The sequence below is a fragment of the Nelumbo lutea genome, chromosome 1 (assembly GCF_056320005.1).
Source record: "Nelumbo lutea isolate HS-2025 chromosome 1, American lotus-T2T, whole genome shotgun sequence".
Lineage (NCBI taxonomy): Eukaryota > Viridiplantae > Streptophyta > Magnoliopsida > Proteales > Nelumbonaceae > Nelumbo > Nelumbo lutea.
Window position 1 is genome coordinate 89,260,385 of NC_142684.1, and position 72,089 is coordinate 89,332,473.

The following is a 72,089-nucleotide window of genomic DNA, read 5'->3' on the forward strand; positions in this document are numbered from 1 at the left end:
CTTTGACCACGTCATCACTCTCTTCCTCTGATGAGTCAGGATACTCGTTCGTTGCCATAGCCACTTCAGGAACTAAGCCTACCATTGTGATAGTGCTGGGGTCGAGACTAGGGAACTTCTGCCAGACTAGATATCTGCATAGTTTTAACCCAGAGCAATAGGACCTCGAGCCATACTCGACTTGAAGGGTGTGGAATTCCGAGGACTCCTTGAAGCGTTCAACAACTTTAGTCCTCTCCTCTAATCGTGCCTCTTCGATGGTGGTCTCAAGGATCTGAGTTCGCTCTTGGACCAGTGCTTCAAGATTCTCAATTTCTCGTTGAAACCGTGCCTTCTCCTCGGTTATCTTCACGATCAGCTCCTCTTCCTTTGCGGCCATTGCAGAAATTTGCTCCTTGTGCTTGGCATTCTCCTCCGTCAGCGAGGAGATCCGCCCCTCCTGGTCTAGAATTAGTTGCTTCTGGCACTCAACTCCCTTTTTTGCCCGAAGTACCTCACCCCGGGCTAAGTCCAACTCGTGATGGAGCTTTCATGTCTCTACCTTAGCATCCCAAGCCTGCTTCGACTGGATCGTGGACTGACAAGTCAATGCGTGAAGAGCAAAATTGACCTATCAAAAGAAAATCGAGGTAAGTAAAAAAAAAAAAGAGAGGAAAAGGAAGCAGAGCCGAAGGGAGAATATTTACCACCATGCAGTGGCTAGAAGCAAGTTCCAGAAGCCGTCTCGGGAGCATCTCAGCCCATCGTGTGACTTCGTTCAGAAAGACCGTGTCTCGGCTCTTTTGCACCGCGAGCACATGGTTCGTAATGCTTTCCTCCTTGTTAGAAGGAGCAAGCTCTGGCTCAGCAGCAGGCTCTTCTGGCGCAGGTGCATCCTCTGGTTCCTAAGGGTGGACCTCCTCCTCGCAGCCCTCCACTGCAATCACCTCAGGGTCCACGGGTTGGGCCTCTTCCCTTGGGGGTTTGGTGGAGATCGGCTCCACAACTAGGGCCTCGGTCGCTCCAGATGTCGAGGTCTCTTCCTGACGAAGTCTCTTTGTCGCCTTTCGCTTTTTCCCCTTTCGGGAACTCATCAGAAGGCTTCTTGCATCAACCTCTAGCATCGTAGGGGTCCCTCCAAGAGGCTCTTCATCTCGAGGCCAAGGTCCCTCCAAGAGTTAATCACCGCCCTGGTCTCCGCGTCCAAGATTGTTAGACAGTTTTGTATGCCATTAGCTTCAATCAAAATTGATGTACTTTATGAGTTTATTGTAAATGAATAAAAGTGCATATTTGATTCATGTTCCCTTGGTATGTTTCTGTGTAATACCCTTAAACTGGACACTTATTGAGACTCGTGTTAGTTTAGAAAGTTCACAGCCAGTGGGTCGGTCTGGGGAGACCTATCCTGACAAGGCTGACACTGTTGTGCCATCAAGTCGGTTGAGGTGGCTTGTCTCAACTACCGGGGTGAGACCCCAGGCACATACAGTGTGGGATTAATTGAATCTTTGAACTGGACTAGATTTCCAGTATTGCCCTGGACCTTGGAGATTGATGGGCAAAACTGGAAAGTTGCACCCGACCCCTAGACTCGATTATGATACTGCACTAGGTGTCGGATCGGTCTGTCTTTGATGTACCAATCAGTGAGATCCTTAGCGGGGGTCAAAACCTGGGTATGTTGGGACAATCCGAGAATTCATCTGAGTGGGTGATCATAGTGACAGGATCAGCCCCTTTGTCGGACAAAGGTAATGATCGAGGATGCGCTCTCACAGTTGGAAACCAAGACTGCCGGTAGCCGATTTCAACCGTTGAGATTTGTTTTGCAAAGTATATTTTATATGAGATATAAAAGTATATATATTATGGTTTCTAAAATGTTTGCAAAAGGTTTTAATTCCCGGGATCCATATAAGTGGAGAGTGCAACACTGTTCCTTGCAGCCGAGGGAGAGGTTCTCTCTTGTCGGGCAATGTATGATCATTAAGGGCTGAGAGTTTAAGTGTAAGACCATTGAGGATAATACCTGATGGGCTAATCTTGCATCTGCCCACAGTCCCTGGGTATTATGAGGTGGCTTGGCCCAGGGACCACTTAGGGTAAGTGTTAGGCCCATAGAGCCCATTTGATGGGTTTCAGGGGGTGCATTGTCTTTAACAGTGTATTCGACCAGGCCTTGTAACAAAGGCTAGGCCGAACCCATGTGGCTGATGTGTAGATCAATACTTGGGTCCCACGCCATACAAGGAAGCCCAACTGGGTAGTAGTTAGGAAGGTTGAGTGAGCACATAAGCTTAATGGGCCTAAAGCCCGTTTCGAACTGGGCTATTTATTCAGTTAATTAAAGGGGCGAATTCTGAGATAGATTAGCAGATAGGATAGGGTCTTAATCCTATCCACTCAGAGAGTCCAGATCTGAATGTGATTCAGATCTAGAAACCTCCTAATGGGATTAGGATAAAGCTAATCTAATCTGCAGATAAGATAAGGGTTTATCCTTATCACTAGAAGAGAAGGCTGATCCAAATATGATTTGGATAAGCACCTCCTAATGGGATTAGGAGCTGATCTTTTAAGTTAACAAAAAGAAGGAGGGGGCGGCAGCCTTGAGAGAGACCAACAAGAAACACATCAGATCCTCTTTAGTGCTGAAATCAAGAAGAGAGAATTTTGCAGCCTGCGAATACTCTCTTGCCGCCTCCCTGTTCTTGCCGCCCTGTTTGCTAGTTCGATCTCCAGCTATGGGAGAAGTCAAGATTGGATCTTGACATCAGTTCTTTGAGAAAGGATTGAAAAGGAAGTTGTGCTCACGTTCCATTCTACTGTTTCTTGCAAAGGACAGAGTTCTTGGGGAAGAACACTGTTGATTCTGCTCCATCCTACACTGCGCCATCTTCAGTGGGAGCAGTCTTTGGATCCTTCCTTGGGCGTGAACACCTTCGTTGAGAGATATTACTTCTCCGTATCAAGTATTAATCTCTCCCTTTCCTTTTGGTTCAGATCTGGTTCAGTTTAAGGTTCAAGATTGATCCTTGAAAATATGATTTTCTAAATAAGGAATGTGATTCCCAGTTGAATCTCTCATCCCTTTCAGTGGTATGGATCTCTCATCCCTTATTCTGCAATCTTTGGGCATCCATGGGATGGATCTCTCATCCTTTTCAGTGGTATTAGAGCCAGGTTCAAGTCTTGAACCATTCTGTTTCAGATCTGAATCTGCGCAATTAGGGAGAAGGCGTTCTACCCAATTTGCGCAAATTTGGTTTTTGGGAAATTTGTTCCCAAAACAAATGGGCAAATAATCTGAAATTAATTTTAAATAAATCTGATTATTATTTATAATTGTTCTTTATAATTTTCTTGATTTATGGGTTGTTCGTACAAGAGGAGATCGAATTCTTGGTTTGCGTAGGGAACTTGCGATTTTGCAGTTCTTGAATTATTTTGGGTCTGTAAATAATTTGTTTTTATTTTCTAGACTCAATGTATAGGTATTCGATCTGATGTAATTATTAATAGAAATAGGATTTCTATTTATTTTATTTTGGATCGAAGTTGGCGGCGCAGAGAAGGAGATTTCGCAGATGAGAGAAATGCTATCTGCGATTTGCAGTTTATGAAACTGCATTCTATGATCTAACCTCTGTTTTGCAGGAAAGATTGTGCGAACAGCCCTGTTTGACTGATTCTTGTTTTTCCTTTTATCAGTATTTAATTTCAGATTATTTTCTTGAATTAAGGATTTAATTAAAAATCAAACACTAGACCCATTCAAACCAAGATTGGTTCAAAACTGTTTGGACCAATTCTAGGGTTTAATCAAGGCTGAATGTCAGCCCTAATTTCCCACTAATGGGCCTAAGAATTGATATTTAATTAAATGGATAATTCGACCCAGCCTGTAAAGGCTCAGTTTTAAATAGTTAAAACTGCAAAAGCCCATTTTAAAGGATAAAGCTATATGGGCCGAACTGGGTAACCCTAATTCAGCCCATATACCTAGATAATATTAATGGTTAATATTATGGAATTTTAACGGGCTTCCAACGGGCCTTACATATAATTAATTGATTGGATCAATTTATCCATGCATGTGATGTATGGATGTGTGATGTGCTGCATACATGGGCCATAAGTACTTGGCCCATGCTCATTCGACAGTGGCTCTTGCGCACACCATGGCTGAATGTACATCATTGCCATGGTGTCCCTTTTGGTCAATGGATGACTTCCCTCAGTGGTGGGCCCCACACCTCATCAAGAGGTTACGTGCAGAACCCTAGCCGATTCAAGGCCCACCGAAATCTGGCTTTATGAAAGTCAGTGGGAGCCACTTTGGTTTGACCTAAATCAAACTAGGGCGTAAATTTGTTCCCTCCAGCTAATATGAGTGCATGTGATAGGGAGATTCATATGATGAACTCTCTAAAGGCCTTCCATCATTAGCATGAGGATGGGTCCTTCAGTAATGAGGAAACGCACCAGAAAATGGGCTATCCATTTGCTGTTGGGCTTGTCTGAGTGTTTCATAAGATGATAAGGGCGTCATAGACCGATGTGGGAGGGGCTTCACCAGAAAATGGGAACTCTCTCACAGTACCTTGGCGTTCACGAATATGATGGGTAAGCCCTCACTGGACAGAAAGGTTTACTTGAAAATGGCTCTGAACCTTGTCTGACAGAGGCCAAAGGGAAAACTCATATGATGAGTGGATGTGATCCTTCACAGAAAGGTGGTGGGGTTATGCAGCTGAAACAGTTGGCTCCATGCACCCTATGTGATTTCCCACATTTCCAAAGACAACCCGTAGTCTCCGTCACTGAGAGAGGAGGGAAATATCAGAGACGAATAAATGGAAATGGATCGTAGATTAAAATCCATATCTATGAAATGAACATGAATCAAATTAGGTTGTGGACTGATGTTTGCTCTTTTATCAGAAAATGGCAAATGGATCTTTTGCAAAACTGCTTGATGACAACAAGTTGAAGGGCCCAAACTATGTTGACTGGTACAGGAACCTTATGCTGGTCCTAGCTTCTGAAAAGCTGGACAAAGTGGCAAAGAATCCTGCCCCGGAGCATCCGGGTGATAGGGCTTCTGAGGCCCGAAGGAGAGACTATCAAGAATGGGAGGAGAAAAACTCCCTTACCCAGTGCTACATCATTGCCTCCTTAGACAACCCGATACAGAGGCAGTTCGATCAGATCGAACTTGCCAAAGACATATTGGATAGTCTCAGGACAATGTATGAAGAGCAGAATCGTTCTACTCGACAAAAGGTCTTGAAACAGTTCATGACCACACAAATGTCCAAGGGTCAACTAGTTCACGACCATTGTCTTCGGATGATGGGATACATCAACGAACTGGAGGCTCTTGGATCTGGGCTGGACCTTGCAACCCAGATAGATGCTATCCTTAACCCTATGCCTCATTCCTTTAATCCGTTCATCATGAACTATAACATGAACAAGCTAAATGTCAGCTTACAAGAGCTCAGCAATATGTTGCAAAGAGCTGAAGAACTTATCAGAAAGGATGAGCCTGTAGCCATTCTTGTTGAAGCTGGCAAGATAGGCAAGAGAAAGAGGAAGGCAAAGAAGCCTCAGAAGAAAGCCGCTAAGAGCAAGAAGCAGAAGAAAGACAAAGCATCGGATGCCAATCACTTCTGCAAGAAGACCGGCCACTGGAAAAGGAACTGTCCTGCCTACCTGGAATCCAAGAAAGGTAACTTCGAAACTTGTGTTATAGAAACCAATTTGTTGGTAGCTTCTGCATCCTGGTGTATTGACTCCGGGGCTTCAACCCATGCTTGTAACTCACTGCAGGGGTTCAAGGTAAGCAGAAGGCTGAGTGAAGGAGAAGTCACACTCTTCTTGGGGACTACTACAACTATTGTAGCCGCGGCCATAGGAACCGTGGAATTAATTTTTAGAGAAAGAACAATTGTACTGAAAGACTGTCTTTATGTGCAAAATTTAAGGAGAATTTTGATTTCTGTCACAAAACTATGTGCAGATGGTTATTCTGTCTTCTTTAGTAATACGATTACTATTAAAAGAAACAACATATTCATCGCATACGGGGAACTGGAGAACGGTCTCTATGTTCTACATCCTTCTCTAGAAACTAACATAACCGAAACTACGTCGGCTGAAATCCCTAAGAAGAGAGCTCGTGATATAGTTAATCCCACGTGTCTGTGGCATTATCAACTTGGCCACATCGGTGTTGACCGAATCACAAGGTTGGTAAAGGATGGTCCTTTGGATTTTCTAACTGTAAAAGATCTTCCCACTTGTGAGCCTTGCCTACAAGGCAAGATGACGAAACGGCCATTTAACGGTAAGCCTGAAAGATGTACGGGCACACTTGACCTAATACATACTGATGTATGTGGTCCCCTGAGTGTTAGGACACGAAATCAACACGTGTATTTCATCGCCTTCACAGATGATTTTTCACGATATGGTTACGTGTACCTAATGAGACACAAGTCTGAATCCTTTGAAAGGTTCAAAGAGTTCATACAAGAGGTCGAGAAACAATTAGGGAGAGAAATTAAGGCCCTTCGATCAGATCGAGGTGGCGAGTATCTCTCTGACGAATTCAGGGACTACTTAAAGGACAATGGGATAATATCACAATTAGCTCCTCCTGCTACACTACAACTTAATGGTGTTTCGGAGAGGAGGAATAGGACCTTATTGGATATGGTCTGGTCGCTTCTCATTCACTCAGAGTTACCCACATCCTTTTGGGGTTACGCATTAGAGACTGCGATTTATGTGCTGAATCGGGTTCCAACCAAATTGGTTCCGAATACTCCATATAAACTTTGGACCGGAAAGAAACCAAATGTCAGACACTTGAAGATTTGGGGTTGTCCAGCACACGTTAAAAGAACAAGTGCAGACAAGTAGGAATCTAAGACCAATTGTTGCCTATTTGTAGGCTACCCAAAAGGTTCTGTAGGTTACCTATTCTATGACCCAAGTGAGCAGAAAGTGTTCTGCAGTCGTAATGCGCAATTCTTGGAAACCGACTATATCCTGGGCACCCATCGTCAGGAAGTTGTTCTTGATGAGGATAGCTCAGGAGTAGTGGGAGATGTCCCACAAGTTCCAGGTAGTGACCAACCTAGAAGATCCACTCGGGTATCCAGGCCACCAGTCCGTTATGGTTATGACCAGGATAGTTACCTGGTGGAAACCTTGACTAGTGAGGAGGATCCCATGACTTACACGGAAGCTATGTTGGACATAGATTCCTAGAAGTGGGTGGAGGCCATGAGAGTAGAGATGGACTCAATGGAGACCAATGGAGTCTGGACTCTAGTAGATCCGCCCTCCGAGGTAAAAGCAATCAGTTGCAAATGGATTTACAAGAGGAAGAAGGGCCCCAATGGTAAGGTTGAGACCTTCAAGGCTCGTCTGGTGGCGAAGGGGTACACTCAGAAAGAGGGCATCGATTATGAAGAAACCTTTTCGCCTGTGGCCATGCTTAAATCCATTAGGATCCTGCTAGCTGTAGCAACATACCATGATTATGAGATTTGGCAAATGGATGTCAAAACTGCATTCCTGAATGGAGATCTTACTAAAGATATCTATATGCAGCAGCCGCAAAGCTTCATTGCTGCAGGTCAGGAAAACATGGTATGTAAACTTAATAGATCCATTTATGGACTTAAGCAAGCTTCTAGAAGTTGGAACATCCGTTTTGACTCTGCCGTCAAATCGTTTGACTTCGAGCAGAACCTGGATGAACCCTGTGTCTACAGGAAGTACAGTGGAGATAAGGTTACCATCTTGATTCTGTATGTAGATGACATTCTACTCATTGGGAATGATGTAGGTATGTTAACTACGGTGAAAGTATGGTTAACACAGCAATTCTCCATGAAAGATCTTGGAGAAGCCTCCTATATACTGGGTCTTCGACTCTATAGAGATAGATCGAAGCGGATAATAGGATTATCCCAATCTGCTTATATTGACAAAATAGTCAAGAGATACAGCATGGAAAACTCCAAGAAAAGAAATGTTCCTTTCAGGCACGGAGTCACTCTCTCCAAGATGTCTCCCAAGACTTCTGAGGAGATTGATGGCATGAAAGACGTTCCCTATGCCTCTGCCGTGGGGAGTATCATGTATGCCATGCTGTGCACTCGTCCTGACATACCTCAGGTAGTGAGTGTAGTAAGCAGATTTCAGGCCAACCCAGGGCAGGAGCATTGGACTACTGTGAAAAACATACTTAAATACCTTCGAAGGACAAAAGAGTTTTGTCTAGTATTCGACGGTAGCTCACTACAGATCCAAGGGTATACAGATGCTGATTTCCATTCAGTCCCAGATGATAGAAAGTCTACATCTGGATATGTTTTCACGATAGGATCGTGTGTTGTTTCCTGAATGTCAGCAAACAGGGGTCCTAAGTTGCAAATTAATAGTCCACAACCCAAGCCGAGCGCATTGCCGTAAGTGAGGCTGCCTTATGAATGAAGGTGTTCATTCATGAATTTGGAATTCAGCACATCACCCATTCCATTGTTGTATGACAACACTGGACCTACGGGAGGATGATAGTAAGAGGTAGCATCAGCGGAGAATGTGGTAGACCCATTGACTAAGCCACTGACACAGAAAGTGTTTGAGAAACACGTGGAAAGCATGGGACTCCGGCTAGTACCTGATTGGACCTAAGTGCAAGTGGGAGCTGTTAGATAGTTTTGTATGCCCTTAGCTTCAATCAAAATTGATGTACTTTATGAGTTTATTGTAAATGAATAAAAGTGCATATTTGATTCATGTTTCCTTGGTATGTTTCTGTGTAATACCCTTAAACTGGACACTTATTGAGACTCGTGTTAGTTTAGAAAGTTCACAGCCAGTGGGTCGGTCTGAGGAGACCTATCCTGACAAGGCTGACACTGTGGTGCCATCAAGTCAGTTGAAGTGAATTGTCTCAACTACCGGGGTGAGTCCCCAGGCACATACAGTGTGGGATTAATTGAATCTTTGAACTAGACCAGATTTCCAGTATTGCCCTGGACCTTGGAGATTGATGGGCAAAACTGGAAAGTTACACCCGACCCCTGGACTCGATTATGATACTGCACTAGGTGTCAGATCGGTCTGTCTTTGATGTACCAATCAGTGAGATCCTTAGCGGGGGTCAAAACCTGGGTATGTTGGGACAATCCGAGAATTCATCTGAGTGGGTGATCGCAGTGACAGGATCAGCCCCTTTGTCGGACAAAGGTAATAATCGGGGATGCGCTCTCATTGTTGGAAACCAAGACTGTCGGCAGCCGATTTCAACCGTTGAGATTTGTTTTGCAAAGTATATTTTATATGAGATATAAAAGTATATATATTATGGTTTCTAAAATGTTTGCAAAAGGTTTTAATTCCCGGGATCCATATAAGTGGAGAGTGCAACACTGTTCCTTGCAGCCGAGGGAGAGGTCCTCTCTTGTCGGGCAGTGTATGATCATTAAGGGCTGAGAGGTTAAGTGTAAGACCATTGAGGATAATACCTGATGGGCTAATCTTGCATCTGCCCATAGTCCCTGGGTGTTACAAGGTGGCTTGGCCCAGGGACCACTTAGGGTAAGTGTTGGGCCCATAGATCCCATTTGATGGGTTTCAGGGGGTGCACTGTCTTTAACAGTGTATTCGACCAGGCCTTGTAACAAAGGCTGGGCTGAACCCATGTGGCTGATGTGTAGATCAATGCTTGGGTCCCACACCATACAAGGAAGCCCAATTGGGCAGCAGTTAGGAAGGTTGAGTGAGCACATAAGCTTAATGGGCCTAAAGCCCGTTTCGAACTGGGCTATTTATTCAGTTAATTAAAGGGGCGAATTCTGAGATAGATTAGCAGATAGGATAGGGTCTTAATCCTATCCACTCAGAGAGTCCAGATCTGAATGTGATTCAGATCTAGAAACCTCCTAATGGGATTAGGATAAAGCTAATCTAATCTGCAGATAAGATAAGGGTTTATCCTTATCACTAGAAGAGAAGGCTGATCCAAATATGATTTGGATAAGCACCTCCTAATGGGATTAGGAGCTGATCTTTTAAGTTAACAAAAAGAAGGAGGGGGCGGCAGCCTTGAGAGAGACCAACAAGAAACACATCAGATCCTCTTTAGTGCTGAAATCAAGAAGAGAGAATTTTGTTGCCTGCGAATACTCTCTTGCCACCTCCCTGTTCTTGCCGCCCTATTTGCCAGTTCGATCTCCAGCTGTGGGAGAAGTCAAGATTGGATCTTGACATCAGTTCTTTGAGAAAGGATTGAAAAGGAAGTTGTGCTCACGTTCCATTCTACTGTTTATTGCGAAGGACAGAGTTCTTGGGGAAGAACACTGCTGATTCTGCTCCATCCTGCATTGTGCCATCTTCAATGGGAGCAGTCTTTGGATCCTTCCTTGGGCGTGAACACCTTCGTTGGGAGATATTACTTCTCCATATCAGGTATTATTCTCTCTCTTTCCTTTTGGTTTAGATCTGGTTCAGTTTAAGGTTCAAGATTGATCATTGAAAATATGATTTTCTAAATAGGGAATGTGATTCCCAGTTGAAGGGAGAGAAAAATTTTTGAAATTCGCCCCTTATTCCGCAATCTTTGGGCATCCATGGGATGGATCTCTCATCCCTTTCAAAGATCACCCCAGGGTCCTGGGTAGCCACCCTCCAGTGGGTTGGAAAAGACCACCCTTCTAGGTTACGGACGATGAGGTACCGTCTTTTCGAGGCCTGAACCTTGTTCGGGCGGCCAGATAGGATTTTGAATCCAGGCCTGGGAGAGATGTAATAGCTTTGTCATATGTCCCCGCGCAGACAAGCTGAGTTTCGCTTGATCGTGCAGATCAAACTAAAGACATCAAGGGATAAGGGTCAGTTATAGGCATGGAACAAGGAAACGGTACCAACTATGTTCCAAATAGAGTTCGGATGAAGCTGGTCAATGGTTATGTTGCAAAACCTAACAACTTCTATCAGAAAGGGGTGAAGAGGGAAGCTCAGCCCTGTCGCGAGCTGCTCCTCAAAAACAACGAGCTCGTTGTGGTCGTGATCCCAAGGGTACTGACCTAGCAGAAAACTGAAAACTAAGTTATCAAGAAAGTAGTACCAAGACGCCAGGTACAACAACCTGTCCGTAGACAGTTTGGAAGGCCCGAAGTCATGAAACTTCCGACCTTGAGAGGAAGTCGGGGCCTTTGACCTAGAGGACAGACCCTCTTCCTGGGCTTCGGTCTCCCCGAGCCGACGTAACCCAACTTCGGAGTTAGAGGTTCCCTCTACAGACCGGTGAGGGGAGGCACCCTGCCATGGGCTGATTTCCCTGGCAAGAACAATGGTGCCCTCCTCGCTAACACTATCTACAAGTCTGTCTATGCTAGAACTCGACATAACTGGAAAACAGGGAGAAAGCTAAAGAAAGGAGACTCACCGAAAACAAGGAACGAAGTGGGAAGCAGAAAGAAAACCGAGCTGGAAGACCTTGACGCGACTCAGGAGAGCTCAATCACAGAATTTGTGGTGATGAATGAGTCACGGACCCTCCTATTTATAACCGCTATGTCCGAAAACTAATGGTCGAGATTGAAACAATCCTACGGCTCCTAGGAAAACAGGTTGCGTGACCCCCGAAGGTAAATTCGGTTTAGCGCGTTTTTGACGTCCGCATAGCTTATAATTTGTGTGACGTCCACACGTAAACCAAACGCGGCCTACATTTTCCTGGTTGAGCCGGGTAGTCGAACAAGTCCGACCCGTGAGTCATCTGACTAGCTGCCCAGTCCTCGGACCAAATCCACTTGGCTCGTCATGAACTCCCTGCACCAAGTTAGGACCCCTGACCCGAGTGGGGGGCAATTGATGTATGGTGATTTGGCTCGACCTAATAATAGAGGGACACATGGACATGATCTAGCTGACAGAACGATAGCTCATCCCGACGTACCCAAGTCTGAGATGGACCAAGCTCGGATAACCGAACCACCTCGGGGCAGGCCCACCTCAGAAGTGAATCCACCTCAGGACAAGTTCACTTCGGGGCACGATTGCGTCAAGATAACTTTGGTTACCAGGCACCTCGGCGTTTGGACCCAAGGGGCAAGCAGTAGTTCGGGTAATATTGACTGACCTCCACGTGTTAACCTCGAAGATCTCGTAACCGGATTCCACATTTTATGAGATCACGCCTCGTAACAGCTGGCCTTATCTACTCCGATCGATTCGGACGACAACGATATGCCTTATCGGCTGGTGACATTTATCTCCTATTAATTCGGTAACGGACCTCATCATGGCAAGGATCCCAGAACCACTCTGAAAAACCCGCGAGAACTCTAGTATATAAAGACCCTAACCCTTTGGGGCAAAGGTACGCGCAATTACTGTTTACTAGCTCTCCTGCTTTCTAATTACTTTCGGCTCACACATTACTGACTTAAGCATCGGAGCGACCTTGTCGGGTAAGCACCCTTGGGTTCTCTGGTTCTCTCTATGCAGATCCTCCACGTCCGATGTCTATTGGAAGTCAAGCCACCTCCAGCTAGGAGCAGCCAGATTGCGCAGTATCGCTAATGGTGGCGAAAATTTTCAGACCTATAAGCCTATGCATGCAATATGATATATAATAAGCCTATCTCAAAATGTTTATTTTTATATTATTAAAATTAATGATGAGAAAAATGTATCTTAAATTTAAGATTTAATGGGAGAATAAACTTAAGATATGGGATTTAATGAGAGAGAATAAGAAAATAGTTTTATTTCCAATTGGTTTTAAATTTTGCATTCCATTTCCATCATTAATAAAAGCATTTCTTATTTATAATACTTATTATTGTTTAATGTCTCAAATATATGATGTTAAAAGTGTTCCCGTTTTTTTAATTTCTATATTTTTTTCATTTTTATCTATTTTTTTCATTTTATTATTTAATTGTGGCAACATGGATTGAACAATTTGACCCAAAATGGTTTAATTTTTTACCACCACCTAGATGAAAACACTATTTTTTTCTAGGTAGATTTTAAAAGTATAAGTTTTTATGTTATAGTAATTATTAATTTATTATGTATGGGTTTAATTAATAGAATGTAATGATGGAAAGGAACAAAAAAATGACTTAAATATATGATTCGATAAAGGTGAATGCAAGTTAGTACCTTAAATGTTGGATTTAATGAAATGGAATTGAATGTATTGAATATCTTAAAATTACCCATTTTCAACTCATTTAATATTAACAACTCATTATCCCATTTGCCTTCATTTTTAATCAATAAATTTAAATATGAAAGGGTAATTTTTGTCTACAAAGACTTTCAAAAATATTCTTAAGGCTATTCGTGATTTTAAAGTAGTATATATTATTAAAAGTGTGAATGACAATGTGAAACTTTTATTTGACTAAAAATACCCCTATTTTTTAATTTTCTCTCTCAAATTGTATGGGCACAAAATATAATTTGAATTTTTACATTTTTCCTCATTTAATTCCCTCTCATTAAATCTTGTTAACTCCCATTTTCATTAAAACTTGTATTAATTGATCATATTAAAAAGATAAATGTGACAATGAGTAATTGTTTATTGATAATAGAAATAAAATACAAATTTAAAATTAACAAAAATAGAGTTATTTTAATGTTTGGTGATGAGTCAACAATTCAACCTTTTGAGTTCAAAATTAAATATTAACAAAAATTCAAAAGGATAAAAAGACACAGATGAAAAATGCAAAAGAAAAATAAAATAAAATAGAAAACATTTGAGAACATTTTTATATATTGTATATTCATCATATTAAACAAAATTAAGTGTGAAAAATAAGAATAATTTTAATAAACATAAATATAAAAAAATATAATAAATTTTAGAAACATATTATTTACTAACATTATAAAAAATTTTAGAAAATTTGAACAAAAGTAAATGTACAAGGCATATGCATACTTAATTTCAGGTGAGTGTGGTAATGTGATTTTCATATTATTAATTGAAGTTGCTTAATAAGAAGGAAATATGCTAATCCCAATCACGATCTTTTTAATTCATTTATACAAGGGTTACAACCTCGCAAATTCGCAATGCAGCAAGCCAGCAACCGATCAACATCGGTTCTTATTGGAACTGTATTTGCGGTTTTGATGACTGTCCCACATCGAAGAATATTTAGTTAAAAAATATTTCTTTTCTTAGTGCCGAATCAATAGTTAACGGGCAATGTTGAAAATTGCGTCCCGGTGGAAATTGGTATCCACCTCTCTGATACAACTTAAAAGAAGACAGAAGACGCATTTGAGCTCAACAATTAAAGGTCTTTCTTTTATCGCAATTCTGACCCCTCTAGGAAAATAAAATATTTTAGAGCTCAAGAGCACATCTTATCATCCATATCAGATGGTGGTAGAAACCCGTGTCCACCGATATGCTTGTTCTTATCATTGCCCGCTCCCATTCTCTGAGTTCCTGGAAAACAAACCCTTTACAGCATTATACTTCTTCCGATGTGGGATTCAGCCAAGTTAACAGCTGTAGTGGATATTAAAAAACTGCAAAAAATGAGATCAAGTGCACTTATTATAATCCGATAATCAGGATTAGATGGCAAACCCTCCTTAAAGCTTTCTCTAGCGAGGAGAGCAACCCCCTTAAAGCTTCTTTAAGCACCCTTCCTCAATTTTTCTTAGGAGGATGTTCAAACTCCCCAAAATAACGATTAAAGCTTCTTTAATCGGTTGAGTTCAATTATTCGAATATGACCTGATTTGATTCAATAAATATTCAAATTTGATCAATTATTTAATTCTTATATGTAATATATGAAATATTTTATATAATTTATATATAATAATTAATTTATATAAATAATTTATATACTTTATATCATGTTTTTTAAAAACGAAGCAGAAATAGAACCAGTTAGGGGCCAATTTCCGGTTAAGCGGTTCAATTGTCCGGGTCGAACGGTTCGACCCATGATGTCATAAATAAATAAAAAATAGAAATATATTTATAAATAATAAAAAATAACATAAAATTAAATAAAAACATAGAAAAATACAAAAAAATACAGAAAATAAAACTATCTAAATAAAAATAATACAGTATAAAACACATAGAAAATATAAAAATAAAATACAGAAAAATTCTAAAAAATACAGAAAAAACACAAAAAAAAAAATAAAACTATCTAAATAAAAAAAACAAAGTACATAACAAATAGAATATACAAAAAAAGTACAGAAAAACAGAAAAATAAAACAGAACATATAGAGATTTCAAGAAGAAAACCCTCAAAAAAATTCAACTCAAATTACAAGAATATGAAGCTCTGGATTCAAGAATCAAGAATCAAGAACCATACGAGATCCTATTATTAGTTGGAATCTAATATATATGCATTTTGTTACAGTGTTACTTAGAAATCAAATAAAAAAACCAAAGGAACTTCCCAAGGTATCACATTTTGAGCATGTTGTAGAAATCAAACCGCACGTAACAGATGAACTCTTAGAATCATCAATGACTCAGATTTTCAGTTCAGTCCAGCCTTTAAGCAATAGGACTGTTCAAAAGTTTAAATAAACAGAAGTTTGATGTCATTTCGTAGTTTATTATCCTATTTAACTGAAGGCAAAACTTCCATATGGTAAACTAATTAGAAGAAAAGAAAACATTTATAAATAGACCCGTTTTATGATTTACCTTCAGGATTAACGAGAGGCAAGCAAGTTCATATCCTTCATGGTTTCATTGCCGAGTGCCAGTAATGGTGGTGTGACAGTGGGTTCGCCGCCAGTGGGCTCGGGATTGGTCATAGGCAAGTTGCCACTGCAAGAGCTGTTCCAACTTGCAGAATCGCCAATGGTGGTATTACTGCCACTGCAAACTACTCCACCCGCCACTGCAAATTCGTCAGACAACTGCTGCAAATTCATCGTTGCCGATTGCTGTTAATCGTCATAGGTCGGTGTGTGTCGCCATTGGACACAGGAGGTGTTGGCCGCCGCAGGTGGTCGGTTGGGTGTGAAGGTTGAGAGGAAAGAAGGGTTAGAACGAAAATGAGGTTCTAACCCTAAAGAGCCTAAACATTTGATTTTGGGTTGGGGATATTGAAGTCATTTTATTTTTTTATTTTTTATTTAAAATAATGAAAACAAAAAAGGATAACATGCGAACCGCTGCCTGGGTCGAATGGTTTAGCGATTCGACCACCCGAGTCAGTAGTTTTCTGACATTTTCAACGTTTTTTAGGAATTTCTGGTTTTTAGTATAACCGGACCCGAGGGATTGACCAGCTATCATTTTTCAGTCTGCTCTAGTTTTGAAAACCATGCTTTGTATTAATAAAATATTTATTTTATATACTTATCTAAAATAATTAATTAATTGAATTCAAATTGAATATTGGAATATTCAAATATTTAATTGGATTTGAATTCAGATATTAATTTTCAATATCCCTCGGATTTTAAATTCAGATATTAATTTATCCGATTTGAATTCAATCCATTTACAATCCTAATTACAACCGATTATTTATCTGACTTATTGGGCCTCATCCAATAACAGGGATGATCCTGGGCCTGGTTACAACTAGGCATTTGGGTTTGTCGGTATAAATTAATAAAATTATATTTTCGAATAAAATTTAAACTTAAATTTAAGTTCAAAATCAAAATTACAGAAAACATATATGATTTTGTTTTTGGCAAAAGAAGAAAACTACTAGAGAAATATAACCGATTCATATGATCATGCACCTCTTAGATGAAGTCTATGGAGGGGTTAGAAAACAAAACAAAAGATGTAGAAGTTCTCGCCTTTTGAGCCATTACATGAGCTATTATAGCATCTGGTCTATCTACATTAATAAGAGAAATACTATAAAAAAGGAGAGAAGGTGCCTTACATGTTTGAGAAGAGGTTGTTCACTACAATTCAATTGATGTTTTTAGAAGTTCCCTTTACCTTTGCAAGAATTTCTTTACCATCTACCCAGGGATATCAACTTCCCCAAGCCTCTAATGACTGCCCAGCGTTCATCTAAGGCTATTGAATTGGCCAAACAAAGCATCCTTCTCCAATGAGAGTATTGATTAGGTGAGATGCAATAATCAATAATCTAGTAGACGCAGATTGTGTTGGTGTGCCAAGAACCATCCCCAATATCAAATGAAATAGGATTATTGTAGAACCATTGAGGTTTAGGCTCAGGTGGAAGGGTTTAGTTCTGTAATTCTAGAGCTTTAGTGGGCTCCAGAGGATAGTAGAGATCAGTCCTATTGTGGACCTCTCCTAGATCAGGAGATTTTCTACACATATCCTTTACAATTGTTATTGTGTTGGATCCGCTACAGAAGAAGATCTGAAAGAGATCTGGATTAAACCCACTTGAGAGTGAATCCAAACAACTCTGGAGAAATTACATTCAAAGAACAAATGAACTTGGGTTTCCATTGGTTGATTGCAGAAGGTGCATTGTAAGTCCCCTTCTCTTCTCTTAGTCTAGAGATCGAGAGGTTTAATTTGGTTTTGACTGCACCCAACAGAAGTATTCCAATTGAGGAGCTGACATCTGAAGGGAGTTTGAAGAGATCACAAATTAGTCCACTTAATTGGTGAGGAAGACGCTTCACAAGATGGTTTATTAAAGAGTCTATAAGCTGATCTGACCTTAAATAAGCCATTCGAAGTGTGCTTCCATTATTACTTTTCTTCACAATATAATGGATGTAGGAGAGAGGGATATTGGTGATGGCCATGACTGAGGATTCTTCAAAGAACTCATTAAGTAGATCTACAATCCAGCAGATTTCGTATGTGATAAAGCTTTTGACTTTTAGGGAGGCCAAGGCTTCTGAAATTTGAACCCCTTTGAGAATTGGTCTATTATTTGAAAACCAAGGGACCCATGGGTCGTGAAAGGCTAAAACCTAATTTTCTCTGATCTTATTATCCAACAAAGAGAACCACTTAGCATCTTCCTGAATTTTAGGACATTTTCCCATCACCAAGAATCAGACGGCCTTGATTTGCATTGAAAAAGCTTTTGTTATTTAGATATTTTCTTCAAATAAGTTGAACCCATAAGTCATGAGTAATTTCCAAATTTGCTTTGAGAACAGTGCTTTGTTTATTGCATCTGCTTTCCTTAGTCCAATATCCTCCGGTGTTCTTCATTCTATTTATTTTGTGCCAAGCAATATTGTGTCCATAATTTTTCTCTTCTATCTCCCTTCCACGAAAGTTAATTTTGCATCTGTAAGTTTAACATCCTAAGTGATATTGGGATTTCAACCAACATGGACCATCCAAATGTTATACCAAATCAGCCCAAAAATCAATTCCATAAAATGATTTCCCACACTTAGAATAATGGATGAATGTCGTCCAAGACCAAACCCGATCCATGACAGATCTATTTAGTTTAAGATTTTTTTCTTTAAAAATAAAACAAACAATATATGAGCAGTTAGGTAATTTATCAATTACCGTTAACATAAGAGCGGGGATTTCACAAGATATGGAGGTGAAATTTAGAAGGTGCCAAACGTCTCAAAAAATAAAATCATGGATGTTGCATAAGGGTGAATTATTCCCTCCTGCGTTATTGAAGAAACATTTGAGCCTATCCTAATAATGATACGGGTTTTTACGGTTCAATCCACCCTAAGAGTCCCAAAAACCAAGTGCAATCCTCAAGTTGGTCACTCAGTGGGGATGATAGAAAATGCGATAGGGAACATTCCATTGTTGGCATCTATTGTGGTGGCGGATAGAAGCTTTCTTTGATATTTCTCATTTAAGTGTGTCCCGTCTACAAATAGTAGTGGCTGACACCCAAAGCGAAATCCATGTATAGATGTATAAAATGCTAAGAAGAGTCGCTTGAAATGATCATCTTCATTGATACTATAAGTGACATACGAACCTGGATCGGACTTGATAATCTTCTCACATAACCTTGGAATACATGAGTATGAGTCATCATCACTGCCATTGATTAGAACCTTTGTGACCTCTTTCCCCCTCTAAGCCTGTTGATATGTTAACTTCAATGCATAGTCACGTTTGATGTCCTTCACGATGTCTGTTGCCCTGTATGATGGATTGTCTCATATCTTCTCGACAAGAAGATTTCCTACAAACTTATTTGACCTAAGAAGAATTACAGAGGATTATGCAGCTGCGGTGTGTGAGTGTTGAGGTTGGTATGTATGCACTCAGACCATAAGCTCACCTCCTAGTGCACTAGCTCGAATTTCCCACCGGTAGTTGTCCATATTGCACTATGCATGAATGCGTGTCTTGTCATTCCGTTTATATGTATACGAAAATCTATGAGCTACAGAGTATTTAGACAAGGTAGTCTGAAATGCAGCCGCATCGTCGAACACTTGCCCAACTCTGGTTATAAGACCAAGCGGCGTTGTTGCTACCATGCTACCACTGTGAGACATACCATTTGAGCCAACACGCGTATGCATGCCATGGTCATTATCGTCGGAGCTAGGTTCTCCATTATCATTCCAGCAGCCCACGTCCCTCGTTGGTTCATTCAACGAGACTGTAATGTTCGATGTTTTGGTATTGAACCAGATAAGTGTTTGTACATCATTTTGGTTACGAAGTTTGAGGGTGCATTTCTCCTTGCACTGGATCGTGTAACATATCTTCGCGTCACGTGGATTGATCCCAAAACTACTACAAATGTCCAGCTCAAATGAATCAAATTTTGTGGTCTCATCTATAGTGATGCCAATTAATTCACCATTGAAGCTGCAAATGCATAAGATTGAATTATCTACCACGGAGTCCATATGTATTTGTGAATGGAAGACACACCTGCAAAAAGAGATATAGATCATCAGTCATAACTACTAGTGCAAATAGGAAATGGGGGCAGAAAACGTCTGTAATAAGAACGAATAGAATATTGTGTATTAGCCAAATGATAGGTGGACCACCAACAACCTTGGTGGTGGGGGTTGGTGCTTATAAGATAACTTCTTCCGATGAGAGTGGGGTTTAAATAGGAGGATTAAGGGGTATTTTGAGCATTATAGCGTGATGCATGTCAATCAGTCAGTGGGTGACCCATCGACAGACATCACCATAGGATGGAGTATAGGCCAGACCTGTTTAGTGATTTACCCATGACTTGGTCACCCATGCAAGTCGATGACTGATGGATACTCGAGTGGAAAGGCTATGGAAATATGAGTTGCAGCTCTACGACCAAGGGGCAATCCGTTGCAAAGTAGATACATTATAACATGATGCATGTCAATCGGTCAGTGGGTGACCCGTTGACAGACACCCCCATAGGCCGGAGGTGTAGGCCATACCTATTTAGTGATTGACCCGTGACTTGATCGCCCATGCAGGTCGATGACCAATGGACACTTGAGTGGAAAGGCTATGGCAGTACGAGTTGCAGACCAAGAACCAAGGGGCAATCCGTTGCAAAACAGGAGCACTATAGTGTGATACATGTCAATCGGTCAGTGGGTGACCGATTGATGGACGTCACCATAGGCTAGAGGTATAGGCCATACCTATTTAGAGATTGACCCATGACTTGGCTATGGTGGTAAGAGTTGCAACCCAATGACCAAGGGGCAATCCATTGCAAAGCAGGAGCACTATAGCGTGATGCATGTCAATCAGTCAGTGGGTGACCTGTCGACAAACATCACCATAGGCTGGAGGTATAGGCTAGACTTGCTTAGTGATTTACCCATGACTTGGCTGCCCATGCAGGTCGATTACTGATGGACCCTCGAGTGTAAAGGCTATGGCGATACGAGTTACAACCAAACACCCAAGGGGCAATTCGTTGCAAAGTATGAGCACTACAGTGTGATAAATGCCAATCGATCAATGTGGTGACCCTTTGACAGACAGCTCAGGCTCTTAAAACATCTATAAATGAAGTGGAAAAGGTCAGTTTGGTTAACACACTTCATAGTCTAACCAAGTTATACTCAATTTATTAGGTCCACGATGGAGCAGAATAACGTTAACACTGTCATTCTTCCATAGAGGGAGTTGCTCAACTTGATCCTTCCCGAATTGAACGCACTAGATGTTGAGTGGATCATGAGTTCTGGAAACAGCCTCTACCAAGCAACTGTGGCCCTCAACGTGTGTGGTCACGAGGTATCATTTACCGACAAACTATGTCCATCGACGGGAGCTAGCATACAAACAACGATTGCTAAAGGAATTCGTCATATCAGAGAAGACCACCATGCCCATGTGGTGTATATCACATACCCAGAATACCACAACGCTCTTAGGTAGAGTCGGGTCCTATAGAGAGACGTGGACGCTTTGGTGTAGGAGCATATGGCTTTGCGCCAGCAAAATCTAGAGCTTTTATGCGAAGTCACAGAGATGAGAGTGTGTGTCGATAGCAGTGTATCGAGCAACAATCTATAATGTTAGTAGTTGTATTGTCCCTTCTGTAGTCCACCCCACCCTTATGTTTAGTACTTATCTGAAAATTTTAATGCTAGTAGTTGTATCGTCCCTATCTGAAATTGTAGTGGCAATACTTGTGCATTATTGATATTTACTCGCACTTTTAATACTTGGCCTAGGCCATCTTTTCCTCATCTGAGTACGTCCAGGGGAGCTCTCCCTTCCTTGTGCATGTGGTTCCGCCGCCCGACTACCCCCACGCCCTCTCTTCGGGATAGTTTCTAGGAATTGGCTGAATCACCCACAAGTCGATCCGGTAGGTGCGGAGGGGTGCGATGGGTACCAAACCCACTCCCCCTACTTCCACTCACCCATCGAGCATCCTAACACCTCCCAATCGCCAATTGGTCTAATGGTGGGAAACGGTGGTTCTGCAAAAGCATTGTTTCCCACCGTCGGCCTTTCCCGTTGGACTGGGGTATCTTCGCCTCATTTGGGTACTTATAGAGGACCTCCCCCACCCTGTGGAGGTGGTTCCACTGCCCGACTATCCCCCTCTAAGACCGTTTATGAGAATTAGTCGAATCGCCTGGAGACCGATCTGACATGTGCGGTGGGGTGCAATGGCAACCAAACCCACTCACCCCTACTGCCACTCTCCCACTGAGCATCCCGACACCTTCTGATCGCCAATCAACCCGATGGAGGGAAACAGTGGTTCTACAAAAGCATCGTTTCCCAACGTCGGCCTTCCCCATTGGCCCGGGGTGTCTTCGCCTCATCTGGGTTTCTATAGGGGACCTCTCCCCTCCTTGTGCATGTGGTTCCACCGCTCGACTACCCCTATGCCTCCCATTTTGTACCGTTTTTGGGAAATGGCCGAATCTCCTGAAGGTCAATCTGGCAGGTGCAAAGGGATGCAATCGCCAATCGGCCCGATGGCTCGGGCTGACGGTGGGAAACGATGGTTCTGTAAAAGGACCGTTTCCCATCGTCGGCCTTCCCCATTGGCCTGGGGCGTCTCTTCCTCATCTAGGTACTTATAGGGGACCTCTTCCCTCCCTGTGCATGTGGTTCCACCCCCCAACTACCCCATGCCCTCCCTTCAGGACCGTTTCTTAGAATTGGCCGAATCACCCGGAGGCCAACCGATGGGTGCAGAGGGGTGCAATGGCCACCAAGCGCACTACCCCTACTGTTAGACAATGTATGCCCTTAGATCCAATCAGATTGATGTACATTATAATATTTATTGTAAATGAATAAAGTACATATTTGATTCATGTTATAGTGGTGTGTTTCTGCGTAATACCCTTAAACTGGACACATAATACCCTTAAATGAATAAAGTACATATTCAATCTAGGGAGATCTATCCTGATAAGGCTGACACTTATGTGCTGCCAAGTTGGTTGGGGTGGCCTATCTTAGCCGCCAGGGTGAGACCCGAGGTACATGCAGTGTAGGTTTAAATTGAAACCTTAGACTGGACCAGAATTCCAGTGTTGCCCTAGACCTTGGTGATAAGTGGGCAAAACTGGAATGTCACACCTGACCCCTAGACTCGATTATGATACTACACTAGGTGTCAGATTGGACTGTCTTTGATGTGCCAATCAGTGAGATCCTTAGAGGGGGGTCAAAACCTGGGTCTGTTGGGACAGTCCGAGAATTCATCTAAGTGGGTGGTCATAGTGACAGGATCAGCCCCTTTGTTGGACAAAGGTAATGATCGGGGATGCACTCTCTCTGATGGAATCCAAAACTGCCGACAGTTGATTTCAATCGTTGAAATTTGTTTTTGCAATATATATATATATATATATATATATATTGGTTTCAAAATGTTTGCAAAAGGTTTTAATTCCCGGGATCAATGTGAGTGGAGAGTGCATCATTGTTCCTTGTAGTCGAGGGAGAGGTCCTCTCTTGTCAGGCAGTGTTTGATCATTATGGGCTGAGAGATTAAGTGTAAGACCATTGAGAGTAATACCTGATGGGCTAATCTTGCATCTGCCCACAGTCCCTAGGTTTTTATAAGGTGGCTTGGCCCAGAGATCACTTAATGTAAGTATTGGGCCCATTAGGAGTCCATGCGATGGGCTTCAGGGGGTTCATTGTCTTTTCAGTGAATTCGGTCAGGCCTTGTAACAGAGGTAGGGATAAACCCATGTGGCTGATGTGTAGATCAATGTTTGGGTCCCACGCCATACAAAGAAGCTCAACTGGGCAGCAATTTGGAAGCATTCTGAGCACTTAGACTTATTGGGCCCAAAGCCCATTTTGAATTGGCCTAATTTGATTAGTTAAATAAGGGGGCGGATCTGGGATTAAATCAACAGATAGGATAGGGTCTTATCCCTATCCACTCAGAGAGTCTAGATTCAAATCCTGATTTGAATCTAGAAACCTTCTGATAAGATTAGGAGAGAGCTGATCTAATCTGTAGATAAGATAAGGGTTTATCCTTATCTTTTAAAGAGAACTCCTTATCCAAATACAGATTTGGATTAGAAAATTCCTAATGAGATTAGGAGCTCTCTTTAAGGCTATAAAAGGAGGAGGGGGCGAACCATTCAGCCCATCCTAGCATCCAGAGATCATATCTCAGTTTACACAGAGAGAAGACAACATCAATGTGACTGCGCCATCTTCTCCCTACGTTCTCCTCTAATTGCCGCCATACTGACAGTTCGATCTCCATTGTAGGAGCGATCAAAAAGAATCTTGATATCAGTCTTTGGAGGAAGGCTATTCAGAAGTCGTGCTCACTGCCTCCATCAAATTCTTGTTGAAGAATTATGTTCATTGGACGGACCCTGCTGATTCTGCTCCACCATTCACTGTGTCATCTTCAGTGGGAGCAGTCTTTGGAGTTTTTCTTTGGGCGTGAACACCTTCGTTGGGAGATATTGCATCTTCGTATCAGGTATATCCCTATCCTATTGAATTTGTTCAGATCTGGTTCGGTTCTTGATTCAAGATTGATCATTGAAAAACAGTTTTCTAAAACAAAGAATGTGATTCCTAGATGGGAGAAAAATTTTTTGAAATTTTGCCCTACCTTCTTGCAGGGTTCGGCCATCCATATGATGGATCTCTCATCCCTTCACCTGCTGCCACTCACTCACCAAGCGTGCCGACGGTGGGAAAGGGAGCTTCTATAAAAGCATTGTTTGCCACTGTCGGCCTTCCCCGTTGCCCTGGGGTGTCTTTGCCTCATTTGGGTACTTATAGGGGACCTCCCCCCACCCCGTGGAGATGGTTCTGCCGCTTGACTAATCTCGTGGCCCCCCTCCGGGACCGTTTCTGGGAATTGACCGAATCACCTAGAGGCTGATCTAACGGGTGCAGAGGGGTGGGATTTCCACCAAACCCACTCCCCCCTACTTCTACTCACCTACCGACCATCCCGACACCTTTCAATCGCCCACCGGCCTGATAGCTTGTCGGAACAGTGGTTCTGCAAAAGCATTGTTTCCCACTATCGGCCTTCCCCATTCCATCGGGGCATATCCGCCTCATCTGGGAACTTATAGGGGACCTCCCCCTACCCCATGGAGGTGGTTCTGTTGCCTAACTACTCCCGTGCCCCCCCTCGGGATCATTTCTGGGAATTGGCCGAATCACCCGGAGGCCGACCCGACGGACTTCCCAGTGGGCCTAAGCTTCTCTGCCTCTTGCCAGAAGGTATGTTAGATGAATTAAGAGACTTCTTTATCAAGAAAAGAATATCTTCTAAGCAATTTATGTTTATATATTGATATTTAAAAAGTCAAAATAATTACAATAAGATACAAAAATAGTTCACCAACATGGAAACAAAAGGGGGAGTTTTTTAACACAATATTAAAAACATAAACCTACGTATTCACCATCAATGATGAACTATTTCCAAAACACCATTGTCCGGAGAATAATAACAAAAACGACAAAAACAAGTTGCTTAACTATAGACATCCCTTCAGTAGCTAACTCATGGACTGATTTCATAGATTCAATCTGTCTTATGCAAACATCAATTAATCTCTCCACTTTTTCAAGGCATTTTAAAATATCACCATGACGGTTTTCCGATGTAACCTCATCGTACCAATCTCGAGGAATTGCCTACTCAAAAAATTTGCAACCACCAATAGAATCACTTTCAGTTGTTAGGCTATCAAACACCTACTCCTATAAGTGCAATACATGTCATTAGCAATATACATGCTTTATATTGATATTGACAAATAATATCATCAAACTAAAAATATTACCTTGGATTTTAATCTACAACTATAAAATAACTTATGTGGATTATTCCGAATTGTATAAATTCGGATAATACATTTTCATTTGCAATAGCAATACTTAGTATCATATTGCAAACTACTCGAACATTCGTTTCGAACACTTTGTTGGCTATTCATACCTACAAATGTTCAATAACCCACGATAATGACATTCGTATCTTAATCAACATTAAATACTTAATTTAGATTAGTTAATATTCAAATATTCATTTACATAGGTCGTTACGGCAACCAATTAGGGAAAAAATTTAACAAAGTAAATGCACGGGTGGCCAAACCAGAATGAATCGGAGACACAGGCGTTGTGCCGAAAACACAGGCGGTCTTTGTGTGAATGACGAAGAAGAAGACGTGGTAAAATGCTTGATCTTTGAAATTTAGCTTTGGTGAGTAAGATGCTATAGAGCTCTTAGTTCGAATGAGGAAGAAGAAAACGTTGTAGTAGCATCAAAATTTTAGCTTCAGTCAATAAGATGCTGCGTTCGGTTCGAATGAGGAAGAATACTGAAATTGTTGCCTTCCATTTGGATGAGGAAGAACACTAATCGAAGATGATGGAGACACTGCTGGTTCGGTTAGCTCCCCTTCAGAAATCGACGATCGAAGATGTTTCGCCTGGGGTGAGCAAGAAGACGATGGAGATGTCGCTGGTTTGTTCGGCTTGAATGAAGAAGAAAAGAAGATTACCATTGGCCGAATGGGGTAACGCTGCTGCGTTCAGTTCAAATGAGGAAGAAGAGGGTGAGCAAAAAGACGACGGGGATGCCATTGGTGTATTCGGTTCGAATGAAGAAGAAGATTACCGTTGGCCGCTGTTGCATTTAATTTGAATGAAGAAGATTACCGTTGGTTGCTGGTGTATCTGCTATATTCGATTCGAACGAAGAAGAATATCGTTGAGGTATAAGAAGTATAATGGGATCGAAAGTTTCACTCATCTGAAATGGTGGGGGGAGTTGGAATAAATTTTAGATTTATTAGGTGGGGGTGGGATTGAATCGGGTTTCCGTACATCCTTAATTTAATTTTCGACTTGTGAGGGGAGCAGACGTAAGATCCCCCTAATTTATTCCAATCTAATTAAATTCTCCAGTTTAGGCTTTGTTTGCTTTGATTGAAAATGGGGAAAAGTACTCTGTTGCTCCCTTGAAAATTTTTGCCTCTCTTTAACAACTCTCCGCCACCTGCTTTCTTAAAACATATCTGACATCCGAAGAACGACAGGTACAGTGGAAACCAAAAAAATGGCACATGGATAACTGGAAGAGCAGCAAAAGCAAACACAAAGCTAAATGCACATGTCAATCTCTCTGATTCCAAATCAAAAGAGGCCCAAGGCTAAAACCACGGGTATAGAGGATTTTTCTTTTACTCTCCTATATATCTCTCTTGGTTTCATTGTCAACCTGATTCCTTTCAGTCTCAGCAACAAGCTACCGGAACCGGAAGTGATGATGGCTAGTCCCAGTAGACGTATATTTCATGTTGCTATGTACCCCTGGTTTGCGATTGGCCACATCACCCCCTACCTCCCAAAACAAAGTCCAAGTTGGAGCACTTGAATCGCTACCCACATCTCATCCGCTTCATCACAATTCCAATCGCTCGCGTGGATGACCTCCCGCCGACCGCAGAGACCACTGCTGATGTGTCTAGCCCCATGGTTCCCCTCCTCATGACTACCCTAGACCTGACCAAGGACCATGTTGAAGCTGCTCAACTCGATCTTAAGCCTGATTTAGTTTTTTATGATTTCGCCTATTGGCTTCCGGCCCTGGCACGACATCTTGGCATCAAATCCATCCATTACAGCGTCGTCAGTTCTGCAGCGTCCTCCTACCTCGCATCACCTGCACGTATGCCGCCCAGCGCGGGGGTCAAACAGTTAACCCAGGAAGAGCTGATGCAACCTCCAATGGGCTACCCATCATCTTCCCCATTTCAGATTCGTCGCTACGAGACTCGCGATGCATTATTAGCTTTCCAAGACAGGGGTGATGGGTTAACATTCTACGATATGTTGACGACCTCGTTTGGAGATTCCGACGCCATCTGCTTTCGAACTTGCCGAGAGATCGAGGGGCTTTACTGCGACTACATGGCTACCCAATACGGAAAGGCAGTCTTATTGACGGGGCCATTAATTCTACCTGCTCATCATCAGCAACCAAACACAAGTTTATTGGACGAGCCTTGGTCCAAGTGGCTCGGCAATTTCAAGGAGGGATCGGTGGTGTATTGTGCATTTGGAAGCGAATGTATACTTCAAAAGGACCAGTTCCAGGAATGGTGCTGGGGTTTGAGCTGACCGAACTACCCTTCTTGGTAGCACTGAAACCACCACACGGAGCATCAACAATAGAGGAGGCATTGCCCGATGGGTTCAAGGAGAGGGTCCAAGGAAGAGGAGTAGTTCATGGGGGTTGGGTTCCACAGACGCGGATACTGAGTCACCCCTCGGTCGGGTGTTTTGTGAGCCACTGTGGGTATGGCTCCATGTGGGAGTCTTTAGTGAGCTCTTGCCAGATAGTACTGATTCCAAACTACGGCGATCAGTTCATGCACACCCAACTATTAACTAGAAGTCTGAAGGTTGCGGTGGAGGTTGAGAGAAGGGAAGAAGATGGATGGCTCAGCAGAGAGAGCGTGTGCAAGGCCATAAGATTGGTGATGGACGGAGAGAACCAGATCAGAAAAGAAGTGAAGGCCAATCATGTTAAGTGGAGGGACTTTTTGTTAGATGAAAACATGCAATCTTCCTGCATTGATGCTTTCATCCATGACCTACGAGTTTTATTGGGTTGGAGAGATTAAATTTAAATGGGTATCCAAGAGATTCAAATGGTGCAGCTCACATCCTTGGTAATGCATGTTTAAAACTTAGAAGCTGAGTATCAGTTTGTTGGAGCCTTCCCTATGTGGATGCGGTACATGTTTGTTTGATAATAGAGGCCTTTGTTTTAAGTCTACTTGTAGCCTTGTTTTTATTTGTGTTTTGTCCTGTTGTTGTGTTTGTGGTTGTTTGTCTTGTTTCTATTCCTGTTCTGTTCTGTTTTCTTTACGCTCTCCGGTTGGAGAAGAGTGCAAATTTAGATGAAAGAGAGAGTCTTGAATAAAAAAGCATTATTAACGCAAAGATCGGATTCGAATATAGAGCATATTTGAATTCGATCTTATAAAACAAATAGCGCATATGAATATCTGATCAGATCTTACAAACGCATATTCCAATTCGAATATGTTAATAATGTCGGATATGCGATCTGATTTAGTAGTCTGACTTCTTTACAAAGAGATTTTGTAGTACTCAACTACAATATGAAGTTTCAGTTTGAAAGGAGTACAAATATAAGGTTTTGAGCTTCGATTTGTATTCCTTTCAAATGGAGATGAAGAGATTTCTTAGAAGTTAACTACTATTTTAATAGAACTTGAAATAGCATTAATAATCATTTGGGTCAAACAGTTTTTTTGACAAAATCAACAGTTTTGGACTAAATATCAGGTTTCAACAAAATTAGACCCAAAATTAAAGTTGGGTGATGGTTTGAACGGTTCAACCAATCAATCAATAAGAGGTTGAAAACACGGGTATAAATATTATAAAATGACATATAATATTATATGCAATATTTATGTTTATACATAACATATTTTATTATATATGATACATATATATGTATTATATAATATAAGGAAGCATTTGATAAGTCTTTTTTGTGTGGTCTTTTGGGGTTTTATAATGCTTGGAAGACCAAAATTTAGTCCTTCTCTATTTGATAATAATGAAAGGTAGGATGTTAGAAAGACCTATGCCCTAAAAAGCTCATGGAAGCCCAAAATGGCCAAAAATTTGGAAGCATCAAAGGTTTAAAATTTCATCATGTTTACATACCGTATCTTCGAGTTCTTGGCATGGGGAATGGTCCCAAATCAATGCTACCATTTCTTTTCGTTGTGCTAAAGGTGTATCGATGCCATATCGATAAGTTTCAGTCATGTATCGGCCGATATGGTAGCGTATCGACCGACACACAACGACTTTTCTGTTGCGGAAACACAAATTGAAGTGGTTCGAAAGATGGCTTCTAAATCCATTACAGAAGCCCTCTTTCTTCCCCAAACTCTCCATAAAGCATTTTAACATTCCTAGAGACTCAAATCTTGCATTTTAACTCTGACGAATTCAGGGACTACTTAAAGGTCAACGAGATAGTATCACAGTTGGCTCATCCTGCTACACCGCAATTAAACGGTATTTCAGAGAGGAGGAATATGATCTTATTGGATATAGTCCAGTCACTTCTCGTGCACTTAGAATTGCCCACATCCTTTTGGGGTTTCACATTGGAGACTGCGATATACGTGCTAAACTGGGTTCCAACCAAATCGGTTCCGAATACTCCATATGAACTTTGGACCGAAAAAAAACCAAGTATCAGACAATTGAAAATTTGGGGTTGTCTAACACACGTTAAAAAAATGAGTGCAGACAAATTGAAATCCAAGACTAGTCGTTGCCTATTCGTAGGTTACCCCAAAGGCTCTGTGGGTTATATATTCTATAACCCGGGAGAACATAAGGTGTTCTGTAGCCGAAATGCCCATTTCTTGGAGGATGATTACATCTTGAACAATCATCATCACAAAATTGTTCTTGATGATGAGAGCTCAGGGTCAGTGGGAGATATCCCACAAGTTCTAGGTAATGACCAACCTAGAAGATCTACCCGAGTTTTCAGGCCTCCAGTTCATCTTGGCTATGACCAGGATAGTTACCTGGTGGAAGCTACGACCAGTGAGGAGGATCCCGTGACTTATACAGAAGCTATGTTGACATAAGATTCTTGAAGTGGGTAGATGCCATGAGAGCTGAGATGGACTCAATGGAGACCAACGGAGTCTGGAATCTAATAGATCCGCCCCCTGGGATAAAAGCAATTGGTTTCAAATGGATCTATAAGAAGAAGAATGGCCCCGATGGTAAGGTTGAGACCTATAAGGCTCGTCTGGTGGCGAAAGGGTATACTCAGAAAGAGGGCATCGATTATAAGGAAACATTTTCGTCGATAGCCATGCTTAAATCCATTAGGATCCTATTAGATGTAGCAGCATACCATGACTACGAGATTTGGCAAATGGATGTCAAAACTGCATTCCTGAATGAATATCTTACTGAATATATCTATATGCAGCAACCACAAGGTTTCATAGTTGCATGTCAGGAACACATAGTATGTAAATTGAATAGATTCATATATAAACTTAAGCAAGCGCTCCCCACATATAGACCACATCTAGACTGTCCGATCTCAGCTATCTCCAAACGGCCTCAAGTATAAATAGGAAGTGACCCCCTCAAGGTAAGGGACTGGAACTTGAGTGTTCCCACCTACTCTCCTTTGTGGCCTCATTTGAGTATTCCCACCTCAAGCCTCATCCACCTCACACCCCTCCTATTACTAACTTGAGTGTAGAGTTTCCGCCTCAATACCAACACAAGGCTTCTAACGTCTTCCTCCAGCAGGGCCGACCTTCTAGTCCTCGCCCACCTCGAGCCTCAGGCTACTCAGCAACTTAAGAGCGAAGTTACAATATTATGCTCAGCCCATTCTGAACATCAACACGTTCTTTGGATCAAGTTGGCCGAGATATCAAAGTGAGAGCAATGAGAGGAGAGTAGGTGCAACAGTAAAATTAGAGTGCATGAGAGAACTTACCGTGGTCAGTGATCCGTATTTATAAGTGAGGTCCCTCTTGAGGAACATAATGGGCTTCCCATGACTTCTCACTCACACATCAGGTGTCATTCCATGGCGACATGAACGAGCCTTACTCTATCGACTATCATTAATGTATCAAGGGGCTCGACCAAGGTCATAATACCTGCCATTATGATTCTTCATTAAGTGAAAGAGCAAAATATTAAAACTACCCTCCAAGGTCTGCACAATGACGGAACTGCGCCGAACGCCACGTGTATGTGTTTCTTGGATGGAAGATTCAGGCTGTATATATCAAAGAGAAATGGAGAAAAGTGTAATTTTTCTTAGAAATTATGAGTAATGTTATATATAACCATCTGATCAGTCCCCTCTTTTATATAAATTAAATTTCTTAGGTTCAGTTTGAAAAGAGTATAAATTTTGCGCTGTGCATATTGTATATAAGTATATATTTTATTAATAAATAATGTATAATTATGTTTTAGACATGTGATATGCATTTTTATATTTAATATTTTTTTTATTTAATTTTTCATTTTTTATTTATAAATATATTAAAAATTATAATTTAAGGACAAAAAATGGTGCCTTGCAATGCATAGATATCGAAAAATTAACAAAAAAAAAAACGATCACCACAATCGAACATTGGAATGCAAAATTATGGCCTCAGAAAATTTGTATGCAATAAATGTATAATCCATGACCCGGTGATCAAGTCAAATGAGTGAACACTTGAATTGGCCGGATTCAATGGTTCTGGACCAAGTTAATGGTTTTGGCCACCTAATGGGTTTTGAGTAAATTGAACCCAGAATCGTGACTGAGTGAAGGTTCAAATGATTCAATTGGCTGGATCAACGGAACACTGATCAATATCCATGCCAACGCCAAAGCTAGATGGTCAATTATAATGAAAATTTTTAGCTCCACTCTCTTACATGAAGCACATATTTGTCCTTTTCATTGGTGGATGACAAGCCACACCTTGTGTTATGATAATATTCAAATGTTGGGTTGAGGTGGCTGAACTCGCAACAATGCCCCTCCACAGCCCATCTCAGTCGTGTATTGGGCACATCTCCCCATGATAAGTATGAGAGATGTTCTCAATGCACACAGAGATGTGCATGTGGGGCGCAAATCTGATCCCTCTTTTTTGAAAGTGCAAATCCGATCCCTCAGAAAGAGGAGATGCAGGGTCAAATTTGTGTAATTTTAATTTTTTTAAATTAAGGTTAATGAAACTCTTGTACAGTTTTAAAAACCTTAATTTTTTTTTAAATTAAGGTTAGAACAGGCGATCCCTTCAAACTGGCCAATCAGACCATTCGACCTAAAAACCAGACCCAAAATGATGGTCCAGTTTTAAAAACCTTACTTCCACATGAATCCCCCATAAACAGAGAAGATGTGAAATCACATCAAACCCATCCCTCTCCTCTCCAAAAGAGGGGATGCCTGCTCTGTAATAAGATAAATGGACCTCACGTTTACCCTGATTTATCCCCACCACATGAATCCCCCGCGAAAAGAGAAGATGCAATATCGAAATGGTGTAGTGTAACGGTGTAACCACAAGCCCTCCATAATCCAATGTGTCACTTGATTACTTGGCCTCAGCACATCATCGATCGGGATCTATTGGTTATCTTTCTGCGGGGAGGCCCGATTGCTGATCCTCCATAGTAATAATGCACCTTCGAGTGTAATATACAGACTATGTATTTTATTTATGTGGTATTCTATACTTACATGGTCCAACTGATCCAAGTGGGTTAGGACTTAGGAATGTATCCCAAGTAATCCAGAATGGACATCAGCATTTCTCACCAATGCTTTTTCTATTCTTTCTTTGATTGAGCAAAATCAGTAATTTTGTTAATTCACTAGTTTATAATAAGTTTTTTTTAAGAGAAATCTCTGTGCTCATGGCTTTTCTTTCCAATTTTCCCTCCTCTCTCTATCATCATCTTAGGCTTCAAATATAAATTTGTAGAGAATAAAACCTTATATTTTATATATATTTGCACTGTACATATTTGTATTTGTACTCCTTCCAAAATAAGCATTAATGAAATTTTCATCTCTACATTGGAAACATCTCTACATTACATCTCTACATTGGAAACATCTCCCCATGATCCAAGCTCCCCTTAATGTCACCAAGAACTTCTTTAGCATCCGAAAATAGAAAAACTTCAAGAAGACCTAGGGATAACAACTTCCTCAAGCCTCTGATGACAGCCCATAATTCAGCTTCAGCTGCTGAGTTGGTCAAACAAAGCATCCTTCCGCAATGAGAGCATTGATAAGGTGAGATGCAAACAATAATCCAATAGAGGCGGAGTGTGTACTAGTGTGCCAAGAACCATCAATAATAATATACAAAATAGGGTTGTAGAACCAACGAGGTTCAGGCTCATGTGGAAGGGTTGGATTTTGTAATTCTAGAGCCTTAGTGGTATCTAGAGGATAGTAAAGATCAGCGCTACTGCAGACCTCTCCAAGATCAAGAGATTTTCTGTTATAGAGAACATCATTGGTAACCATGAACCTTGATGAGAAGGTAACCATTCTTTGAGACGCCTATAAAAGGGAGGGTCCCCAACCCCATGTTATCTATTCCAATCAGCAGAGAAGCTCTTCCATCGAGCAGATAGTAGGAACAGGGTTGACGTGATCTCCCATAAGAACAAGTTGTGGCTTCTCAAGATCTCTAGCTTCAGGTAAGTTTGCTCTGTTTTTCTCAAGGATAAGGTTGTATTATTCTATCAATTTGTATCAAAGCACAGACTACTCAACCTATGCATGAGAAACTGTAGAACAAACAACAAAAAAATCAGTTTTATGTTTTCTGGCAACTTGGCCGGATTTCAATGAGGTAACCAGAAGGGAGTGGTCAACTTTTGGTTCCCGTTCATTTACGACCAATTTCCAGTCGAATGGTGGCCTGAAATGACAGGTATAGAGCAGCCCAAAACAGGCGAAGAAGACGACGGGTTCAAGGGTCAACCCAAACCTGTATAGCCTCACCCATATTCGCTGCCTTGTCCTAGTGACTTCTCCAAGTAAACTAAGTTAATTCGGCATGTTCCTGTCAATTCTGACTATCCGGTTCTACAAGACCTGTTCACCATTAAAAAATTTGATCAACTAGTTCATGTCTCTATACATATTGGATTTGGATGAAACTTGTTACATTGGAGTTTTTTGACCCCGTGAATCCATAAATGTGGGTCCCACACTCTAATTATGATTAAAACCCTACAGTTTAGCCCTAATTCTATAAAACTCGAAACTTGATTGGTTTTGACCCAATTTTATTCTCACAATCTTATATTGGTTTTGACTACAGATAAAATTTCATGAAATTTGGAATTACTTTGATACAGTTTTAGTGGATTTAGAATGTATTAGTCATGATTTTCATTAATTTATCATTAGTGGTATTCTATTTTGCTTAATATTCATCCATGTAATCTAAGTTATGATTACATGATATATGTCAATTTGCCTCACTATAATTTTAAGTTATCATGAAATTGATTCAAAATCATTCAAATTGGATAAATCTTGTAATCGCCAAAGTGGTTAGATTTTGAAAATTTGTATGACACTCAAGTGATGGTAAAATTACCCATTCATTTAAATATTGACAAGTTGCATCGTGTTGCATCAAAATGGTGATCGCACCCAAAGGCGGGTCATTATTTTGTGCAATCCAATGAGACAAGATGATTGATATGAATGACATGGATAATAAGGATTTAAATCTAAAGGGATACATTCTCGGAAATTTATGATATTCATATTAATCAATCTTATAGTGATTTTTGTCATCATAAAGAAAAATGAGAGAGCATTTGTATGTTATATTTTTGTCCCAAATGTGACAGTACAATGATACATTAGCTATTCTTATCGGACCAGATCCATTAAACTTTCAAGCTACACTCTTAGTTTTGTCAAGTTGATATTATGCATCTTATGGCATGATTTTGACTTAATATGCATAAGGAATTGAGATGCAATATAGTGAGTATGTTTTCCTTTTTTCTTTTCAGCCTTGAATACTGCTATGATTCTTAGCTATTTGTCTGGTATTGAGACTTTAAATGGATCAAACTTTTCTAATTGAAAAGAACAAATAGAGATAATGTTGGCCATTCTTATTATTGATTTTGTCCTATTAAAGGATAAACCTTAAAAACCCACTGATCAAAGCACAAAAGAGGAAAATGATAAACATGAAAACCGGGTGAAAGCCAACACTATTGGAAAAACTGCTTTTAGCGGCAATTTTTGAACTGACAATAAGATGACTGTCGCTGGAAATATTAATTTTTAGTGGCAATCAATTAAAATTGCCACTAAATACTCAACTGATTGCCACTATAGTTGATGCGCAAATACAATAGAGTCTTTGTTGAAATTATTTTGGGTTCAGCTGAATAGGAAGGTAGGATTTTTCAATTTGAAATCTATATTGTTGCTTTTATTATATTTTAACAAATTCAATTCCTTAATGGAGAATTGGTGATTTGGCTGGAAGGTTTCCCTTTGTGTCTACAAAGGAATTCCATACCTAGAGAATTGAATAACTTTTGTTCATAATTTACCTTATAGTTGATGGCTAATACCAGCTGATTAGCATGATAGTTGGGATTGCTCCTAATGAAATGAAATGTCTTGAAATTATGTGATCTAATCGTTTCTGGTCACGTACCAATTTTTGTGATGTATCAATTTTTTTTGGCTAAGTACCTCGTCATTTGACCAATTTCTAGGTGGCATGTGATTCAGAGGATCATGGAGCTCCCTGGTGGCGAACTGCCTGATGATGAGCTACTTGGTGTTGAACTCCCTGGTGGTGAGCTACTTGGTGACGAGCTCCTTGGTGGAGAACTACTTGGTGACGAGCTCCTTGGTGGAGAACTGCCTGGTGACGAGCTCCCTGGTGGAGAACTACTTGGTGACGAGCTCCCTGGTGGAGAACTACTTGGTGACGAGCTCCCTGGTAGAGAAATGCCTGGTGACAAGCTCCCTGGTGGCGAACTCCCTGGTGGTGAGCTACTTGGTGGAGAATTGCCTGGTGACGAGCTCCCTGGTGTAGCGCAACCCGACTGCCCTCTGCATGAGGTGATCTCCTCTCCTTTGTAGGTGGCGGGAGCTGAGGGACCTGCGAGAACTCCATCCTTTCCTCCTCTTTGTAGGCGGCGGGAGCTAAGGGACCTGCGAGAACTACATCCTTTCCTCCTCTTTGTAGGTGGCGGGAGCTGAGGAACCTGAGAGAACTGAATCAGAGGACCCGGGGGTGTTTACCCGGCGGGGACTCTCCGATGCCTAAGTTAGCATTCTAATTGCAGAGAGCTTGGAGAGAAATGGGAGAGCTAGAGAGCAAGGATTACCTCCATTTTTCCATTCCCTCCCCCCTTGGCTTTGGGGGTTGGAGTCCTAATATAGTGGTGCCCAGTCACATCAGGCGTAACCGCCACTGCCCAAGCCATTACTGCCAGGACTGAGGTGACAAGTGGAGGTTGCTGCTACAGGGTACGGACTCGTCAAGCGTGCCATGCTTTTCAGAGATGGCAGGCACGACGCCTCCTGGCAAGAGATGTGGGAGTTGCCACCTGATCTGTCAGGTACGGTTGTCAGGCAGGAGATCTTCCTGCGATACGCCAAACTACTCTTCTATATCGAGCTACCCTACAAGTGGCGAGCTGCCCAAGGGAGATATGCCGAGCTCCTTGGGCTATGCCGAGCTGCTTGTGGCGAGCTCTTTGGTGAGCTACCAAGCTCCTTGGTGAGCTACCAAGCTCGTGGGGTATGCATGCCGTTATCGGTGGGTGTCTTATGGGTTGCCAAGTCGGCCAGGTCGGGTCGGTCGGATCATGTTCCGGGCTGATCCAGGTTGGCTAGGTTGGGCCAGGTTGGATCATGTGCCAGGCTGATCCAGGTCGGCCAGTTCACACAGGCTACGCCAGGCAGTGTGCAGTTCGTGCAGGCTGCGCTAAGCCACTCGTAGGTCACGCCAGGCCGCGCCAGGCAGTGCCTAGGCCACGTGTAGGCAGCATGCAAGTCACGCACCAAGCAGCGTGGAGGCCGCGCCAGGCCACGCCAGGGCGGCCAGGCCGGTGCCCGGGTGGGACACCAACTTGGTAAGTTGTTGCCTGGGTGTTGCCTAGTTGTCACGAGGTGCTACGTGTCGCAATTTCACTAGAGGGCCAAATCTACCCTCATCATTTGCCCTCCACTCCCGAGCTGAGAGTAACTGAGTGAAGGGAGTATTCTTCTTTTGGCCTGTAAGTCGACGAGCTAGTAATTGCTGATCCAATTCCTTAGGCCTTGGGAGTCGTCTGTATGTGGCGAGTTGTCTGGAAGTAGCGAGCTGCCTATAAGGTGAAGAGGTCTCCGCTAGTTCAGTAGTGTAGCCCTTAGGCTATGGGGGCAACTTGTAGTTCACTTTTTGTTGATTTTGCCCATGCTAAGGAAGCAACGTGGTATTTAGCAATAATGTGGCCCATAGGCTTTGGGAGAAACTTGTAGTCCAGTCTTCTTGACTTTGCCCATGCCGAAGATGCGACCGGGTCTTAAGTAGTAATGTGGCTCATAGGCTTTGCTTGTGAGGGGTCGAGCTACCTGTGAGGTGTCGGGCTGACCAGGTGTCGAGCTACCTATGAGGTGCCAATCTGCCTGCGAGGTGCCGAGCTACTAATTAGGTGCCGAGATGACCAGGTGTCGAGCTACCTGCAAGGAGCCAGGCTGGCCAGGTGCCGAGCTACCAGTGAGGTGCCGAGCTGACCAGGTGCCGAGCTACCTACAAGGTGCCAAGCTAACCAGGTGTCGAGCTACCAGTGAGGTGCCGAGCCGATCAGGTAGGTGCCTTGGAGCTATGATTGCACTGCATCAGCTTCGTAATGCCGGTCACCCACTCTTACAAGAAGCTACTAGGAGCTCGACCTTCGGGGGAAGCACTACTAACTTTAGGTCGCCAGCTCACACGGGAACCTTGGAAGGCTCGACCAATAAGGGCGCCTATGTAGTCTGTTGGCCGCCAACTCCCGCGGAAGCCACAAAGAGCTCATCTTTGTAGGGGAGACCTTGAAAGTAAACTTAGTCGGTTAGCTACCTACGTAGTCTTTGAGTTCATAAAAAATGTAAGCTATAAAGCGAGAGCTTCAATTTCTAAAAAGTGAGGACTTAGCTTTCTAGGAGAAGAGGACTTAGCTTTTGTAAGATGAGAACTTAGCTTTTGCAGGATGATAACTTAGCTTTTTGTAGCGTGTTCCCACAGACGGCGCCAATTGATGTAACCATTTCTGGTCATGTACCAACTTTTGTGATGTATCAATTTTTTTTGGCTAAGTACCTCATCATTTGACCTGCTCCCAGGTGGCTTGTGACTCAGAGGATGATGGAGCTCCCTGGTGGCGAACTGCCTGGTGATGAGCTACTTGGTGGCGAATTCCCTGGTGGTGAACTACTTGGTGACGAGCTCCCTGGTGGAGAACTGCCTGGTGGAGAGCTACTTGGTGACGAGCTCCCTGGTGGAGAACTACTTGGTGACGAGCTCCCTAGTGAAGAACTGTCTGGTGACGAGATCCCTGGTGGAGAACTGCATGGTGACGAGCTCCCTGGTGGCAAACTCTCTGGTGGTGAGCTACTTGGTGGAGAACTGCCTGGTAACGAGCTCCCTGGTGTAGCACAACCTGACTGCCCTCTGCATGAGTTGATCTCCTCTCCTTTCTAGGCAGCGGGAGCTAAGGGACCTTTCCTCCTCTTTGTAGGTGGCGGGAGCTGAGGGACTTGCAAGACTCCATCCTTTCCTCCTCTTTGTAGGCAGCGGGAGCTGAGGAACTTGCGAGAACTGAATCAGAGGACCTGGGGGTGTTTACCTGGTGGGGACTCTCCGATGCCTAAGTTAGCATTCTGATTGCAAAGAGCTTGGAGAGAAATGAGAGAGCTAGAGAGCAGGGATTACCTCCATTTTTCCATTCCCTCTCCCCTTGGCTTTGGGGGTTAGAGTCCTTATATAGTGGTGCCCAGTCAAATCAGGCGCAACCACCACTACCCAAGCCATTACTGCTAGGACTAAGGTGACAGGTGCAGGCTGCTGCTGCAGGGTACGGACTCATCAGGCGTGCCATGCTTTTCAGAGATGGCAGGCACGACGCTGCCTAGCAAGAGATGTGGGCGCTGCCACCAGATCTGTTAGGTACGGTTGTCAGGCAGGAGATCTTCTTGCGATACACCAAACTACTCTTTTGTACCGAGCTACCCTACAAGTGGCGAGCTGCCCAGGGGATCTATACCGATCTCCTTGGGCTATGCCGAGCTGCCTAGCTCCTTGGCGAGCTCTTTGGTGAGCAACCGAGCTCCTTGGTGAGCTATCGAGCTCGTGGGGTATGCATGCCATTCTTGGTGAGCATCTTATGGGTTGCCAGGTCGGCCAGGTCAGGTCGGTCGGATCATGTGCCAGGCTAATCCAGGTCGGCTAGGTTGGCCAGGTCGGATCATGTGCCAGGCTGATCTAGGTCGGCTAGGTCGCGTAGGCTGCGCCAGGCAGTGCACAGGCAACGCGCAGGCCGCGCACCAGGCCGCGTGCAGGCCACGCTAAGTCGGCCAAGCCGATGCCCGAGTGGGACACCAACTTGGTAAATTATTGCCTAGATATCACCTAGTTGTCACGAAATACCACGTGTCACAATTTCACTGGAGGGCCAAATCTGCCCTCATCACTATGCACGTGAAATTTAATGAATGATTAGGTCATTCAACTTTGAGTTTTTATTTGTTATGGTCATACCCTTTCGAGGTTTATAATATTTTCTTTCTCTTGTATCTATACATCCTGAAGAAGTCTATAAGTGGCACACATCATCATACCTGTAGATGCAAAACATCTAACACCTGTTACTCTGGAATTGGGTGGAAAATGCCCTGTCATCTTAGGTAGCCGATTGATCTCCTCAGAACTAGAGGTAATTTCTGTACTATAACTCCTTTTACAGTTTCTGGGAAATCCATCTCTGGTATGGAAGACACCTCTAAGTAGAAATTGTTAAACAAATGAAAGGATGAAATTGATTAATATAACCATCAATTACTTTGATATAATTCTTAACCATATTATACAAAGTAGTGTTGTCCAACTTGGATGATCCAACCACCCCAGTGAACTAGTACAACTATGACCCAATCAGCTTTCTAGTTCTCTGTCTAGTCCAAGTTTGACATTTTCTATTCTTTTTGAGTTCAGATCCACCACACTAGATGAATTAGAAATAAGGAGTTGTATTATCAAACTAACCTTTTCTTTATCCTTTTTTTATTATCTTATGTAATTATGTTTTAAGCTCAATTCCATACAAAGAATAACATGGGGTAAATGGAGCCTCTGCAATGGCCAATCATGTGTAGGATTAGATTACATTCTTGTAGAAGAGAAATTGGCACCAACTATGGTAATATACAAATAATATTACTTTTTTTGTTTTTTTCTGACTTTATTCAAGATTTAGCAGTTATGAAAACTTCAGAATTTGATCATTCTTTTCCTTAATTTCTTGCTATTTTCATATTGATTTATTGAAAAAGTCAATTGATAAATTCTATGGAAGAAACACAAAAGAGGTTCATGAAGTGTTACATTCAATGGCATTGTAGTTCATGTAAGTTTATATTTTTTTTCTTCGAAAAAACTTATTTTTAATAGAGAAGGTTTTCATTGTTGGACCAGTCATGAGAATTAAAAATCCGATGTCATTTGGTGATCAGGCAAGCAATTAATTGCAACTTAGAAAGTTAATCAATAGGTTCTATAAACGTTCATGGTAAACTTTTGTATTGGTAGTTCCCATCAGACCTGTTTATGGGCTGGGCCGGGCCGGGCTTGGGCCGGATTTTTACTCTTCATTAATAAGACTTTTTCAGGCCCCAGCCTGACCAACGGGCCTATAATTCGGGACCGAGTCCAGCCCTCATAAAAAGCCCGAGCCCAAAGCCCGACTGTATATACAATTTTGTTGCTCGGTGCAAAGGGAAAACAATCATTTATTATTCATCTACAACTGAATTAAATCGTCAAGCAAGAGAGAAATACAAATCTTATTGATTCATGTAGCTGTTTGTACATAGAAATAGAATTCGTGGCTTCCCTACAAATAGAAGGTAAAACTTGTTTTTCCTTTTTGTCATTATCTAGTAGAGCATTAAAAATAACTAGAGTTGAGAATGATAAGTGAGGAGATAGAACAATGAAAAGAGGGAAATGGGAAATGTGGGCAAACTTGAGAGAGAGAGAGGACTTACCGCCGGTCACTGGTGGCGTTGGTGCCTGAGTTTGCTAGTTAGAGTTGAGAATGAGAAAGAATGAAAACTGAGTTCACCTCAAAGAGAGAGAAAGAGAGAGAGAGAGAGAGGACTCACCGCCAGTCACTAGCGGCGCCGATGCCTGAGTTCGCCAAATAGAATTGAGAGTGAGAAAGAACTGAGAAGGATTCATTTTAGGAATTTAGAGTTTAAAAGCTATATAAAAGTTGGAACAGGCTGGAATTTTTTGACAATTCCCGAACCCTACCCAAAAAAAATCAGGCTAGGATTTTAGGCCCAAGGTCAAGCCCACAGACTAAAAATCTTGTTCAAACTCATCCAGGGGCCGGGCCGGCTCATCGGGCTACCCAGCCCATGAACAGGTCTAGTTCCCATTACCCAATGTCGATACCACCTATTTGGGGTCATGGGAGGGTTGGACTCAAGACTAGTTACAAAACACACAAACAATAGTGTGTTAATATGCATGTAGGATTTTAAATGACCCAAGCTAGTTGAATTTATTTATAAGCTCGTCTCCCATGAACCAAGTATTAATCTGATCTCATTGGCTAAATCAGTTTGATGAGATTGGCTGAGCTCAGCTCGATTTAACCTCAAACCTTTTAGATAATACACTTTGTATTATATCATATAAAAGCCATTACCCAATGTCGGTCGTGGATATCTAAGGTCTTGATAGGATTGGCTGGATAGACACCTAACCTTTGACATGTTTTGCATTAAGTGGTTGTTCTCAGACTCAAACCACATTCTTTGCATCTTTTTCCCTTTCCTCAGAAGTTTAAGCAACTTCTAGTCAGGTGGGTCCAATTATGTATAGTATTTCAGCTGACAGTGGCCACATTGACTTAAATATTTAGTAGTAAATTGACATTTCATAATTGATGACTTTCATTTTTGAAGGATGTGAGTCTTAGCTGCTTTTTGTAAGGAATAGAATTTTAAATGGTAGTAAAGAGGTGGCCCTTTAAGCAATAAATTGTTTACAAATAACTATTATTTCACATTTTCCTGAGGTAACCATTAGGTGGTCTTCATCAGGGGCTTGATTGCTACATAAAGTAAACCACATATGATGCCCCATTTAGATTTCTGTTGATTTTCGTTTGGAACATGGTGATTTGTTCTCAATGGGCTGGCTTAATTGATATATTATTGTTTTACATACTAAAATGGTACATTGCCTGAATTAGGGAAACTTGCCAATGTCTACTCCAAAAGCAATTCTGAAGCTCATGGGGATTCCGGGGCTTACCTTGTACCACTTAAAAAGCCATCTTCAGGCCTACATCACTAGAGCTTGGTAAGATTTCATTACAAATTCACTGTATCATATGTTACACAAACTAAGTTCTTTTGGCTCACAGAAATACAGACCCAGTAAGAATCACCACGGACAAGCTAATATGGGGACCAACAAGAATAGTAAGAAAACAAGTCTCATAAAGATCTTTACAAGTAAAGTACGTAGTCAAATAAAATCAATTTCTTAAAGTGCTGAAAGCAATAATCTTGAGAAGATGAACAAAAGATTAACTTTTGTAAGAAATAAAAGCGATTGAATGTAGACATGTTTACTAACTGAGAACATAAAATACAATGGCAGATACCTGAAGTAAGTGGTGCACTAATGAGCAATACAAGCCCCATTTCCTAGAACAAGTGAGAGAAGAAAACATATTATTTCTTTTACTTTCTTTATTTAATTTCTGAAGAGAATATGAATTTACGAGGATTTCAAATATCAAAAGCAATTAAATAAGTGAAGCAATTCAAATACAAATCCAAGTGCAGAAAAAGGCTGTATGAACAACTTGAGTGCAACAACACCTACAGCTCCGGATAGAAGCCCCAAGGAAAATACCTTCAGCCAGTGTTGGAGAAAGCCCAGGAGACACTTGGAAGATAGAACCTAAGCTCTGTGGAATTTGATGCTGCAAAGATTTAGTTTCTAGAAATAGTCTCCAAAGTATCGGCTGAAGATGTATTTGTGAAATGTATCAATTTGAAATTAAAATGTATTTGTGACTCAAATGTTTTGAATGGAGAATGGATTTTTAAATTTTATTTGTAATTGATGTTTTGATTTTTATATTTCATTTTAATTTAGATTAATGTAGAGGAAACAAGTTATTTGAAGAAAATTATAAATAATATTCAAAAAAAAAATACAGGTTATGAAAAACTGCCCCTAAAGATGTTTGTGACTGTTGCTAAAGAACTTTTAGTGGCAATTTTTTGTTTATACCAGCGACCAAGGAAACTGTCTTTAGAACTTCTAGCGACACTTCTTTTAGCGGCACTTTTCCGACTTTCGATAAAACTTATAGCGGCAATTTTGGGGACCTTTAGCTAAAAGTCATTTTTCTCATAGTTCAATTGTATTTGTTTGATGATAAAAAAAATGGACAATTTCAAAGAATATTAGAAGTGGTATCCTAGAAGAAATAGTCGCAAAAAAATATGATTAAGGTTCAAGAGCATTTTGTTGGCTCCACCAATGCAATTGGTAATGCTTTAATGACACAATTAGTAAATTCGAAGTATTACAGTGAGGGTAATGTAAGAGAACACATGCTTCACATGGGTGATCTTGCTACCCAAGTAAAAAGCATAGAGATGAATGTAGATGATGGGTTTCTCGTTCAATTTATTTTGAATTCTCTCCTCTATCAATTTGATCAACTAAAAGTTACATACAACGCTCAAAGGGACAAGCAGAACCCTAGTGAGCTGATTTCTATGTGTGTACAGTAAGTAGAGAGGCTAAAGAAAAGTATAGTTGATAGTGTGTATTTTTCTATGCAGACGCCCCAAGGGCCAAATAAGAAGAAATTTTTAAAGGCTGAGAGAAAATGAATGCTGAAAAGTTGAAGAAGTTTAGGGTGAACAATCTTCAAGGGTAAAAGGGAGGGAATAGTGGAGTCTAATGTTTTTATTACAAGAAAATGAGGCACATGAAGAAAGACCGATTAAAGTTCAAAAAGAACATGGAGAAGAAAGGTACTTTGCTAGCTTATGTAGTTTTCTGAGTCTAATCTTGTTGATGTACCTTCTAATACTGGGGCAACCCTACATATTTCAAATACTATGCAAGGTTTTCTCAACAGTAGGAGTTAAGTGATGGAGAGAGATCTAATGATGGGGAATGGTGTCAAAGCTCAAGTTGATGCAGTTAGAGTCTATAGATTAATTTTAGACACAACTTTTGTTTTAAACTTAGAAGATGTTATTTATGTACCTAGTATGAGGAGAAACTTTTTGTAAGTTGAAAAACTGAATGCTCTTGGTTTTAAGTTTAATTTTGGAAGTGGTGCTTTTATTTTAATTTTTCAATCCCGTGTTGTTCGTACTAGAACCTTATGCGATGGATTGTACAAATTGAATCTTGATATTGTATATACTTCATCCCTCTTATCAATGTATGCATATAATGTTGTTGGAGTAAAACATTGCATTGTTAACGAAAATTCACTAATGCTATGGCATTGAGGGTCACATCTCAAGAGAAATGATTGAAAGGTTGATAAAGGAATAAATACTTTAAGGAGTTGGATTTCACAGATTTTAACACATGTGTAGAATGCATTAAAGGTAAAACCATAAAAGATAGAAAAAAGTGAGCCATGAGAAGTTTAAATCTTATGGAACTAATTCATACCAACATTTGCAGGCCTTTTTCCTATACCTGCTTGGAATGATGAGGTATTTTATTACTTTTCTTGATGATTATTATTGTTATAGTTATATTTATTTGTTGCATAAAAGGGCACAAGCTTTGGAATTTTTTAAGATTTACAAAACTGAAGTTGAGAATTAGTTCAACTAAAGGATTTAGGCAATGAAATCTGATCAAGGAGGAGAGTATTATGGAAAATTCAATGAATTTGGGCAACATCCAGGACCTTTTGCCAAGTTTTTAGAATGATGCACTTTTGTTGCATGATATACTATGCCCGGGACTCCCGAATAGAATTGAGTAGCAGAAAGAAAATATCACACAATGAAGGCATGGTAAGAAGTATGATATGCAATTCTACATTGTCGGAGTCCCTTTGGGGAAAAGCTTAAAAACTGCTGCATACATCTTTAATCGTGTACTCAGTAAGGTAGTCTGCAAGACACTATTTTAATTATAGATTGGCAAAAAGCCTAGTCTAAACCATTTGCATGTTTGGGGGTGTAGAGAAGAAGTTAAGCTATATAAACCCCAAGAGAAGAAGTTAGATCCTAGAATAGTGAGTTGTCATTTTGTAGGATACCTTGAAAGATCTAAAGGATACAAATTTTATTGTCCATCATGCCTAACCTGAATTGTAGAGATTGAAAAAGCAAAGTTCATTGAGGATGGACTTATTGGTGATGATATACCTATTCATCATTTTAAGTTTGACGAGAGGTCTACATTAGTTATTATGCCAAAGCTCCAACGTTATACCTTGTCTATTCCAAATGAAGAGAGAGATGATTACCAAGTAATGGTTGATGATTATATACAAAGGGAAGGTTCACACTATCTTGTGGAAGTTGATGATCCTCTAGTAGAAGAAGTACCACTAAGGAGATCTCAAAGGGTGAGGAGACTAGCTATCTCTAGAGATTTCATTTGTTATCTACAAGAGTATGATTTTGGTGTTGACATTGAAAATGATCCAACAACATATAAAAAAGCCATCAATTGCCAACAATAACCCAAATGGCTAAGTGCCATGATTGATGAGATGGAGTCAATGAGGAAGAATGAAGTTTAAGGTCTCATAGAATTGCTTGATGGGTCCAAAACAGTTGCTTGAAAATGCCAAGATTCAAGTGGCATCATAGAAAAATATAAAGCTCAATTGGTAGCAAAGGGCTTCACTCAAAAGGAATGTATTGACTACAAACAAACCTTTTCTCCTGTCTCCAAGAAGGATTCCTTCATAATTGTCATGGCTCTCATAGCTCATTTTGATCTAGAATTACATCAAATTGATGCCAAAATAGCCTTTCTAAGTGGTGTATTACATGAAAATGTATACATTGTTCAACCTAAAGGTTTGAAGTGGAGGGTAAGAAAAACCTTGTGTACAAATTGAAGAAATCGATTTATGACTTAAAGCAAGCATCAAGACAATGGTACATAAGGTTTGATGAATTCATCACCTCTTTTGTTTTTAGAGAAAAGTGGTTGATGAATGTATCTATCTCAAGATTAGTGGGAGCAAGTTTATTATATTGGTCATTTATGTCAATGATATCTTGCTTGCAAATAGTGATATGAAACTGCTTTTGGAAATTAAGTAGTTTTTAATAGATAATTTTGACATAAAAGACATGGGAGAAGCATCTTTTGTCATCAGTATCCAGATACATCATGATAGAACCATGGGCATGTTGGGACTGTCTCAAAGAGCCTACATTAAGGTTCTCAAGAGGTGTGGCATGGACCATTGTTCGCTTGGAGATGTTCCAATCACTAAAGTCGAGAAACTAAGTAGTGCTCAATGTCTAAATATTGAGTTAGAGGTTGAAGAGATGAAGAAAATAATGCACAAATTCTACTGACTCAATTATTGGGAATCTCATGTACTTTGAAGTTTGCACCCAACCAGATATTGTCTTTGTAGTTAATGTACTTGGTAGATATCAAAATAATACTAGAAAGAGCAACAAAGAAAGTTTTGAGGCACCTTTAAAGAACCAAAGATTTCATGCTCACATATAACAAAAATGATACCCTTGAGGTAGTTGAGTATACAAATTCAGACTTTGTTGGTTGTCCAGATGATATAAAGTCAACATTTGGTTATATTTTCATGCTGGTTGGAGGTGTTATCTCCTTGAAGATTGCTAAGTAGACACTTACAACTTTGTCAACTATGCAAGCAGAATTTGTGGCATGTTACGAGGCAACTAATCAAGCCATCTGGTAACGAAACTTTATTTTAGGGCTTCGAGTCATGGGTACTATTTTCAAGCCACTGATAATTTATTATGACAACTTTGTAGCCGTTTTCTTCTCCAATAACAACAATAGTTCGGGTGCGTCTAAACACATGTACATAAAGTTTCTTGTTGTGAGAGAAGGTTTAGGAACAGAAAATTACTAGGGAACATATCAACACCACAACTATGATAGTTAATCCATTGGCCAAAGTTATTAATGTAAAATCATTCATGGAACATGTAACCCACATGGGTGTTGTGGAATCATTTGATTCACTTGGTTAGTGAGAATATTTTTTGCTAGTATAAAATCAACATTGTTGTTCCCATGCAATATAATTTTGCTTCATTTGCTCTACATTAATTATTTTCTATTCCACTATAAGGATTCTAGTAGATTGCAAATAACAGGAGTTTAAGGGACCATAAAGGTGGAAGAGATCACCATGTCATACGGATCATTCCATATTAACCTTATGTACTATGGAGAATAAGGATGGCAATACAATGACCATAGAATGGCGTTGAGTAAGATGTAATGACTTTTGTGATCTTTTATTGACAATATCATTTGTCTCTATTTAGTTTACTATTAAGAATGCCATAAGGAATGTGAATTAAATGTGATTAATTAACTATGGCCAAGTAAAACAAATAATAATTAAAGTGTTTTATTTACTTTATGAAACAATACACTAATTTATAAATTTTTTGCAAGACCAAGTGAGAGATTGTTAGAACTAAAGAAAGAAGAAATGTTTAGAACGTTTCTTTTTGTTTTAATGGCCTTGCAAAGGACCATTGGTAACGGCTCCATTCACTAAGCATTCAAAGCCATGAACAAGCACCTTGATGGGAAGATGACAGTTCTTTGAGATGGCTATAAAAGGGAGGGTCCCCAATTCCATGCTATTTATCCCAATCGGCAAAGAAGCTCTCCCATCGAGCAGATAGTAGGAACAGGGTTGAAATGATCTCCAGAAGAACAAGTTATGGCTTCTTCAAGATCTCTGGTTTCAAGTAAGTTTTCTCTGTTTTTCTCAAGCATAAATTTGTATTATTCTATCACCAAATTGTTAGAGTAATGAAAGAAGTCTGGATTAAAGCCCACTTGAGAGTGAACCCAAACAGCTCTCGAGAAATTACATTCAAAGAACAAATCTGGATTAGACCACTTAATTGGTGAGAAAGACGGTTCACAAGATGATCTACTAAAAAGTCAATGAGCTAATAATCTAACTGAAAAAAGCCATTTGAAGTGTCCTGCTTCCACTGTAGCTTCTCTTCCCAGTGGATGCAAGAGAGAAGGATATTGATAATGGCCTTGACTAAGGACTCTAAACTCATTAAGAAGATATAAATTCCAGCTGCCTTCATATGTGATAAAACTTTTGACTTTTAGGGGTGCCAAGGCTTCTGAAATTTGAATTCCTTTGAGTATTGGTATACTATTTCAAGCCAAAGGACCCATGGGTTCTTTCATTCCTTTACCAATATCTGGTTCTTCTTAACTATACAACTTTCATCATGAAACTAGGAATTGGTAGACATTTTAGGTCCTGCTTAAATGATGGTCTTCATGAGTTCAACGGGCTAATCATCTAACTAACAAGTAATAGTGTGACCCATGGAGCATTTCCAATTTTTTTGTCCGGTTCGAGTCTCACAACATTGAATTTTAGGATTTAAACCCCCACAAAAATGATCAACCCTACTAAATATAAGACAATTATACTTACAAGAAGGAAAGAAAAAAGATTGAATTAATACTTATATAAGTCTTTAGCTTTATAATTTAGTAATAAACATGTAATATCTCTTGCCCTCTCTTCAACTATCCTACATAGCCCATATAAAAATAAAATGACAATTTTAGACACTTTTGTTTAGTTCTTAAATCATAATTTTAGACACTTTTGGTTCCACATAATAGGTGCCTAGAGTCAAAATTGCCCATTTTGGTTCCAACCATTTGGCTGGTCAAAATGGGATTCCCATTCCCATCCCTAGTAAAATGGGATTCCCCATAAAGAGACTAGCCATTCCAATCGCTCTGAAAATGATATTTCCATTCAAGAGTTTCTCAAAAATAAAGAAATCTTTCACGAAAAGAAAAGAATAACCCAATCCCTAATACACTTTACCCAACCCCAACCCTTCATCTATTCCTGCTAGTGCCCCCTACTTAAACATAAGGATGTCCATGTCGAGTGGCGATGTGAATGGGGATTAATTAGGATCCCTGACCGAGGACGGGGTCGGGGATGGGGAGTGAAGTCCTCACCCTGCCCCAACTTCAATTCTCTCTCTTTCTCTTTCTCTCTCTATATATATAAAATACATATTACTTTATATATGATATTATTTATATTATATATCAAAATATATTTAGAATATTATTTATATTTTGAAATTTTTATTTATTTTAAGTAAATTTATTTTTCAAAAAATACTATTAATTAAAAAAAATCAGGGATTTGGATTCTCATGGGGAATCTATCTCCATCGGGAATCAGGATCGAGTCAGAGACAAGGATTTATTTCAAAGTCGAGGTCAAGGATGGGAATATGATCCCAACCACAAAAATCTGCCCTATTTCCATTCCCACTTGGACAACCAACCACCAACAATTTAATAGCAAGGTAAGATGCGCCACTGGCATCTTTATAAATCAATACTAACCCTAAATCGGATCTCAAATTGAAAATAGACCTAGGCGCAGGCCTATTTATAAGGAAATCAAATTTGATCCTCACAAAATCATACTCACATACAGTCCCTTGCAGCCTTGCATTGGTAATATCTCCCCATAGAAAAAAAAAAACATATAACTACAAAATATTCCCAATGCATGATTACAAAAAGGTTGTACAACGGTCTTAGCATTGAAGCCGATTTCATTTATTAAGTGAAAGGATGAGACTTATATTCAAAGTAAAAAATGTATGGTGCGGAAAAGACATGATAATGAAGAGTCTTTGATCAACCAAAAATTCCCTGAATTTTGATGAAAATTCGCTTGATTGATTATCATTTTTATGATGTCATTTGATTGATTATAATTTTTTCAGTATTATGTCTTTTTTGGCATCATTGTCAAATGCAATGCTTTTGACCCATTGTTTGACTCAGAATGCTGAATGATAACCCATTATGTGGAAGGAAAAACGATTTTATTTTAATTTTCAAGCAGACCTGTTCATGGGTCGAACCAGGTTTGGACTAAGCTTTGCCTTTTTATAAACAAAAAAATTATCAGGTCCGACTCCGAGTCTAATTTGGATAGATATTTTATATTATATTAATTATACTATTAATAATATATTACATTATATATTATAATATATATAACTTTTTCATTACTAATTTTAATAATAATAATAATATGCTTATATTATATCTAATATTATTGGGCTAAATTTGAGTTTGAGTTGAGCTTAAAACTTTGTTCAAGCCTAATTAAAAACGGGCCAATCCGGGCCAATCCGTGGGTTATCCAACCCATGAATAGGTATATTTTCAAGTCGTTTTTCATATGATTTTCAAAATCAGACTGGACCGGACAGTCAGACCGGAAAAATTGGGAATCGGTCAAGTGACCATTCCGTTTTTCCCCAAAATCAGATTTTTCTCAAAAACCGTTAATTTTGGTCAGCAAACTGCTGACCCAGACAGTTAACCGTTAGAATGATTTTGACCGTTTTTAATATTTTTTATCAGAACGGGCCGACCGTTTGACCCGGGAACCGGACCCCTGACCGGTTCGTTCTCCGGGTCGGTTTTAAAAATCTTGATTTTTTTCATAACACTGATTAATCTGATACTGAACGAGTGAACGTGAGATAGCGTCGGGTCAGCTTAGATCTGTCGGGTTGATCCGGACAATATGATTCTTCTTCCTCTTCCCACACAAAAGAAGTCCACTTCCGGGTCCCCTTTTAGGGTTCTTCTCTTTCCCGTCGACAAAGAAGAGAGAAATGAAAGTTCACGGGGGTTCAGCTTCAGCAGAATAGATTGGAGCTTAAGGTTCGATCCACAGCTCTCCAAGTCGGATTTGCACAGGTACATTTACTTTTATTTTCTTCTTTTTTCTAAGTTTATGTTGAAAATTTGGCAGTTTCTTCTCTGTGCTTGAAAGAAAAAATAAGGACGTTGGCCCCTTTTTCGTTTTTTTCTGCCTGAAAAAACAGGGGGTGTGCTGCTTTCTTTTTCTGTTAATCTTCATTGATTTATACCTGAGGGCAACAGGGAGCTCCGCCTCTTTTCTCCTCTCGCTGTTTTCATTTGTTTTTTTTTTTTTTTTTTTTCCGATAAGAAAGAGGCTTCTTGTTTACCTGCAAAAATGAAAATATGTTTGTTAAACATAAAATATTAGTACTTACTGCTCACTGGTTACTGGTTAGTACCTCAAAATCCTTGCTGTTAACTGTTTTTTTTTTTTTTTTTTTCTCTTTAAACCTGTTCATTGTATAACATTGTTTGCTATTAAGTGCTATAGAATCATATTGCTAATTTCTTTGGTTGCTTCATATTTTTGTCGACATTAAGTTAGACACCGTGTATGTCTCTTTTTTGGTAACCAACACTATATATGTTTTGCAATTCATGAAAACGGTAAAATAGTGAGAAGTGATTTGTGAATCAAGTGATGGACTGATGGTTGATAAGGTTATATCTTCTTCTTCTTCTTCCTTTTTTTTTTTTTTTTTTTTGCTCTTTCTAATCAGTATTAGTTTATTAATTGATTATGTTGTGAAATTGTATCATACTTGTGTTCCATAGCACTCCTTGTTCTGATTCTTCCTTTATTTTTTGGAAATTTACTCTATAATTTTATTGTATTTTAAATTACTAGTAAAAATGCACAAGCATTGTACCTGAGAAAACCACCCAAATAACTCTTACTTTAATTTACCATAAAATTAGCTCTTACAATAATGGTCCATAGAACTTCCACGCAAAGTTCATATGTTTACGCCAGTGTTTTAAAAGGCGTGGGAGGCATATGCCTGGAGGCGTGCACTCCCAAAACGCCCTAAGGTGTATGCCAGAGGCGCTGACACCTATGCCTCAAATGCAAGAGGCGTATGCCTCTTGCGCTTTTCTCATGAGGCATGCTAGAGGCGTACGCCTCTTGCACCTCATGCACATCTGATTGAAAATACAGAAAAAAAAAAAAGAAAAAAGAAAAAAGGGAAAGGAAATGAAAGGAAAAGAAAAGAAAGGGAAAGAAAAGGAAAGGAAAGATAAGAAAAAAAGAGAAAAGGGAAGAAAAGAAGAGTAAGGGAAAGGAAGAAAAGATAAGGGGAAAGAAAATGGTTTGCCCCCTGTCCCTTCGGCTGGGGGGCTTCACCCCCCTGCCCCTTTTTCGATGCAGCCCAATCAACAAGACCCCCCTTTGAACTACTGTTATGCATCTTTATTCTTTTTAATATAAAAGATTTTTATTAAAAATATAGAAAAAAATGAGATCCCCCTTCCTTTTCATCCTCCTCGTAACCCTCCTCCTCTTAAGGAGGCTTACGCCTCCTTGTTTTCAGGAGGCTTACGCCTCACACCTCTAGGTAGTGGAATGCCTCGCGTCACGCCTCCACGTTTTAAAACACTGGTTTAGGCTATACGCTATAAGGCATAATCTAGTTAAGTGAGTTTTTATGCAATTGGACTATTGAACCAACATGTTTCAGAAACCAAACCCATCAATTTCCATGGGTGAACATTTCAACTATTGTCTTACTGAGAAAACTATCACCCTCTGCTCCAAATGGGTCATCCAATACCTATTACATGGCTTTGTGTATTGCTTAGCAATGGTGTCCATGAGGTTATTTGTTGTTCCACTTTTTATTTTTTTAACATAGGCAGTAAAAATGAAAAAAAAAAAATATGTATGTACCCCATCTTAATGGAACTTGATTATGGAAGCAGAAGATGGAATTTCCTTTAAGCCATAAGGAGTTAAATTCTCCTTAATCATAGCTTTTCTCAAACCAGTATACAAACAGCTATGGTCTCCCTACTTTTTCACCCAACACTTGGAGTGGTATGTAAGAAATAGGAAAAAAGACAGAGCAAATGAAGGAATTATGTATTTACACATCACTTAAATACTGACATGGTAGCTGAAACATATGCTAAGAAATTTCTTCCCCATTGCGTCCAATGTCTGAACCAAAATGAAAAGTCTCAAGATCCAGAAGCCACTTCCATTAGCATCTTGGTACTTGGTGAAGATCATTTATTTGTGGAAACTCCCCTCAACAAGTCCCACTGTATTCCATCTGCAGGCGCACTAACAAAACACTTTTAAATACCCTTTTGTACATTTTTCTTCGCCTAGTTAGAGTCCTTTTCTCAAAAAAAAAAAAAAGCTTCGCTGGAAAATCCTTGAATGGATGATCTCTGGGCATAAGAATGCTTTGTTGTCAAGAGAGATCATAAGTTAGAGATTATGGGATTAGGAAGAGATAAAAAGGGAAAACATTTGGAAATATATAGGCTTTGGAGAGAATAACAAGTCAGAAATTTTAAATGACACAGAAAACTCCCCTTGCAATCTGCTTCACCACACAGGTAAGTATGAAAAAAATTCCCAACTCAATTCCTAATAAATGGAGAGATTTCATATAAATTGCAGTGACAAAAACTTCTCTAAAAGCTTTTAGGAAGCAAAATTAGATTAGGTAAATGTCATCTCTAGTAAAATAATATTGTTTGGGGTTTTTTGAGATGGGGTTTGGGTACTTCAACCAGTTGTGAGGTACATTGAAGTTTTGTTTTCAAATTTCTGATTCTTGTATTACAAAATTGTATGGTTCAATGTGTAGTGGTGTGGCCTCTCTCAAAAATCAAGCAAACGAAGAATGAACTATATATGACGGATCTATTATTTTGATGCATGGAGTTCTATTGAAAGGAATAGAAATAATTGGAGGCTCTATGCCCTCAACAGAATATGCCCTATTCACTTTTATTATAAATTTTAATTTGCTTAAATTTCTTGTGTGATGTCTACAGGTTGGACTTCTGGTTTTCTGTTATCGAAAAGTGCAAAGGGCTTTAGGATTTCCGAAGTTCAGTCATCCAAGCTTATCCCCAAGAATAGTAAGTTTTTTCTTATCGAAGTTGATTGTGTGAATTTCTTTGGTTTTTGCTTGAATAAAAGAAAGCTAATTTGGATTGTTAACATACTTTTCAAGAAGCCAAAAATTTTGGGACTTATTCTGTGGCTTGTAATTATTTCTTTTTTGTTCTAATAGATATTTGTTTATGCTTGTTACTCTGAATATGGTATGTTGTTGTATGTTAGAGAAACAATCATGATATGTTAGAGAAACATCATCAGTCTACCAAATAAGCAATATAGGATTGCGTAGAATTTAATCATATGTTTTCCCCATGTCTTCATTTTTTATGGAAATACCATAATAATTTTTATTTTTTGAGGCTTACACCTCAAAGTAGTAGCTATGTTACTCCATGTATTTAGTCCTGTGCAGAAAATTTATGTTGCTTTTGTTTGTTTTCATCTATATCTTTCTTTTTAATTCATATAAATTGATCCTTCTGCTTGAGAGGTTCCAGTCCAACATGGTTGCTACTTGAAATTTGTTTATATCCCATAATCAATATAGAAATTTTACGATTCCTTGTTTAAGATTCACATCTTGTTCTCACAGGAGACCAGATATCAGTGAATGTTGAGATGTATGATTAGTTTAAATGCTATCAAAAAATTCATGATTAGTTATGAAACCTGTCGACCTTTTATGTCGAAAAAGTATAGGATATGTGAATTTCCAAAACAACTAGTTGGCATATCAGGAGAGACTAAGGGGGTTTTTGCCAATATGTATGATTTTGATTTTCAACAGTAAACAACTGACATATCAGCAAAATAATGTGATTTTGCTAATGCGCCAATTGTTTATGTTCTGAAAAACAAAATCACCCATATTGTTGTGAACACATACTATATTTGCTAATAAAATCCTCTTTTTGTTAACTGAACATAGTAATCTCGTGTAAGAACCTCAACGAGAGAACAAAACAAAATGGTGAAGAAAGAGCGAGAGCGGGACCGGGATAGAGACAGAGACAAAGACAGAAGAAGAGATAGAGAAGACCATGACCATGACCGTTCCAAGGACCGTGACCGGGATAGGGACCGGAATAGAAACAGAGACAAAGACAAAAGAAGAGATAAGGAAGATCGTGACCATGACCGTGCCAAGGATCGCAATCGTGAACGTGACCATGCCAAGGATCGAGACCGTGACCATAGAAGATCCAACACACCTGAACATGCCCGATCACAGCATACCCATTCCCGGACTCGGTCCAGATCTCATTCCCCATCTCGTTCTCGCTCTCGCTCTGTCGACCGATCACGTCACCACCTCCACTCCCCACTGCCAGACTCACGTCACAAGCACCACCGCCACAGAGATGAAGATGACAAGGACCAGCAACGAGCTGCTGCAGTATCTGAGTTTGTTGATGGCATCGCAAGGGAGCAGCAGCTTAAGCAGCATGATTCATCAGAGGCTCCTCTGATTACTGCCGGTGATGCAGAAACTGATTCTGATGAGATAGAGCTGATGAAGAAGTTGGGGATTCCAATGGGGTTTGATTCTACGAAAGGAAAGCCGGTCCCTGGTGCTGATTTAAGTGGAGTTAGGGCTGTGACAAAACGGCAGCCAAGACAATATATGAATAGGAGAGGAGGTTTCAATCGGCCGTTGCCATCAGAGTGTAATCGGTAGATTGTTTTTCTTAAAGGGTGGACGGAGCATGCTGGGTTTGCCCCATTGAAATAATTGTATTGGCTACTTGAGAGGTTGTAGTTAACATCTGATTTGTGTGAAGTTGAGCTAAACGTATATCTTTAGAAGTTGATTTACCCAAGTGAAGCTATGAATCATATTTTTTCCCTTCACAATTCTACCCTCTTTGTTAACCAACTGAGCTTTCACATATTTCGGTCATCTATGTTGTCAAAGAGCCTCCCATCTCCACCAGTCTACCCCTCCCAAGACCCCAGATATCTGGGACCAAGCTGATTTCTCTTCCTCTTTGTTATCTAAATTGTAGCAAACCACAAGTAATTGTTGATTTGTTGTATATTCCACCCTTCCATTTAAAAATCCTGGAGGGATTCATTTTCAAGGTTCCTTGATCTTCTGCTAAAATAAAGAAAATGTAATGAAAACTTGGAATTTAAATATAGGAGGAATGTTTCGACCATTTACAGTGGTCTGAAGGTTAGCTGTGGGATTTTCATACACATTCTTTCAATTTCAAGTTCTTTTATTTTTTTTTGATAATTGAAAGTATTTTATAAACCAATCAAAAGGAGAACAAAACCAAGGATCCAGCCAACTCGTTGGAGAGTTTCCGCCAGTGGCAAACATCAGCGAAAGACTGCTCTCTGAGCTGAAGTATGAGTGATTAGAATAAAAGCCTATATATGGACTTTACATCATTTGCAGACTGCAGTCTTTCTACCGTGGTCTATTAATTGCAGAAAGACAGGAAACTTCATTTGAAGCTTTCAGATTTTTTACCATTTTGGGCTTTTGTGAGTTTTTTAAGGCATAGGTCTTTCTAGCTTTCTGTCTTTTCCAAACGTAGAAAGACCAAATTTTGATCTTACAAGCTTTGAAAAACTCGAAAGACCAAACCAAGACTTGCCAAATGCCCTTAGCTTTTCAAAATATCTTTCAATTTCTAGTTAAGTTATTCTATACCATGATAAAATTTCGAATACATCATTTGGAACTTGACTGGATATAGTTAAGTTCAAATAACATCCATGAATATTCAGATTCAAATCAAATTTCATCTATCAGATTCAGATCAAACTTAGATTGACCCAATTTGGAAATTGCATATGATTAATAACATAAATAAAACCCTTGTCAATTGTCATTGCACCATTTGGAGCCATCTCACTCCAGAAAAAATTTATAATACTAAAGTTGCCTCTATATGTTCAAAACGTTGAGCAAATCATTTCCTTTCTTCATGGTCCTTGAAGGAACCAGAGTGACAACCCCCTACTCTCTCTCTCCATCCCACCCAAACGAATACAGGTTTTCTGTTTGCGGAACAACAATAGAAACCAAGCGAGCTACTTGAACCCCACCTCCTTGTTCCACTGGCACCTATTTTTTTTTCCGGCGATGATTCACACACCAGACGAAAACCCAAAAGAAACTTTTATGTTTAAAACCCAAAACCAAAGTGAAGCAGAAAGACAATGCGCACAGAGGGGGGGCCATGGCGATTTGTACAAGGGCTTCATCCCTACAATCAAGGGGTAAGGGCCATTAATGAGGCATATCTTTTAGACTAGTCCTAATGAAGTAGAAAATTTCCAAATTGGTAAAGTTAAAACCACCCTACAACCTACAAAGCAGAAAGACAATGCGCACAGAGGGGGGCCATGGCGATTTGTACAAGGGCTTCATCCCTACAATCAAGGGGTAAGGGCCATTAATGAGGCATATCTTTTAGACTAGTCCTAATGAAGTAGAAAATTTCCAAATTGGTAAAGTTAAAACCACCCTACAACCTACAATCATCATATATCTTCATAAATCTCTATTCCTGGTTCAATCGTGTCATGGAGAAATTAACAGAGGTGTCTTTAGATGTTCTAGAGTAACCTGTTCATAGTGGTTAAGTTCATGACTCGAAGTGGAACAGGTCCGAAAGTTGAACAAAAATTTCTAATCTGGAGGGGTGATATAGATGATGATAAAAACCCACCAAAATAAAGATTGATTCATTTGTTTCTGTTATTATTTTTATCATTGTTATTACTTGATTCTTCAGCTATTTTTCTTTTTTGAGGAGAGAGAAGAAAGAAAATGATATATATATATATATATATATATATATATATATATATATATATATATATATATATGCGAGAAACTTATTTATATATGCCTTGAACTTTTAGCCAAATGAGAGGTGGTTCAGTTGGTATGTTAGCTGGTTCGCTCCAGCATAGACCCAAATCGGATTCCCGCAACCACTGACTTTTGGGAAGGGGTTTATTAGTGGTGCATATAATCAAATATAAAAAAGACTTTTAAAAACTTTTATAGAAAAATATAAAAGACAAAAATATCATTAACTGTTCATTAATATATATATATATATATAATTGACCCTAAAGTAAACTAAAAAAATAATCAGAGTATTATGTATCATTAACAAAATAAACTGGGCATATCTTTATATCTTCTGAATAATATGGCATATAAGTCACGACATTCAAACATTTGGAGAACCATATACATTTCAATATTATTATCAGATTCGGATCGAATTAGAGTGGATCTATATTCGGTGCAAAACGAATATGGATCACCTTCAAATTTGATCTAGACAGGCGGATATGATTTGCGGCCCCAGTGGGATACAAACCATTTTGGAGGACTAAGGATGCAGTACGTGTTACCAGATGCCAATGCAAGGCAGGCTAACGCTAAGCACAATGGGGACAAGGATCAAATCACCTTGACTCCTTGAGATCCTAGCTAGACTAGATTGCCCAGTGAAGCACAAGTTCCAATAAAGAGGCTAGCAAATATTCGGAGGATGACCTAAGAGAGCCTAGAATGAGGGTACAGAAGTTAATGTTAAACCCAAATCAACATCATAAAATTAACAATCTGAGTTGTAAGTTTATACTAAATTATTCTGATGATTAATTTTATAATATTTTTGGCCTCTGTAAAATCCAATCCGACTCCAACAGATTTGATTCCATAATGAATCAAATTCCATCAGTTTAGTTTACTGTCCCTAGTTGTAAAGTAAGCACCAAGGCACTAAGCCGCATGGACTGCTAGCACTAGGACATAGATTTGCCTTTCGTTTACCACAACAAACAGTTAAAAATCACATCTCAGCCAGGCTCTAACACCACCATACTCGGACAAAACTTTCGATGTCCAGCTGTGAACGGGCCTCTCAGTAATACTTTCAGTTCACTTCACAAACTGCAACAGTTTTGGTGATGGAGACATGTCTGGGTGAATTAAACTCCATAACGTATCGGGCTGACACGAATCGCCCACCAATACACAAAATATGAGAAGTTTGGGGATATGACCAGTCAGGGGTAGTAAGGACTTATACCCACCCCCACCCCTCCTAAAACATGTTTGTTAAAAGAAACAAACAAAAATAAATAAAAACATATAATTTAAAAGTGTGATGTGCCCCATCCAATGTATCGGACGTATCGATACTTTAAACCTTGATTAATGTGTCACGCATGAGAGCCCTGTTGAACTTTGGACAATCAAAAGATATTGAATCGGCCATTGTAAAGGAAAAGAAAAAAGAATGACAAGATTAAAGACATACCATGCAGAATATTTAACGGAGAACAGAATCATTGTGTAATAACGTGGAAGACAAATCCTACTTGTGCCACTAAGAGAACATAATCCAGCCCTGGTAAGAGAATTAACGAAATTTAACAGGATCTCCAATTGCCCAACTGGATATCTCAGATATACAAGTTTTCTCCAGAGCTTTTTCCACCACATAAGCAGACCTATATATCAGTTTAAAAGTAGACAACAGAATATAACTTCGCATGCAGATGACACCGGAAGCACTTTCCCAGCATAGCATTGCTTTAGTGGAAGAGAGCAGGAATATACAGCTCCAATAGGTAGCTCTTTCTCATGACCATTTTAATAATAACAGAAAATCGATGCCACTTACCACCATGGACGATCTCTAACCAGCTTTTTCCCCACATTGTCATTATCACCCGTATAAACAACTTGCCATCCTTTCTTGGGATCATCCAAAATCTGTTCCATATAAATAGACACTCCAACTCACAAATCAAATTATACAAAACAAGCTTTGTAAGATCAACTGCCAGGCCTACAATACTCCTTCGCTTGTGAACCTGCAGTTTAAATCTCATAGCGAAGTATAGTTCATTGCAACATCAAATGGCATAGCTCTTATAGCACTCAGAAGGTTTACTTTCGTGCAACCCTTCCCCACAGATTTGCTCAATGTAGGGGACTTCAAATGTGACTGCTTTTCTGCAGAATGCACAAAAGTGGGCTCAAGATTCAAGTTCTTAGTTGAATGAGATGTTATTAGAGTGTCAACATCCTCTTCATTTGCTGCTTGAGATTCCTCATTCAACAAAAAACCAAAGAGTCTGCAACCACTTCTACTGGCAGGAAGCAACTCTTGATTACCCTTTAATGCTGCCTGGCTTGTTGCAGCAGAAACATACTTGGTGTTCAATTGATTATTTTCTTGAAATTTATCTATTGAAGACTTGCCTCCCAGTCCTTCCATGGTATGATGACATGAGGGTGATGTTACTTTCCAACCTGATGTTTGAGAACCATCAAACAATCTACAGTAGTTACCCTCCTCCCCTTTCTGATTGTTGAAGCCATATGCAGTGTGAGAGTTTTGAATGCTTGCCTGTTGGAACATCAGAACAGAAGATGGAGAAGAAACTTGCACAGCCGATGTGGATGGTTGGACATGATTACTGAAGCCTTGGATAAGTGAAGTCCACCCACTTCCAGAACTTGATATGTGAACCCCATCGTTCCCAAACCCCCCACTTCCATGACCTAGACTGGCTCTTCCATATGGTGGTTTTGGAAATATTTCTTGACCTTGCAAGACCTTATGGAATCCAATAGATTCACCAAAGCCTATGCCTATAAATGGAATATCTGAATTTCCATGTGGGACTCTTCTGCCACTCCCTATAGCAGCCATCCCTGAACTGTTTGAACCAGGAAAGCATCTCCTTGATTCCGATGGATGATGATTCTGTACATCAAGACCATCACAAGGAGTAGTGAAACCGAAAATTTCTTGACCTTGCAAGACCTTCTGGAACCTTAAAGATTCCCCAAAGTCTGAAAATCCTGTCCCATCTGTAAGAAGATTGATTCATGAGAAAAAAAAAATAAGTTTTACTAAAAAAAAAAGGAAAAAACAGAATGATTCCTGCAAAAAATCATCTTATTGGACTTCTTTAGCAAAAACATACTAGGGACTGGAAAATCTGGCATGGCTGAAGGCAGAGTCATCCTGGTTCTCTTTGAACCAGGTGCAGACAAACTGCTTGAAGCTGAAACTGAGCCAGATGGCTCAATCTCCCATGGAGAAACTCGATTGTGTCGATTTGTCTCAACAACATTGTCCCACCTCACCTGCAGCATTGAACCATACAAGCTATAACGAGGCTTAAGAATTTGTGGAACTTAAGACATGTTACAAGTCAAAACAAGATGCAAACAGTTGAGAAGGTAATTATTTGAGTACAGACATATTAAAAGAGAAGTACTGCGTTCAGCAACTTCCTTTTTGTGAAATATGGACACTTAGGTTTGGACAAGGGCAAAAACAATGGAATACAAGGTCAATTGCATTAAAAATCAGATAAATAACCAAAATCAGAGTAGGTCATGATAGGGACAAAGGAAACAACAGATTGGATAGAGTAGGTCTTTGATAGAGGAGTTTCTAAACTGCACTGGTCTTAAGACTGCACCCTTGATTGAAAAATGAGGTAGAGAGGTTGACAACAATGAAGAAAGACTTCATTGCAAACAATGATAGGAAAGTACCTGATTTCTTCTGGAAAGTGCAAGGCTAAAATGCAGTTTAAATAACAATCGTCTTGGTAAAAAGAGCCTTAGCAAATGCTTCAAAACATAAAACTCAATAACTAGCAGATAGGGAGAGAAAGGAGGGGGAATCCAACTGACTATAAGCTACAGTTAACCGTTAACGTGGTGAGCAGAATATCACACATAACTCAAGTTTCAGGCAAATGGACCCCAGCACAAGGCAAAAGGAAGTCATATGTCTGCATGCATGAAAAAGGCAATATAATATTTGGAGATCATATTTTGCTTCATTATATAGGAAAATATGGGGGCATACCAATAGGGATCTCCATTTTGAACCAGGCCACCTAACAGGATCTATATCACTAATCCCAGCTATCAACCCAGTGTATCTGCAACCAAAAGACAAATATATAATGCATAAATAAACTTACTTTAACTGCATTTAATTTGAATGACCTGCAAGAAATAGAACATGCATACCTTCTCTCTGCTGCATCTTCAGTTTCAAACCTCATTTTGATCTTCATTCCAACAGAGAATGGCTGATCGAAGCTCTTGAGGAATTTGCAGAGAGAAATTATAAACTCAGACTGGGTTGCCCTGTAAAGGACAAAACTGAAGTTCAGATGGTTTGACACACTAATAGGAGAACACCAAGTAAACACTAGAATCATGTAATTAGCACTCTATACAAGCAATGCACAAAGTTTACTTGTATAATTTGTATTGCAATAGAGTATCACATTGTCCAGCCAATTATAATAAAACTGACAAAAATTGCTTCTATACTGAGAAGAAAGGATCAAGGGAAGGTGAGTCAACATGACTGAAGAAAATGCAAGATGAAGTGACAACGTATCTCTAGTTGAATAGTGAAATCGGTAATCAGAATTCAAAGAAGTGGATGAAACACTCCCCACCATCTAAAATCTTTAATATAAATGCTTTTTATTTTTGTATGAGGAACAAACCTTTGATGTAAATGTTACTCATATATTTTCCACTTGATGATGCCAAATGGATCTAGGTTTGGTCCACACCTCAACTATCAAACCTTAAAGATCACCCCAACTGGAAGGGTGCTCTTGTCAAATCAAAAACAACAAAGCATGTGCACCACACTATAAGATATCCTCTTCTGACGTGTACATCTCAAGGATGAAAGGAACACTAGCCAGTGCATATATGACAATATGTAACTGACCAAAGCATGTTAAATGGCCAAATAAGAACAAGCTGATCAATTCACAAGAAACTATGTAATCCACACTTTGTAGTACCAGGTTGAGTATCAACTACTTAGAATTGAAGTAAAGATGAAAGAACAAAAGCATTCTAGTTTTTCAAAAAAAGAAAAGAAAAAAGATCTGAAAGAAAATGGCTGCTAGTTTAGAGCCAAGAAGTAATGCAAGAGCTGTACTTGGGAAAGGAACAGTCAGTATAGAGAATAGTTTGTAAGGTCATCATAGGAGATAATGACAAACATAATCCAGATGAATAAGAAGGTTGGAGGACAATTAACAGAATGGCTGTGAAACAAGATGCGAGGCAAAAAGAATCTTTTTCTGAACCATCATGAATTAAGAGAAATGAAACACAAGAAACAAAAGACATGGCTCTCTTTCCAAATGCATTTCAAAAAAACTGATAGGTTCAGATGATATAAAACTTTGTTATTTACACATTACCAACAAAATATGATTCAGTAGGATCATGAAACCAAGCATTGAAGCATTCAATTAACATTACCTAGCCAAGAATGCTAAGCTATCTCAAACAGCAACATGTTAGATTATTGACCTTTTAATATTGACATCATTCTGCTGCAGTTCTTGGGCCTTAATGATAAGGCGCTTTGATATTGACATCAAACCAACTACAGTGCATTTCGAATATTTGATGCACATTAAACCAATATTTCAACAAATCAAAGATGTCACATGGTCTATTTACTATTTATTGGTTCATGTTTCACAAGGTGTACTTACCATTAAAGACTTTAACAACGTTAGAGGTTCAACTATGATGTGTTGCTTTATCGCTGGTTCAAAATTTTTGCTTCACGGTAGTTCATGTACCGTAGATTTTTATTAAATTTAATATTTTATCATTATATACATTTATCATAACACATAAGTTAAAAGTAATTAGTTTTTTTAACTTTTTCTAATTTTTTGGTCATTTTATGCACCATAAGACAAATGTAGATTATATCTGAATCTGATCCAAGTCCAACATATTGGATTTCGAATTCACAGATTTGATAACCGATCAAATAGGTTTGTAGCTCAACCCAATCCATTACAGCCCTAGTGAGAAGGTTTGAATTATTAGATGATTCAATTTTATAATTGCATGTATTAATGCAAATTTAGAATACAAAGGTTGAATGTATGGAGGTGATATTCAATTTTTTAATTACCACCTAGGCCTAGCCATCATCATATTAAATTAAACTATAGTTTAGCTTATTTCTAAATTGTAATGTACTTTCTATCCAATGTTGCTTCATTATGCATATTAAACCTTGTTTCCAAAACTTCTTTTGTCCAAGTGCCCTTCCCCACACTAAATATATGAAGAACATACATTAAAAAATATTTATCAGAAAAAATCAAATATACATTAAAAAAATGTCAACTTACTTTCAAGGCTTAGATCATCATATAACACTTCTATAAGCAGTAACCACCTGCTGCTACGAGGATTTGGTCCTCTGTCTTGATGCATGGGGCATCTTATAGACTACATATTGCTCAGTCCATACAATATAACAAATAAGACACAATGAATACAATCATATGGAGATAATCCCATTGGGTTTCACAAGAACAGTACTAAGACAAATTGCCATATCAAAATTTAGTAAAACAATGTTGTGACAGTGGGGTAGTTTTGGAAAATGTGAATGACTCGGAAATGAACAAAAAATTTCTTTAAATATAGTATCACTTTTTATATAGTGTCTAACTTCATAGTCTCACATCTCCATTCCAAGCATAAAGATTTTCATCAACAAATAATATTCTTCAATAAGAAAACAAATCTAATCATACCTCGGATTATAGTAAACGTGGAAGACACTCTTTGAGGATACAGCATTAGCCACAGCTACTAGAGTGCCACCATTCATGTTCTGACTACAGAGAACTGGAAAAGGAATGCTCCCTTTAACTTGAGCAGCCCTCCGGATTCCCAATCTCAATTCCCCATTGTCACCCCTGGTGAAAAATTAAATGTTATTACCTTCACAAACCAATATAGACTTCCCAAGTTCAGATGTTCACACCTAAGAAAGAGCACAGCATCCCCAGAGACGAGCTTCTTCCTATTGACAAATGCGCTCCATCCAGTTGTGAGCAAATGCCTCCGTGGCTGACCTGCATACAGAATAGAGAATGAGGCAGAAGAGGCTTAAAAAAAATTAATTTCCAAAATATGCAAGATGCTGAAACTCGGCTACATAGATCACTCTCAACATAACCAAACTACAGAGGCGAGTATTGGCCGAAAGACAGAAGGGAACTGAATGAAATTAAATGAAAAAAAAATTAAAAGAATTTTCATGTCTACCATCATACCCCTGTATATGTGGCGAAACTTCCACTCCACCCCATGTAAATCTTTCGCTATAAGCTCCTGGGAAGGTCTCTGTTGCTTATAGTCCTGAAATAGAGAGCTAATAAAAACCCCAGAAAGAGAAGTGGTTGTTTAAATTGTATAGGTTTGATTGGAGGAATTTCTCCAAGTATCAATCAATGGATTGCAGATGTACTACTTTGGTGCATCTAAAGCACTAAGCGACTTGGCGGGAAAACACTAACAGTATTACCAGAGGCGAAAAGCAGTCTTCAGCAGCTCGTCGAGGAACAGAGAAGCCTCCATGAGTACTCGTATCAGAAGCCGTCAGGGTCTTACAGAACATGTGAGGCGTTGTCGGTTTGGCCGCAACTTCAATTTCCTCTTCTTCGTCATCAGCTTCCATGCCTCCTCTGCGTAATTTCTGCTCAATCTGTTTTTCACACAACAATTCAATTAAAAAAAAAAACACACGACCAAAGGAAAAAGGAAGCAAAAGAAGAGCTGCAGAGAAAACCAAGAAGAGTGCAAAAGTAAAGCTTTCGCAATTAAAAAGAATTCAAAATCTCGGAAACGTAAAGGGAAAACGCAGACAAGAAGGAATACTAAGATCGAAGCTCCCACAAGGACTCCAAAACACAAGCAAATGAGAAAAGAAAATAGAGGATATATTTAGTAGGAGAGATTTAAACTCAAACAAAAGCACAGAGGATTTGAAGAAATAAAAATAACGTTAAAACGCAAGGGAAAAAAACTACCTCAATTTCCGGAACCAGAGAGACCTGTGCGTAAACTTCGTCGGTGGCCATTTCCGCCTGCAATTGAAGAATTAAAGTTTTGGAAAGATTATCCAAAGAAAACCTTCATAAACAAAGCTAAGTTCAGTTCAAAAACCCTAAAAAGTTAGCACATTTACAGTTCAACTTTCAAGGTTTTTTTTAGTTTTTTTGGTTAACACTGACGTGAAGCTTGACGTCGACGACCCGGCAAAAGACATGAGGCGGAAGATCAAAAACCGTAGTCGGGAATTCCGAAATATGCTCCAGGTGCCCCTGCGGCAGGTACACGACAACACTCCCTTTCTTTGGCAACGATATAAGCGGCCCCGCACAAGCATGCCAGAGCTCCAAACACATCGCACCCCCCGCCGCCGACGGCAACGAAGACGACGAGCACAGTGAAGCGGACGCTGGGGAAGCCGAAGCCGAAACCGACGCCGACGAAGACGACGGCGACGAGAGCGAAGCAGGTCCACACTCGACCACCGCCGAAGCATCGTCGTCATCGTCGGTGACGGTGTTGAGATCAATTACACCTCCCATCAAAATCAGAAAAAAACCCTACAAATCAAGCGAAAGTAAACCAGAGAAGCTTTGAAGTAGTACAGGTAGTGATGGTGGTGGTGGGGTTGTGGGGAGAGTGAAGGATAAGCAGTGATGTCTGCATCTGCATTGCAGCTTAACCTGCGCACCACCCTACTCAATGTTCTCTAAAGGAGTCTGATGGGTCAAAACTCTAAAAGAGACCCGCCTCGCCATGCGCCCGTACTCCTCCTGAGTCCTGATCCTCTTTTTATTTTTTTAATTTATTTATTTTATTAAATAATTTCAGATATTAATTAAAATTAATTCACACTAGCAACGAAAATTGAAAAAAAAATTAAAATAAAAATAAAACTATTATTTTTTTTATTTTTATCTATAATAATCTATCTGGATATTCTCTCTCTCCTCATCCTTATTTCTCCTTTTCTTTTGCTTGCATTGCAATTGCAAGTTTGCAACTGCAGCTGGAGGACTGTCTGTAGCTGCTGCACTGCCGCTGCTGCTCCTCTGCTGTGGCTCTGCTTTTTTGTCTGTCAGTGTTGTAATTAAAAAACCCACAAAGACGTTATATTGCTGATTAAAGCAATAAATAAAATATTAAGAGAATAGTGAATAAACCTCCGTTGTCCTGAGACTCCCATTGTTTCTGGGACCGACTTCATTGGACACTTCCCTCCCTATTGTTTCTACTGAATTACTATTTTACCCCAATTCACCGTTGTCCTGGTGTACAGTGCATGGACCACTAAATAAAGCCCAGCCCATTTGATCAGACTCGCGTATTGGATGAATGTACGAAAGATTAGATGGGTGAAGGTAAAGAAAGGAGATAGGACACACACCCACAGTGTCACAGCCACCAAAAAAGGTGGACGTCTTTGTCAAGCCCATCAAATTAATTGCATGGAGCCCAAGAGAAGGAGGAGACCGTGGGTGTGCGTGTGTCCTCTGATCCTCTCTCCCACAACCCAACAATCAAACATAAACCCGTAAACCACCCGGCCCACCCAACTAACCCGAGTCCCAAAAGTGGGTCAGTGAGATGATATTTGGAGCTTTTAAAAAGGGGTTAAAATATATAGATAGGCCCCTTTTTATCTCCTCTCCTGTCCTCTCTTCTTCTTGGCCTCTGTTTTTTTTTTTTCTTCTTCTCTTTTTCCTCTTTTGCTTCCCTTCCTGCCTTGCTCCTTCCTTCCCCACCCACCCCACTCTATGTTTATTTATTTACTTTTATTACTATCTCTCACTTGTCAGTTTTCAGTTACCCTTTAAGGAAATCTGTAAAGGCATATCTATGTTATTTTACTCTTTTTACCTTATTCTTTCTTATTTATTGAATTTATTTATTGGCCATTAAAACATATCTTATGGTCTATATCCTTTCCTCTATCTGCATGTATGAATTGATGTGGGTTGAGTATTGCCCTTTATTGGTAAACATTTAATTTCCAAGGCATCTCATTGATGGTAAATTTGATGGCTATTGGGTCTAAAAATAGGGAATTCTAATGCTCCAGGAATCTGATGGCTAACAACTTTCCTTTGTGAATTTGGGAAAGTTGTTTAACCGGGCTGAGCACCCTTATGTTGAAGTTGAATCAGAACATTAATTGGTTAACTGATAATTGATTACTGTTGTTATTTATATAAAATAAATCAAAGTGATTGTAGGCCCTGTAGTTTGGTAAGGTTGTTGAAGGGAAGTTTTTTTTTTTTCTTTTTTTTTTTACTGTAAAGGGTATTCAGCTAGCTTGCCCTGATTGGAGAGAAAGCATTCCAATTTGTTTATTTATAGCAGTGGAGGTTAGTGATTAGTGGGTTAATTGGTTGAAGATTAATTTTAAATTCTGGTTTGTTATATATCAATAGTCAAAAACTTTTACCAACTCAGAAAGGTGGAAGATTGTGAAGTCTTGTTTGCAGTGTCTTTACTAGCTAGAACTTTCACTGACCTAAATATGTTATTTTGTTAGTTGGATTTGGTGAAACCATAACTTGCTGATATTCATGGTTACAAGAAAACCCTAATCTACCATACTGGGTAGCATTTAAAGTGGCTAATTCACCTCCATCGCTCCAACCTGTTAGATGGACTGTAAGTTTTGACTCTTGGATATTAATGGGGATTTCAAATTCTGTATCCAACAGAACTGAAATTTCTGTAGCAAACATAGAACTATTACAAAAGTCTAGAGGTAGTAGATATCCTCAGAGCTTTTTGTTAGTAGATTTTGTTTCTTCTTATGCATTGTGAATTCCAAGTTCAGCCATGTACAAGAAGTCAGGTTGGGCCTTGATCTAAAGATGTCAATGAAATTACTGGGAAAAAAGAGAAAAAAAAAAAAAGGAAAAAGAAAAGAACAGAATAGGGGGATTTCTGTCTTGGGTTGACCTTATTGGTAAGAAAATAACTCTTAAAAGCCTAATTTATTCCATATGAAAGAAGAAATAAAAAGAAATTGAATAGCATGATTAGGGATGAATGAAATGAATGGATTGCTCATGCTGGGCCTTACATTTTCTTCCCTAATGTGAAGAACGTGGAGACATGAAAAATAGGTGAGAAACCATTCTGCTTTATCAAATAAGTCTTAACTACAATGATGTCCTCAATCAAGTTTTCTTTTTCTTTACGGTGGTGTCTTTTCATCCACCCATGTTTTTTAACAAATATAATCCATTAATTTTGTCTCTTATTCTGATGTTTAATCTCTGTACCTCATTTATCTTCTGTCCCTGCTTCACATTCTTGTTGATATAATGCCAAATTTCAAAAAGATACGGCTTCACGCACAACCAAGCACTAGTTGCTGCTGTAATTATAATTGTTTTTTTTTCGATAAATTCTATAATTATAATTCAAAATACCCTTTTGGTCATTCCACCCCTATATTTAGTATATTTTAATTCAAATTTATATGCATAATTAATTGACATTATATTGGGGTAACCTTTTAAGTTTTAATAGAAAACCCAAATTACAGATTCTTAGACATAAAATAATAAACAAAGTGCAATTATTAGCAAAGCTTAGATTTTCATGGGCAGTTTGAAGTGACAGTATATATAGAGAGAGAGAGAGAGGACATTTTGGTTAGAATTGCAATTCTCAGTGAGGGACCCTTTCCTTACCAAACAAATAAAAAAGGAGGAGGGTCCCTCATTTGAGGAGACATCTTTTTAACCTTTCTATTCGGCTGAGAGGGAGATCAGACAAACCTATAGGTCTCGAGTATGGAGTGAACATGTGAGTGAATTTCCATAGCACAAATGATTTTTTTTATTTTTATTTTTTTCATTTTTCCAGGCCAATCATAGAGCTAGAGAGTAAGGAAGTGAATAGGGTGGATGTGGAACTAGACATTCCCTTGGTTTATGCAGCCTAGGTTAATTCCCTTTACATGACTGAAATAGCTAGTCTACTAATTAGTGGATTTATGCGGTTTGTCTGGGAATCATTTTTCCCTTTAAATGATGATATAATTCTGTTGTTATATATGGATGTTAGCTTCCTATTGAAGAAAATAAATCCTCCTCAAAACTGATAAAACTGGGTAAAATTGTATTCAACTCTTTTTCTTCATTTCATTTCCTTCTTCTTCTTCTTTATCTTCATCATCTTCTTCATCTTTATCTTCCATCTGAAATGGGTGCACGGTATTGTAAATTCTGTCACTATAACACTTTGACAATATAGTATTTATGGCTCTGCATATCACAACTTCTATCTTCTGTACGTATTACTCTATTTACTTCTTGGGCAAGGATGGTTTAACTTTATCTCTCCCACATGCTCCAAAATTGAAAATCAGTTGAAGGGGGAATATTGATTTCCTCTGGTTGTGTCATGGTAAAAAGGGGTGTTGTCCCACAAGTTTGATGATTTAAATAACCCATTTTCAGTTTTGTATAGCTTGCTCTTTAAAGAGGTGGGATGAGGTTATTCAAGAAGTGGAGCCCATTTTGTCTCTGATATCCTTGTGCTTTAATTGGGGTTTCTATTTTACTAACTCTACTGCAGCACCCTAAAAAATAGACAGACAACAATCTTGATCTTCTCTTTTAGTCCACCTAATAAGAAACCTATACAATTATATCTGTTCGGTTACAGTTTTATTTTGACAATTGACGATTTGACGAAATTCTTAACAAAAAAAAGTATGGAATTTTGAAATAATTAAGTGGGTATTAATCCCCCCACCCCCAACCTAACTTTGATCTTTAGACCAAAAATTCAGAGCTATCATAAGTCGAGTTCTCAATGATGGTTCATTAAAGTACCGATATACCTCTATATGTTGGGAGAGGTGTATCGGTATTTTAACCGAGGTGTATCGGGCTCAAATATACAATATGATACACCCCGTATGATATTCAACGTATTATCTTGAACGTTGTTCTCAGTTCAACGATAGTATTTTTCAACTTTTCGAGTTTTCACCAAATGTAACTTTCAGGTTTTCCATGTGAGGCCCACCTTACACCTGAAGACACTATGGGGGCATTCTTTTGTTGGATTTTGAGAGGGGGGAAAGTCGATCAATGGGTTCATTGATCAAGAATACCATATTCATTTTTCAGATTTATGTAGGGATCGGATTTTCCTCCCCTAGGTGGGTAAATAACTTTCCCACCTAGGAGAAAAGTTGTTAACACCTGAATGGGACAAAAATGACCTTCTAATAATGGATTTTTATGACTAAAATGGCCATTAAATTATTTACCTGAGAAATAAAAGAACATGGATAAATGCACTTACCCACAGATAAGTAACTTACTGAAAAGCGAAGAGGGT

At 39.6% G+C, this 72,089-nt stretch overlaps 2 protein-coding genes and 1 pseudogene across 4 annotated transcripts; 2 read left to right on the forward strand and 1 right to left on the reverse strand.

Annotated features, from left to right (window-relative positions):
• The first annotated feature begins 26,153 nt into the window (after positions 1 to 26,153).
• LOC148876019 (cyanidin 3-O-galactoside 2''-O-xylosyltransferase FGGT1-like) lies at positions 26,154 to 28,805 on the forward strand (annotated as a pseudogene). The gene has a single exon (XR_016105249.1). The product of XR_016105249.1 is annotated as a cyanidin 3-O-galactoside 2''-O-xylosyltransferase FGGT1-like (transcript).
• A 22,769-nt stretch (positions 28,806 to 51,574) lies between these two features.
• Positions 51,575 to 56,677, forward strand: LOC148876020 (U4/U6.U5 small nuclear ribonucleoprotein). 2 transcript variants are annotated; one of them, XM_088965915.1, is made up of 3 exons: positions 51,575 to 51,798; positions 54,754 to 54,840; positions 55,752 to 56,677. In XM_088965915.1, exon 3 carries the CDS (start codon positions 55,791 to 55,793, stop codon positions 56,499 to 56,501), a length of 711 nt encoding a protein of 236 aa, XP_088822041.1. In that variant the 5' UTR covers positions 51,575 to 51,798; positions 54,754 to 54,840; positions 55,752 to 55,790; the 3' UTR covers positions 56,502 to 56,677. The 2 variants fall into 2 exon arrangements, with proteins under 2 accessions (XP_088822041.1, XP_088822042.1); XM_088965916.1 differs by having other exon boundaries at positions 51,628 to 51,798; positions 55,745 to 56,677.
• A 3,426-nt stretch (positions 56,678 to 60,103) lies between these two features.
• On the reverse strand, positions 60,104 to 67,814 carry LOC148876021 (auxin response factor 3-like). The gene is made up of 10 exons (XM_088965917.1): positions 66,932 to 67,814; positions 66,728 to 66,784; positions 66,223 to 66,402; positions 65,972 to 66,056; positions 65,680 to 65,770; positions 65,447 to 65,611; positions 62,871 to 62,990; positions 62,704 to 62,779; positions 61,805 to 61,967; positions 60,104 to 61,688 (listed from the first exon to the last, which is right to left on the reverse strand). The coding sequence occupies exons 1-10, from the start codon at positions 67,289 to 67,291 to the stop codon at positions 60,697 to 60,699; spliced, it is 2,289 nt and encodes a 762-aa protein (XP_088822043.1). The 5' UTR covers positions 67,292 to 67,814; the 3' UTR covers positions 60,104 to 60,696.
• Positions 67,815 to 72,089: the final 4,275 nt, after the last annotated feature.

Coding starts and splice junctions, on each gene's coding strand:
- LOC148876021 (XM_088965917.1), bottom strand. CDS start 67,291: ATGGGAGGTGTAATTGATCTCAACACCGTCACCGACGATGACGACGAT. Junction 65,771..65,971: donor GTTTCGCCACATATACAGGG/GTATGATGGTAG, acceptor TTCTGTATGCAG/GTCAGCCACGGAGGCATTTG. Junction 62,780..62,870: donor GAAGATGCAGCAGAGAGAAG/GTATGCATGTTC, acceptor TTTTGGTTGCAG/ATACACTGGGTTGATAGCTG.
- LOC148876020 (XM_088965915.1), top strand. CDS start 55,791: ATGGTGAAGAAAGAGCGAGAGCGGGACCGGGATAGAGACAGAGACAAA.